The 72,089-nt window shown below is 37.1% G+C and overlaps 4 protein-coding genes and 1 long non-coding RNA gene across 7 annotated transcripts; all 5 read left to right on the plus strand.

Annotated features, from left to right (window-relative positions):
- Nucleotides 1-14,208: 14,208 nt before the first annotated feature.
- LOC130010407 (uncharacterized) lies at nt 14,209-20,031 on the plus strand. The gene is made up of 7 exons (XR_007684084.2): nt 14,209-14,434; nt 14,921-15,013; nt 15,812-15,919; nt 16,382-16,489; nt 16,709-16,958; nt 18,390-18,517; nt 19,342-20,031. It is a non-coding gene; the product is annotated as an uncharacterized LOC130010407 (long non-coding RNA).
- Nucleotides 20,032-25,270: 5,239 nt separating this feature from the next.
- On the plus strand, nt 25,271-29,132 carry LOC130014026 (uncharacterized). The gene is made up of 3 exons (XM_056102812.1): nt 25,271-25,479; nt 25,919-27,147; nt 29,115-29,132. Exons 2-3 carry the CDS (start codon nt 26,149-26,151, stop codon nt 29,130-29,132), a joined length of 1,017 nt encoding a protein of 338 aa, XP_055958787.1. The 5' UTR covers nt 25,271-25,479; nt 25,919-26,148.
- A 742-nt stretch (nt 29,133-29,874) lies between these two features.
- Nucleotides 29,875-33,493, plus strand: LOC126831000 (uncharacterized). The gene is made up of 2 exons (XM_050561617.2): nt 29,875-32,833; nt 33,273-33,493. The coding sequence occupies exon 1, from the start codon at nt 30,430-30,432 to the stop codon at nt 32,341-32,343; it is 1,914 nt and encodes a 637-aa protein (XP_050417574.2). The 5' UTR covers nt 29,875-30,429; the 3' UTR covers nt 32,344-32,833; nt 33,273-33,493.
- An 88-nt stretch (nt 33,494-33,581) lies between these two features.
- Nucleotides 33,582-38,111, plus strand: LOC126830983 (uncharacterized). The gene is made up of 3 exons (XM_056102813.1): nt 33,582-34,090; nt 35,068-36,026; nt 38,084-38,111. The coding sequence occupies exons 1-3, from the start codon at nt 33,719-33,721 to the stop codon at nt 38,109-38,111; spliced, it is 1,359 nt and encodes a 452-aa protein (XP_055958788.1). The 5' UTR covers nt 33,582-33,718.
- Nucleotides 38,112-47,700: 9,589 nt separating this feature from the next.
- LOC126831004 (adhesive plaque matrix protein 2) lies at nt 47,701-59,684 on the plus strand. Of its 3 annotated transcripts, XM_050561624.2 has the most exons (9): nt 47,701-47,930; nt 50,157-50,249; nt 50,866-50,973; nt 52,409-52,516; nt 52,667-52,774; nt 54,500-54,607; nt 54,779-54,998; nt 55,614-55,738; nt 58,963-59,684. In XM_050561624.2, exons 1-9 carry the CDS (start codon nt 47,768-47,770, stop codon nt 58,965-58,967), a joined length of 1,038 nt encoding a protein of 345 aa, XP_050417581.1. In that variant the 5' UTR covers nt 47,701-47,767; the 3' UTR covers nt 58,968-59,684. The 3 variants fall into 3 exon arrangements, with proteins under 3 accessions (XP_050417581.1, XP_050417583.1, XP_050417584.1); XM_050561626.2 differs by lacking the exon at nt 52,667-52,774; XM_050561627.2 differs by lacking the exon at nt 52,409-52,516.
- The last annotated feature ends 12,405 nt before the right edge of the window (nt 59,685-72,089 follow it).

The following is a 72,089-nucleotide window of genomic DNA, read 5'->3' on the forward strand; positions in this document are numbered from 1 at the left end:
GTGGGTTTACTGTGGGCCCTCCGGTTTCCTGCGTGACCAAACCTGTCTTTATTCTTCATAACATGCCCGAAAACACAAAAGAAAAAACGTAAATCAATGTGTTACATGGTGCATTACAGTACTCCAAGGATGATACCAATTGATTTTCATTCATGCCCGACCTTTTGGGGACGGTACCACACCCACATTTAGAGTAAATATACTATTCAAATTTTAGTTCCAATTTCATCCTGTAGACCAACTTTCATTTAATCTTCTCTGACAATTTAAATTAAGGATAATTGTCACGCCAGTAAAAAGGTGAATCAAATTCAGCTAAGCTGTTAAATGGAGTAAATTTGAAATTTGAACGTACGGTCGACTCGAGAGGTGACTCTTCTCGATTTCGCTGCCATTACAACCAATAGCGAATGCACCCACATTTTGACGGTTTAAAAAATCGCGATCATGCGACAATTTCCGATATCCCCCTCAAACATCATTTACTCGAACGGCGAAAGCCAAAAAAACACGTTAATGTGACTTGATAATAGGGAATGCTGTATTTCCAGCGTAATTTTTTTATTCTGCTGTAAAATTAGAACTGGCAAGTATGTTGACCATGTCGATTGTGTGCATCATAATTGTATTTGATTTCCCCAATTCATACCTGTTTAAGTCTCATTTCTTCCGCCACAAAATCATGAATATTCACCAAAACCTGGTACATAATAGTTAGTACTAGCCAATATATATCCAAGTTTGTTACCAGTGGCGGAAGCAGAGAATATAAGGTTATGATGGAGTTGGGGGCTAAGTCCGAGAAATTTTGAAAAATCTTGAATATGAAAGTGATTTGTGGAGCATATCTTACCCCCAATATAACATTCATCTTCGTCAGCCACATCACACCAACTAACAAAATGCTCAAAGTTACACGTTTCATAGACCTGCTCCCCCCCCCCCCCGCACACACCCACACGCGACTGGATCCGCCATCGTTTCCGTTTCCTGTATAGTGGAACTGGATACTAGTCGCTACGCATATCTGCACAACATTTCTATTAACCAAGCCTAGCAATTTGTCGGTTCATTAACACGATATAAACTCATATATCTTTTGTTCTTATACCACGGTAGTCCCGAAATGACCTAGATTTTGTCGAGTGGACGTTAATCACCATCTCTCTCTCTCTCTCTCTCTCTTATATCACGGTCGGATTATGAACGTGTTCGAGACTATTGGCTATGGACTATGTTGAAATGATTTTTATGTTTATGTTTTGTTATCACAAGTTAAAGGTTGCATGAATATATTAAAAAGTTCCCTCCAAGTTCCCATCATGCTAAGCAGCGTGACGCCATTTTTTGGTAGAATTCCTTAGCATTTTTGTTAAGTACTCTTGAATACCTTGTAGAATTTGTAAGAATTAATGAATAAAATAGAGTTGAAAATACCACCATTAGTTGTAAGTAGATTTCGAGAATCATTTGTAGATCTTAATATGTATTTTCATTTAGTTTTTATCGTGAGAACAATGTTAATTAATAAATGGGTCGTAGTTGGTTGTTCTAATTGCCCATTGTCTGTGGTACCTAGTGGGGGGCAGTGTCATAACGTAATTTGGGCTTACTTGGAGACAGGAATGTATTCAAGGGAGACAACTACATTTAAAGCCCATACGTAAACAAATCGAAAGTAGTTTAAGGAACGGTTGAATTTGTGTGAATAGTTAGATAATATGTCGTTATTTCTTTATTGTAGCGAATCGCAGTTTATTTAGTTGAATCGCAGTTTATTGTCACTGAATCGCAGTTTACCAATTACCAGATTTAATAGTAGAATTGAACTTTCTAGAAAATAGATAGAATTGACATTTGAGGAATATTATTGTGGAATATATAAATCTGTGAATATAGACTTTTGGTGTTTTTTATTCAGTATAAGTGTATACGCAGAATTTAACATTTATACGTTAACAGGCTATACAGTGAATGTTCCACAAAGAAAGAGTGTGTAACATATTACTTAATACGCCAATGTTCTTACCTGTCACACATTCTAGCAGGTTGTAGGTAGAGTTGTGAGTCTAAATAATAACAAAGTTTACAAAGCATAATAATCTAAGGAATAGTAATCATGTCTAAGCAAGAATTTTCGGACAGTGAGTATACATGTTTTAATACTTTCTTATTGATCTATAATATTGACCATGGTGCATTAGATTAATTCGCCATCTGATATGATATGTTACAACAGGTAATCCCTTGGATTATACGCCTGTTTGCTGATGTAATGGTGGGATTAATCTAATTATGTTATAAATAAAATATTTATTAACAATTCAATTTCAAGTAATGTCAAAGTTAGTATTTGGAATTGATCTATGTCGGACAAAGCTGGATTCTGTGAGAATGTAGATCAATGAATACTGGTTGTGATTACAATGAACGAAATAGGGTTTAATGCCCTATTTTACTTTGTTCTTTGTTGCTCAAAGTGGGCGAGTCTTGAATAGCCTTAGATTAAAATTATAATATTATGTATTTCCAACTAATCAAGAGAGGGAGAGAGAGAGAGAGAGAGAGGTTTAACGTCCACTCGACACAAACTAGGTCATTTCGGGACTAACATATGGTTCATTTTTATTTCAATAATTCGCTTGCGCGTGGGGATCTTTAGCAGTGGAAGGAAACCGGATGACCCGGAGAAAACCCACGAGGTTGGACAGACGACCCCACTCCTTGTCACGTACAACCTGAGAATCGAAACCACACCAGTTGACTCAATGACAGATCTTATGATACAACGCGCAGGCGCTAACCATTCGGCCATCCAATCCCCTATTATAAAACAGAATTGTGGGGGAATATACCTCAAAAGGAATGTGTCTTATACATTTAAAATAATTGTCTACCTTGTAGAATCTGTATTGAATATAGGTTTTTTTTTCAATTATAGTCCTCTGAACAAGTTTGATTCACGAATTTTGTTTTGCATTCAAGGACTATTTTCCTAAAACAGACTTTAACTAATTTGTTAGATGATATTCATGCCTTTATGACAAATAGATCACGATGCTTCCCCTGGTCCCTTTTCTTTGCTTTGATTAGAGACGTCATGACTGTGGATGTTCTCTCCTCAGTATAACATGAATGTAAATAAAAGAGTTAATATTAAGAAAGAATATGCCAGCCTTGCGCAATATACGGTTAATGAAAACACATCGATTGATACATCAGGGGGATTTATCGACTATTAAAAAAATATAGATGCCATATCCTTGAATAGTAAGTGCAGAGAGGATAACCGCGCTATAAATAGATATAAGAACACGTGGATCGTCGTTGTTGCTTAAATATAATTTTCGGTTTGGCTTCATTTGATTATATCCAATTAGATTGAAGATGATTGATTTTTGCGTATTTTATTAAAATAGTGAAATTGTAAGGAGCACCATTCACTGACTGGTAAAAAAAAATAAATAAAAAGTTAATTTTCGATTATACATGATAACATCCATGATTATATACATTATAACACCTATGATGATACACAGAATAACATCCATGATGATACAAAAAAAGTTACATTAATATATACATACATCATAATATCCATTATTATATACGACATAACACCCATATGATGACACAAAAAATAACACCCATGATGATACAAAAATGTTACATTAATATATACATACAACACGAATGAATGAAACGGGGTTTAACGTCATACGGGCTAATCAAGACAGCCACCGAATCTGAAATGTCTCTTAACCAAAGCAAAATTCAATTCATCTATCACAAGGACCGGTTTTTATGTATCTAAATGCTCGGATCTTCGATGTACATGTTGCGACCATATAAAGCCAAATAACAAATATAATTTTCATAACTTTGCTTTTAGCGTCAACGAAAATATGATTGTGACACAAAAAATCTCATATATGTCCTGACTTGCAGGGGTTGTCTAAATTTCTACATCGGGGAGACGGGCACGCCTCTTGTGGATAGAGTACGCAACCATCGACGAGATTGTAATATTGAATATGGACCCTTATTTGTAAACAGACACATCTTTAGATGTGCGAAACACCTACAAGTTAATATTCAAATTTGCCCCTTTTATACAATGAAAGTCGATGAGATGGCGAAAAGAAAATTAATGGAGAACTATTTTATTAAAAAAAACGTTCCTCGACTTAAGAGTCAATAAGCAACAATTGACCATACATTTCATTAATTAATTTTCTTAATCTATTCCTTTATTATCTTCCATTCATTGTTTCTAAATTGTATTGTACCCATATACAACAGATTAACACACGTGTATACATGATTTCTGCTCGTTACCTGTGTGCTATGTAACCATAGACAATGGTAACTATAGCCTATTAAAACCACACTGTTACTATGTAAATATGTATAAATATACTATGGTGTCCATCTATATGTAATGACATTATTTATGAATAGTCCCAAGACGGACGAAATGTACGTTAAAATGTTAAAACCAGTCGGCATACCTTTTATCTTTTCATCATTTACCGTGAAACAAAGTAATATCTAAAATTATTAGCACAACCGCAAAGCTGCACTACTTTGTTTCATCCAGTTTCAATACACGCTAGGTGCTGCGTTAATACTCAGATCATACACACCATGTAATCTGATATGTACGTTTATTTGTGATTTCTGCGTAATGTTTCCTGTCCGTAGTTTTGTTTTGTATAATTATGTGTGGTGCAGTCCCCCTGCACTTAACACTAGGTCATTATGCTTGTCATTAAGTCAAGTGGTGTGGTTTTGATTCTCATTTTGTACGTGCCAAGGAGTAGGGTTTTGCTGTCACGCCGCGTGAGGTTTCTTCGGTTCCCCGTCCCCCCTCACCCCTCAATGAAATATATAAATAAAAATTAAACGGTATGCTAGTCCTGAAATGACCTAGGACGTTACCCCCCCCCCACTCTCTATCTGGCATGTAAAACATTGACTTATTATAATAAACATTTCATGCGAATATCTTCCCTTTAACAAATTGAAAATAAGGCAAATGATAGTCTACTTTCGTTTCACCAGTTCAATATATGTACGTTTATTACTTAATAACCATGACTCCAATAGCATGGTTTCGATTACGGCCGCCTGTCCAACATCACGGCATTTCCCTGTGTCGTAATTATTAAAATACAAATTGTACCATATGTAAGTCTCGAAATGATCTCATTTGTGTAGGGTGCATGTTTTGTCCCATCTCTCTCTCTGCCGTCTTCATTAGCCCAGCCGGAGCAGAACAGTAGGACTTTAAATCCCATTTATTTCACTTCCCATCTCTCTCCCCTTGTTTGTTGACTAGTTATTAGCATGAACTATAGAGGGTAGTTGATCAATTATTTCTGACGTTATTGCACTTGATATCAAAATCTTGTAAACAGATTCAGAATTATTATAGATTTGGTTGGGGTTTTTTCAACACGACCTAGAAATCTGGAGAAAGGAATTGAAATTACGACTGTGATTAGAAATGCCGCAAACAGAAACTGTAATTTCAATTTGAGATTTGGAGCACTTTTGGATAAAATTCATTTTCAACAATTAGCTAGATAGTTGAAAGGGTGTCAAGCGAAGTCCGGATTTCTTTTATGAAATTTGGCGCGCTCGACCGTGCAGAGATTACTAAGCTCCCTAGCCTGGAGGTCGGCTGTTCGATCCCTGCATTGGCCGAGAAAGTTCATTCAGATTTTTTTCCGGCGTGGTTTCCCCATGTTAGTGATGCAGGATGAAGGGCCTGACAAGGACAGCTGTCTAGTCGTTCGGATGGGACGAAAAACCGAGGTTCCGTGTACACATTGGCGTGCACGTAAAAGATCCCTTGGCAGTTGGAATTCGATATAAGAGTAGGCCGTAGTGCCGCTGCCCGGGCAAAATTTCCCTCATAGCACACTGTATGGCGTATGCCCGTCTTCATTAGCTCAGGTTAGGAGCAGAACAGTAGGACGTTAAACCCCAATTCATTTCATTTCATTTGGTTATCTGAATCCAAGCATTGACCTACCTAGAGGAATGTACCAGCTTCTACCGAACTCGTTGAAACCCATTATAAAATGTCTGAGTCTCCATTGAATCTTGAATTTAAATTTCCTGAGAAACTTCAAACAACTTCTCTAAAGATCCATGACAATTATTATTCTTATGCCTCTGTGCCACAATCAATTTTCCAGTGCTTTATCAACGCTAATATAAACTGAAATGGAGTATTTAACATTTCAAAAATCAAAATCAAGAGAGGGGCGGTTGTTAACCTCAAAACTTGGATTCACACAAATAGATTTCAGCGAAACTTAAACATGGCTCGGCGCCGACTTAGTGAAACGACCTTAAAGGGCTTATGGCTCTATTTTTTGAAACCTTAAAATAGACAACAATGGTTCTAAAAGCACATATTAATGTAATATGAATGTATGTAAAGTGATTGATATTCATTTTCTAATCAATGATGTTCGGTGAAATACGTGAACAGTTCAAATTGAAATTGAACCGTTGTCGTTTTTTAGATTATTATTTTATCGTTTGTGAATCAGACTTTTCTAGTTACTTCCACATTGTGTTGTAGAGTATGTTTTTATTTGTTCATTACAAAATGGCACCAGAAACCATAGGGTAGACAACATGTGCACTGATTATAAAAGGTTAACTGTGTCTTAAATATTGGATAGTAGGATCCTATAGTTGCACGACAAGATAACAACATTAATATTTAGTGCAATTGACCAATATTGCATTCTTCTTCGTGTTTTTAACTTCGAATACTATAGAAAATATTGAGTTACAGACTTAGCTCCTTTAAATCAAAAAGGACAAAATGATTTGTCAACACTATAAACCTCAGAATGCCTCGTTGGGCATTTTTGTCCAAACGTGGCTAAACAGGGTTAAAATTTTTGCCATATTTTTGCCACGTTGTAACGTGGTAAAAAAATACCACGTTTGTCTGAAGTTCCAAAACGTATTTTTTTTTAAATCGCCATGTTTTCGGAGGTATTTTGTCCAGAACGAGGCTGGGTAAAAATGAAAAATGCCTCGTTTAATAAATGTAGTTTTTCTTTCAAGATAATTATTAGCGGTATTGTGAAGGTTTGTTTATACCTCACTTTCTTGATACATTAAATTATTCTTAAATGAGAGAACAAAATCAGTGGAATGGTTATAATGAAATGTTTTTTCATGGCGGATAAAGCCGTTCTTTGATTCCATGCTGTTTGTTTTGATTATTAAAACCCGCCTGTACCATCACAAGGCGAAAGGCGATAGTTAAATAATACGGCAATCTGTTTTTTTTATGGGGAAAAGATAATTACTTTTCCCAAATCCAAAAATGGATGAATGGAATATTTATTGAATTTTATAAACAAAGATCTTCAGATTTGTAGTTTTCTAGCAGCCTTTCACATAAACTATACGAGGAGTGACAAGACATAAAACTTTTCTGTTGATAGCCTTACTGTCGTGGCCGCATGATCATCATGTTCCACTATTGTTTAAGTGTCTCGATGTCTTTCAAATCAGTCTACCTATAAACATTAACATTAATAATATAATAATAATAAAACTATGTCAATTGCAAAGTTGTCTAAACCAGGGTGGTGTTGTATGCATCTAAGTGTGGTGACGATCTACCAATCAATAGTTGCATGATGATCAATTTTGTCGGACATGGAATGTGAAAATACTTTAGGACTATAAACTAGATAAGACGTTGCATTAATTACTCAATATTAAGTGCAGGGGGACTGCACCACACAAGTTTTACACCAAAAAAAACAAATACACGGACAAGACTTCATACTCAATATAAGCCAATAGGATCCGGCTAGTTCTTTTATAGGCCGCCATTGCCTTCAGTGTTTAAATATAACAATGAGCACAATAGCCTAAAGTATATTTAATAATCTTTATTGTAGTATTGATTTTTTTTTTTTTTTTGCAAAATCCAAAATAATTACGATTGCGTTTAACTTTCATAATCACATATTTGGTTCCCGGCCATTCAGTCATACTGTTGTATATATGTTTGTGTGATATGAAAGAACTGAACATGTGGTTGTTATATTGTACTGTTTATGGATGTACACTTGACACATGTACGACCTGAAAATATGTTGTGACTAATTACGAAAAATGTGATCATAAATATCAAAAGAGGTCCATTTGAAGAAAGTATACTAGAAAAACTCATTTTTTAGAGCAGTGTTTCCAAACCTGGGGTCTGAAAAGTCGAAAGTGTATGAGAAGCAGGGGATGAAGAGGTGGGGGGGGGGGGGGGTATAGAAAAGGGAAAATAAGATAAATGCTGATAGAGAGGAAGAGAGAAGACAGATGAGATTTAAAGTAGCTAAGTCCGTAACTCAGTATCATCCAAAATCTTCGACACTGAAAACACGATTTTTTTTTGCAATTTAAATCAGCATTGGTGTTGTGGTCTTACCTGGAAAAGATGGGCTTCTGATGCGTTTCAGCGCCATTTGTAACTAGGTGCTCAAAGAATGAGGCTAGACATATTCCACAAGTCATGTCAAACGGTGATGCCATATTCTTATTTGGAGAGCATGCGCAATATATACTATCGGTGTTGACTGGAATAACCAGACGCTAGAAACTGTCTTTCGGTTGAGACTTCTGGCGTATTTCGCCGAACATAACTGATGACAATTCACAGTAAAGCAGAAACGATTGAATGTAACACAGTTTATATAAATTCATATTACTTTATTATATGTGTTGCGACCCATTTGTGCCAATTTCTAGGCCCAAAAAATTTGCGATTTAGCTCCTTTAATTCGATACATCCTAGCTAGATCAATTCGTAACAATTTTATATCAATAATTTACTTGCGCGAAGAGATCTTTAGCAGCGGACGAAAATCGGGAATGGGTTTGAAGGTACTGTAGAGGACCTATTCCATTATAGAGAGAGTTGTCGTGTCATTTCGTAATATTACAGGAATATGATCTGAGATATTTTATCCACAATACGGAACTTAATTAATTTTAGAAAAACGTTTGTTGTGAAAGAAGTCACTGTTAGTTTTAAAGTAGGTAATATCTTTCTATCTTGAAATATAAAAGAACATTAAATTCTGAAATAATAATTGAAATTCTGTATGGAAAATTTCACCAGTATGATTCAACGTGGACGTATACACAATCAAAGTACATGGGTTGGTAACATATTGTTGTGTTAATTTAACAAAATACATGTAAAACTTTATATTAAGTTCAGTTTGATATTTTCAAATAATCAATAAGTTTATGTAGCAATATTGATTGCATTAGGCTTAGCTCATCCAGGTCCGATGGACAATTTCACCAGTATGATTCAACGTGGACGTAAACACAATCAAAGAGAATGAAAGCACCTTTTCACACCAAGTGTCCACGGACACTTTACATGGTGATTATGTAACATATTAGATGTTCTATACATTGAGTCCGTTAAAGACTAATTGTTTCAATTGTTTTGGCATTACACAATGGTATCTCGGGGTTTTATTCCTGATTGTTTTCAAATTTGAGTGAAGTCTTGTGTCACTACAGGCCCGGGACTACACAGCGCAGTGGATGCTTTCGGCTAGCCCCCGGATCCATTCACTTTACTTGAATTGTGCGTTTGTTTGTGATTTCTGCGTATTATGTCTTATCCATATATTTGTTTTTGTGTAAATTATGTGTGGTGCAGTCCCCCTACACTTACTATTAAACTTCAAGTTAGCTTATTCCATTACACAGGGGCTTGAAAACCCGTTGAACAGTTTTGGCTTTAAAAGTAGTTTATCTGGGATGAAGGGAGAACGGCGTGGTTGGGTGGGGGGTGTGTGTAGAGAGATAGACATATGAAAATAGATAAAGAGAAGATAGAATCAAGAGGAAAAAAGAGGAACAGTTAGGAAGGAGGAGGGGGGGGGGAGAAATAGACATAATAAAAGAGCGAGGGGAGTCTGAAGTTCACCTAACACTTAAAAGGGGGGTGGGTGAAAGAGAGGAGAGATGGAGGACAATAGAGATGGGATGAGAGAGAAGATATTTTGGGACTAACATATTGGTGAAATACCCTTAGCATTTAATTACTATATGTACGAATAGAGCGTTATAAGACCATAAATGCACCATACATTAACTCTGCATAAGGTGGTAGCTATAAACCTCCAATCCAATCCCCTAATTAAGTACACTCAGCTCCATCCCATTCATTCAAGTATGATAACAAAGCAAAAACAGTGTTCAGGGCTGATCGCCTAAATTATCAAATGATCTTCTCTGAAGCAGTAACTAAAGGTGTTGTTTAAGATGTACCTTAATATTCTTCACTTTTATAATTTATTTTTCATATACAAACCATTAATACCCATCTTAGCATCGTGTATGACTGTGTGTATCAAAATAATCATTTATTTGAGGTTATATTCAAATTTGTAAAAGACATATTCTTTTTGAATATATACTTTTAAAAAAGTAGGGGATATTCAGAAACAATACAACATTGCGGATATGCACTGCTGTTTTTATCAGATATAACCGGTGTATGTTAATAACAGGCCAATTGCCTACACATGAACATAAACAATTCATATGACGGTCCCGGCTTATCTGACGGTCCCATTTCAATCGCAAAGAGATACACTGTCAAAAGTGAAAATCAATGTTTTGGATTTTTGTCTCAATAATGAGTAATTGCTCCACCAATCCTCAGACATTCAGCATTTCGTCGTGGTATGCTTCCAATGAACTAATCTGACCCACTCCTCTTGCAGTGCTACGGTCAATTCTTGCGGTGTTGTCGGTTGACGTTGACGTCGGCGAACAAGTCTTCCGATCAAATTAAATGTGACACACTAAAGCAAAGCAGAGATACGCTAAACAGTAAATCTTATGCAAGAACCGATAGGAAAGCAAACATGGCTAGGATAAACCAGCAAGCGGCAGTTTTCATCAACCCTTCCTTGAAATGTCAAATTTGAAAATGAACCCCTCACATGTGCATGGCGCTATTGCGTGTCGCACATGCAGCTCCGTGGTTCTGTTGGGCAATAATTTCTTCATCTATGAACATACTCTCAAAGCATGTCAAGAGTCCATGACTATTTATCATACCACAACCTGCATAGGTATTTGCATTTCAATATCCCCTACTTTGAAGAGTATATTTTAAAAAAAAACAACAAAAAAAACAATAACGTTAATACAGCAGAAGAAACTAGCCCTTGGGATGTGATGTGAACATTTAAATAGTTCATATAGGTGTTACCGCAGTTGTTACTTAAAAGTAACAACTGCGGTTTGTGATACCTGATTAGACCATTAATTAATTACTAACGTTGTGTATGGGAAATATTCGTTCACTAGTTTGAAATATTGTCATCTTTTGTCAATGTTGATTGATCAGAATGCTTGAAAACGTTGACCTATATAGGTGTTAAGTAACGTAGTTTGGTGATACCTGATTGAGCCCGTATATTAAATAACAACGCTGTGTGTGTGTGAAATAGCTTTGCTTGACGTCTGCTTCCACCTAACTGATATCGCAGACAAGAAATTACTGTTTATACCAGAACGACTCATATGAAAATCACCGTGGAAACAGCCATATGTAAAACTCCCCCCCCCCCCCCCACGTACTAAAACTTTTATAAATAATAACATTTTTTGTAAAACTTGAAATGTTGGTATTAACAGAAGCAATAAAAGATAAATATTTCAGTGTTTTAAAATAGATTATAATTGTATAAGGAAGCCTCATTATAGTTTCAACGGAAGCCTCAACATGTTGATAAAACCGTAGAATATTGGTTGAAATACCAACAAATGCAGGGGGCGGATCCAGGAATCTTTGCAGGAGGGGGCAGCTAGGCTCTTGTTAAGAAAATCTGACAGATGACAATGCATGATGTCATCATCGTCTCTAAATTACGTAGGCATACATACACATTGAGCTTTTTAAAGAGAGAAATCTAACACCCCGTTTGGCATCAATTATTATAATGATATGGGATCACCATTGTGATTAAATTTCATTGATGCAAGGCATTCAATTTTTTTTAAAGCTGAGCAGGGTAGGGTTTGGACCCCCCCCCCCGCTCCCTGGATCCGCCCCTGAAATATTGTAAAATATTTTTTCAGCATCGATAATAACAATTTAGTGTGCTTGATACACTGCTTTAAAAGTATAAAATTTGCGAGGTGACAGATGTTGTTTACTTTGAGTTAACATTTCATTATTGAAATAAATCATACTTTTACTTGCGTGATTATTGCTTTATTTGGATAAAAAAAATGTGTGAAGTGACATAGTATACCGTGTACTTTAACGTATAAAATAAATATTACCTTTACTTCCGTGTTATGTTTACTGCTTTGTTTGTCTAAATCAACATCTGATTCACCGGGCATTGCTTTTTTAACCTCTAATTCTTTTGGATTTAGATTGATCATGAGTACACAGTTTTGTCAACGATGTTGCAAGGCCTGGGGTTCGGTCAAGAAGACATTTTCCTCGGCCACTATAAACAAATGTCGTTCACAGCTTAAAGGACGTCATCATGTTTGGAAACGGGTCTCATCCATGGTTACCAATGTTGACAAAAAATCATCAGGATCTGCATCAAAACGGCGCAGATTGTCACGGAACGCCGGGAATCTGACGTGACAAGTTTCTGATCCGCAATCAAGAGCTTTGGCATCTATGTTGCATAAACTGTTGCCATCCCCTAACTCGTTGGCGATAATGTTCTCAAGCCTCTCATGAGAGATGTCCACAACACTGGCACTATACCGAGCGGGGAATCGTCGATCAGCCATCACCATTTCATGCACCGTCATCGCCAAGGCTCTCTTTGCCACGCTTAAATTCCGCAGCCAACTTCCTTACTGTGGATAATTAAGGAAGGGGCATCACCACCTAAAGTGGAGACTATGTCGGCATGTATCTGTGTTGGGGATAAGTCGTCTCAGTTGCTGGTACTTGAAGACTGCCCTATAGCCAGTTTTACCAATTTCTGGTGATTTCAATGGGTAGGTTCACAAGATCGTCTAAGTACAAAGACAATAATAACCCTGCAGTTTCAGTTCTTATGTCTATGATGCATTCAATGATTGGACTTGTGGGTGGTCAAAGTTTGTTTAACACAATTGATCTACCCTTTTCAGATTTAGAACTTTTCAGCCAAACCTAGTATGCATATCATAGAGTTATAATATAACTAGTTATACATCTACAACCTGTATATCAAATGGATATACAATTAAATATTATAAAAATCAAAAGGGAATAAAGTATTAAAATTATTGGGTATTTCTATTAATGTTATCTTTGGCAATTTATTACATCAGCTTTTACCGCTGTTGATGGACATCTGAAATGTAACCCCTCTGCCCCTGGAGTTTCCTGCGAAGTTACAGTAGTTAAACGATAGCCACACAAAACGTAAAAACACGCCCACATAGCAGTTATGTCCCAACTGCAGCTTATTTAAAAGGAAAAACTATATGGTGTTCACAAGCTTTTTCGCACACATTTTTATACAAGAAAGTCCCAATCCATGATTCCAATGCTCCACAACACATTTGAAAACCAATATGGCTATTCTCCTCGCAGTCCCAATGCTTCACACAAAAAATATATTTAACAAGATTTTCGGAAAATAACGGATAACGAGGACGCTGCTACCGAAAAGGTATTTGTGCTTTTATCTTATGAAATGGAATTGATTAGGTCCCTTAGTCGCTTACCCGTCTCCAACCTATGCAAGACGAGCACCTTACTTGCCTCCTCTCGCAAGTTTTCCAAGAAACACTTGTCTGCGACATCACCTTAGGTGGAAGCTGACGTTTAGCCCGAACAGTGAAGAAAGGCGGGCAAACCACGGTACTGAAGGCCATTGTGTGCTAAATAATAACAGATGTCATATTCTTATGACCCCAACATTTCAAACCAAAGATTCCGGAGAGGAAGGGACAAAGGGTCTAGCTCCTAATGGCTGATTTCGCAAATATTCGGGTTTTGCGTTACTTTTTGCGTTATTTCACACAAAACTTTCCTTACTTCCGTATTTTATCCAAACTATTAAAGTTACGCCCATACTTACGTTGCTGACGATCTATATCCAGATAACTGAGGACACATAAACAACGGCTGTTGCCATTTCACGGCCTTTAAAAAAACGCATACTCATAACGAGCATCATAACTCAACCAGAATTCGTCACATACGCTTAGCTTCGCGTTAAAATCATTATGCGTGGTTTGTTAGTTGCTGTTCTTGTTGCTGCCTTTGTTGCAACCGTTTCTACTGGTCATTCACACAAAAGAAGGTATTCGAGGAGAAGGCCAGCCTTTAACCTTGAAAGGATGAGCTGTGACAGAATTAAAAGAGCGGGCCTATGCCACTGTTGTAAAGGTAATTAATTATACGCAGTACGTAAATCTCGGGAGTTTTAATTGTAACACAAGATGCCTAGGTAAAATTATTTGTTTTACCAGGTATAATTTGCTCTTATTTGGGGAGGAATGGGTTATTTTCAATATGAAATTATTCAAAATAATTATATTTTTCTGGGAGAGAGTTTTCACATACTCCTTTAATTTGATAGTTAAATAGTTCAGGTAATTGCCTTATACAAACCATTTTTAAATTTACAGACATATTTCTCTAAGATTCAACTCTGCACAAAGCATGATTTTTGACGGGTTTCAAAGGGTAAAGAAAGAAATGTTTGTGATCGTTATGTTGGAAAATTGCCATTTCGAAAATCGAGGTGCCATAAGTTTCCGCTTCTTTTTCTTATTGCCATATACCCAGGTTTAATCAGCACAACTCATGTGTCTATTACTTTTTACTTAACATTTATTTTGTTAATTATATTATCATTAACATTTTGTCTAGACACCTGTGATGATGTTGAATGTCTCAACAATGGAGTATGTGTCAATGGTATTTGTAATTGTCCCCGTGGCTTTTCAGGAGCAGATTGTGGTGGTAAGATTAATAGCAATATTTGTCTTTTCCCCATTTTTGCTAAAGTTCGTCCTACGTTAAGTGATGGTCTGATGACATTTTGAATTTTCTGTTTTAATTATTTATTTGTATTTAGATTTACGTTATTGGTGTTCAATAATAACGCATGTGAATCCCGAATAACATGCCAACTTCACGTTGTCTACACATTTGACAATTACCCTTTACGTGCTTGCAGGTAAAAGATAGTATCCCAAATAACGAGCTAGTAGTAAAACAGACCGGCTTATCTTGTATCCGACCATTTCCTAACGGCCTCCGAACGTAGGGGTAAGTGAACGGTTGGTGGTCGACTAGCAAGGAGACGACCGTTTTAGGGTGTTGACTGGTTTGATGACGTGCACGAGGCAGTGCTCTATTGCACTCATCTTCGTTTTTGTCGAATCGCGAATAATGTACCAATTCGGGATTCGCGAATAACGAGCCAGCAAGTTGTTCAAGATTCGAATAACGAATATCGTACCAATTCGTTATTCGCCAGTAGAACATATCAACCTATCATGCACCCGGCAATTTTCTTGCTACCTCTTACTGTAGGGGTGATTGAACGTTGGGTAGTTGACAATCTTGGAGACATTTGCCACCCAAGTAAGACGTTGACTGGTTTGTTGGCCTTCACCGGGCAGTCCTCTGTCGCACTCACCTGCGTTGTAACCTAATCCCGAATAACGTGCTGCCTCATTATTTGAGATTCGCGAATAACGAGCCAGCACGTTATTCGACAATAAAACAGTTAGGATTACATTGATATACTTTTAGTTGATCTGTGTGCCGCTGAACCTTGCAAAAATAATGGAACTTGTGTACCTGAGGCTGGTGGAGTGTCCTGTAAATGTGAGGATGGATTTATAGGAACTTATTGTGAGAGTAAGCTAAATATTTCAAATATTACTGTAATATATGTGTTGTGGTAGGCAAAGTGTCGGTTTGATCAAAGGGCGGCTGTATAAACACAAACGAAACGATCAGATTTGATTTGAGGTATTGAGTTGTAAAACTCCATAGAAATGGATGTATATTCTTAGATTTGTAGGTCGTCTATAGACAAACGGTCGTCAAAACTTAACCCGTCTAAATGACCATTCTGAGCTATTTTGAGAGAGAAGATCTCGCTACTCGAGAAAGAACCTACCAATCATGCCTCCGCACTTTGAAGATTTTAGCTTCACTAAGGGTTGGGGGGGGGGGGGGGCAGGGGGAACATTTTCAGAACGGGGCGGATGCCCCGTACTTTGACCTTAAAATGACTATTGTAAGTTCGGCCCTGCAAACAGGAGTGTACAACCAAACATGCCAGCCCTGGAAATACAAAACATTATTTATTGATAGCTGATGCGTGTGAGCCGAATCCATGCCAGAATTGTGGACGTTGTATGCGTATTCAAGGTGGGTTCAAGTGTGATTGTTTGGGTCGCATCACCGGAAGAACGTGTGAAGGTTAGTAGATCAGCATGTATAACAGAATTCGTTAATTTAATAAATTTATTAGCGCCACCCCATGTGTACAAATAATTCATTAATTTAATAAATGTATAAGATCCATCCCACGTGAACAAATAATTTTGTTAATTTGAAAGTACACTGGATACTTATATCGCTACGATATCTTATCAAGGTGTTATATTCATACATAACATAGTAATCTCTTTGTTTTAGTTATAGACAATATTATAACATCACCTAACTACCCTAATAATTACCCAGACGATAGCCCGTCTTCTACCAATTGGACTATTCCGGGATGTAATGGTAAACAGATCCGTGTTGTGTACGATGATAATTTCGGAATAGACTACCAAAATATAACATCTGGTCGTCCACAATGTACCCCACTCGGTTCTGGCGGCTGTAACGATAATCATGAAATAACAGTTTTTTATTATCCAACGTCTATTAGCCAGTCTACGTGAGTTAGTTCGTATGTATGTATGTATGTATGTATGTATGTATTATTATTGTACTTTGGTGGGTCTCGTTATAACCATGAATTAATCACCCTGCACGTTTCAAGTCAGTAGCTTGAAGCGTATATATGGTATTAGTGTCAGTGGCTTGTGGCACGAAGTAACAGTATATTGTCGCATACATAATATATTATGTCAACGCTTGGGCGACATAATATATTGTGTTGACGCTCCAAGCGTGTTAGCATATTAGACCTGTAGACTCAGTGGAATGTACGCGTCATCACAGCGGATCCAGGGGTTGGACCATGGGGACCGGTCCACCCCCTTAACAATAGAAAGTGTCCCTGTAAATAAAAGAGGGCATCCTTATCAGAAAAAGGGCACCTGTGATGTCAGAATTTCAAAAAAGGGCACTTTTCTTTCGGATTAGGGTTAGGGTTAGGGTTAGGACACAGAAAAGAGAGAAAAAACAGAAAAGAAAAAAACAATCGAAACTTACCGATTCCATGATGGAAAATACCGCCAAAATATGTCTCCAAAGCATTCATTGGTTATCAAAGCGCCAATTAAATCTATCGTTGCAAGTTCATGCCTAGTCACCTCCATCCTAGTTTCAAGCGTTGACATAATATATTATATCGCCCAAGCGTTGACATAATATATTATGTATGCGACAATATACTGTTACTTCGTGCCACAGGCCACTGACACTAATACCATATATACGCTTCAAGCTACTGACTTGAAACGTATCGCCTGAATTAATTGGTGCGATGAATCACACGGGACAAACATGACCAATTCAATATCGAACAGCAATAAGCAATCACTCGGTACAAACTAGTTCAGTTTGGGAATTATATAATATGGTTAAAATTTAATTCAATAATGTGCTTGTGCGTCGGGATATTTAGCTGGGAGGGGCGGGGAAACAGGAGGATCCAATGAAAATATGCGACTCCACGACTACGGCACACGTGTTTAAGCATTCGGCTCCACGCCAACCCAGCATTGTTTTGGGTGTAATCAGCAGTGCCGGAGTTGCTTTTTGGATGTAATCAGCAGTGCCAGATTTGCCCTTTGGATGTAATCGGCAGTGCCGGATTTGCCCTTTGGATGTAATCAGCAGTGCCGGATTTGCCTTTTGGATGTAATCAGCAGTGCCGGATTAACGTTTTGACTTGGCAGGCTGAAGTCTAGTAAAAAGCCTTAGGATGTATAATATTTTTTGACACTGTTATAAGCAAGCTCTTCTTACACGCACTGTCATCATCCCCAGCTTTGCTTATTTGCGGTTAAAACTAACTTCCATCCTCCTCTCGTCGTCAAGGTGGGTCATTTGGAGGAATAGTCTATGACATCTCTTTATTTAAATCCGGTACTGAATAGCAGGGATATAATACAAGTACCAGCAATATGTCTTATTTCAGATTTTGTGGCGGGAGGTCTCCTGGAACGATTGAATTATCATCTGACGTGATAGCGATCTATATACGACTTGTTACAAACGGTAACGGTGCCGGATGCACAGGTTTCAAGTTAACGTATACGTACCTTGGTAAGTTCACTCACAAAAAGACCGCGAGTGTCAACTTGTACTTCTTTAAAAATTTCTAACTGAAACAAGTAAACTATTAAGAGTCATAAAATATATGGTTTACGCTAAACGGTAACGATGTAGGATTATTGGTTTCACTCTAGACTTTTGAACTAACAGTTGGCATCAATTTTAAACGCAACATTATATCGCTCTCCTTCACCAGCACCAATTTCATACAATTGGCATCCACGACCATTTCAATTAGCTACAAATTGGATTAACTTTCTTTGAATATATGCATTTCCATTTTATTGTCATTGGCTTATAGGTATTGTCTTAGTCTCAGTGAGTGAGACGCCGGCTCGTTAACCAGGGCGTCTACTCCCCCCCCCCACTCCCACCCTCCCGGTGTTAACTGATAATGTTCCTCGGGATTGTCCGGCATGATTTCCCCGTGTCAGTGTTGCAGGACGGAGGGCTTGCCAAGGGCAGTGTCTAGTCGGTCGGATGACACGAAAATCCACGGTCGTGTGTGCACACATGATTGCACGTAAAAGATCCATGGACAGTTCGATTTAAAATTGGGCTGTAGCGCAAAATAGTTCTCATAGCACACTATATCGGTATGCCCGTCTTCATTAGCCCATTCGGTGCAGAAAAGTAGGACCCAGTTTCATTTCATTTCTTTACTGTAAATGACCTAATTAGAATAAATTGAACTGGGACAAAAGATCCTGGAGTCCACAGAAACTAAACATGATAACAGAAAATAATACATCTTCACGGGCTAGATTTTAATATACCAGTTTATCAAATGGTGTAAATTTTTCTTCTATTTTTAGATTGAATGCCTAAAGAATACTGATAAAACATTGTATCCATCAATTTCGTTTGTTGTTAGGTGCCAGTTTTTTTTTCTTCTTTTCTCCTTTCTATATTACCCTAATTTCATTTTGATTGGTTTAATTTTAACTAAATGGGTCAATTATTTATGTGTGTGGGTGTGTAAATTATTAGATTCACTTTTTTCCAATTTATCATCTTTTATTGATTAATTTTTTTTTTTTTTTTTTGAAAATGGGATTGGTTTAATTCGATGTATGGTTAACTGTGTTTGTTAAATTGTCCTTATATGGGTGTGTGAATTATTAGATTAAATTTATCAAAGAATTATTTAATTTATTTGGAAGAAGAAATCGGGATTGGAAGATGTATTAAAATTATCTTAATTGATCAAAATGATGTAGAATCTGATGATCCGGTCTAGAAGTTAAAATACAAAATAATCACATCAACAGGAGTCGCCAGGTGCAAACACTCTCAGGTAGTATCAGGTGTACATGAAAGCATAGTCTACCTCGTACTTGATAACGTCTACTGTGCAAGTGCCAAATGAAAGACCGAGCATGATTTAATTTAAACTGTTGTCTATATAAATTATTCAGTATGGTTTGCTGTATTTTATCTTATTTTTTTGATATAGATGTGTATCTATTCTCTCGGGGTTTCTTGAATAAATTATCTGAATTGGTCATCGTGTCATTGTTTACAATTGGAGTCTGCAAAGTGTGGACCACCAGAACATATTGTTGGTAGTTATCGAATGAGAAAAGAGATAAAGAGAGGAATGGGGTTTAACGTGCACTCGACACAAACTAGGTCTTTTCGGGATTAACACATGGTTCAATTTTATTTCAATACTTCGCTTGCGCGTAGGGGTCTTTAGAAGTGGGAGGAAACCAGAGGACCCGGAGAAGACCAACGTACAGCTGTGGAATCGAAACCACACCAGTTGACACAATGATAGACCTTATGATACAGCGCGCACGTGCTAACCATTCGGCCATCCAACCCCCACGAATAAGAAAAAAGCTTCATCAACGGGGACCTTGTTGACAGATCACTCACCTTGGCAACCCAAATGGTCACTCAACACTATCCCGCTCAACCGCAGTAACGAGAATCATCTTTTGGCGGAGGTTTTGCCTTGTAATGAATAGTTCACACGGCAAAAAAAAATATTTGTACCATTTTAGCATTCCGTATTGAAGCTGATTAATGAAATTTAGCAATATTTAATGAAATACAGGCTTGGTGCGCTCTACATACTTTTTTTAAATCTTAACGTTTTACTCCATGTTTACAACGTCAAAGTAAAATAAGCAAGAAGAACCAAGGGCTAGGGGCGGATGAGAATGACATAATCAACAAAATACTTCAATGATGTTTTAACGCTAAGGGGGTGGGGTTGGATATTCGTTGCTCGGACAATACCAACTCTTTATCTGTCAATTACCATTGGCCATGGTTCTTTTGACATTAAGGATGTTTAGTGTCTAAGGAATGGTCGAACATCTATGTTATGGATCATCAAGCGTTGTTATTTTGATCCTGTGTCTGTATATTGATAGAAAATGAAATGAAATGAAATGGGGTTTAACATCCTACCGTTCTGATCCGAATTGGGCTTATGAAGACGGGCATACGCCATACATTGTACTATTAGGGAAATTTTACCCGGACAGCGGCCTACTCTTATATCGAATTCCAGCTGTCAAGGGATCATTTACTTGCACCCCAATGTGTACACGGGACTTCGGTCCTTGTCAGACCCTCCGTCCTGCATCACTGACCAGGGGGAACCACGCCGGAAAATCTCGATGAACTTTCTCGGCCAATGCAGGGATCGAACATCCGACCTCGAAACTAGCGAGCCAGTGCCTTACCCACTTATCCACCGTGACACCCGTATCTTGATAGGTATATTGTCCTGGTTAAACTCATTGAGTTTTCTGCGTGTTGGCGAATAGTTAAAAAGGGGGTACACCGTGTGTTGGTCCAGAAATAACCATCTTTATATTCGGTGGGTGTTGAAAAATATTTTGCACTCGACTGTTAGCCTCGCCGTTAATACGATACAGCCCCACCTCAGCCACAGTAGCTACCGTGAAAAATCGGAAACCGAAATACCCCCACCCCACCCCAAAGGTTTTCTCTTAAAGATGGGTTCCCAGAAAAGTATTTATCGGGTGGTTATTTCCAATAAAAGTATGGCAATTTTGGTATATATGGAAAGTAGAGATATCCAATCTTACTAGAAAAATACTGGATTCCCCGAAAAACACTGGATTCCCCGAAAAACACTCATGGAGCGTATACAGGACAAAAATGTAAGGGTTCCCCTAATCAACAGCCCGACGATTATGACCTTCTGCACGCACGATGTCAAAGGTCACAAGCGAACATTGAGCGCTTGATGTACAAGTTGATAAACTTTATGAAGAGTTAGACGTACAATACTTTCTGAGATAAAAATGACGGAAAAAGACGCGGGTAGTGGATAATGCGAGAATTTAATTAGGATTCGATATTTGTAATAAATAGTAAGCGATTAAAGACAACATCGTCTTATGTATGCAATGAATTCTCCTCTGACTCCCAAGACGTGACGTAAACATGACCTGGTTTGATCGAATTTTAATAGCAGGGCATTCCTTCGCAATTACAATGTTTGAGAAGGATTTGAAGCATAATTATGAGAAATTAATTAGTTTGAATATGTTTTTGGTCCATATATACCATTAAATCAAACAGTTTGTACGCGGGAACTCATCTTTAACCAACATCTGTTGTCTAATGGGATAATACTCAATCCAAGTGTTGCTGTTTTTGTTGTTTATTACAAATGTAACACATGATATTATAGACAAGTTGACATATTTAGTAAAAACAAAAACGAATTGAAATGATGTTTAACGTCTTAGTGTTGCCGTATTCACGGGCTGGAATAGCAGGAAAACGCATTTCCGGCCGTTAAATTTTCAAACATCGATCGAGCTAGTACGCCTATGCATCACGGGACCATTTTATGTATAAATTTATGTAATATGTCCAGTGAAACGTGAAACACCCTTCATAAAAGGCGTCTGGTTATTAAAAAATTTAAAAGTCACGTCATAATCCAAATGTACAATTTAATAATGGTTTTATTTATCGTTGATGTTATACATATGTACACAATTTCACACACTGTCTTCTTTATATCATGTATTATTATTAGCCGACTTATTCAACAAGGACGTTACTCAAATATATATTTTTACACATGTGACGGCTTTAAGGAGCATAAAGAGTCTGACTATTCATTTTATTCGAGCAAACCAGTATGGAGTTACAATAGTTACATATAAATATCAGATGTTAACGCGTTTGCGGCCGTCAAACTTTCCAATTTTTTTTCGCGGGGGGGGGGGGGGAGGGGTCCTATACGGTAAGCTCCACAGACGACCGGCACTGTCTGTAACCCGAATTGTTTTCGGGCACATCGGGTTCTGTCCCCCTAACATTCATCGAGCACGTACCCCTATGAATACTTGGATTTCCTAAATGAAAAATAATGATACTCAGTAATAAAGTTGGAACGAGTAGGCATGGTTGGTTATGTACAAACACTACAACCACACCATCGTATGAGAAGACCTACCGAACATATTGAATTCATTCATATACGTCTAGTCACATTTATCTCATCAGTGTTTGGTTTGTTTAGCTACTTTTTAGCTAGTCCGCCCTCTCCTCTGAAGAAGCTCTACTTAAAACGGCTTGTAATCGACTAATAGATCACTGATGGCAGAGCAATTACTGGGATGTGGGCCCTGGGCAGCAATTGCAGCAGAATTCCGCACTACCAAACCGCTACACCATTTTGTGACCAAAACAGAAAAAGAAAGCGCTAGATAAACGTAGTCTTTTACTATTCCAGGAATTGTGTTATACATTTTGTTATTACAGGAATGACAGATGAATGCATCAATGGTCCAAATATAGGTAAGATATTCTATACAATTTATCTCTTGGCTTCTACATGTCTTATTTATATGGTGTGGTCATGTATTGTCTACCAAATCATTTTAAAGGACAATGTTGCTGTATACCGTTTTTATACACAGAACCGCGTCCAGAAACCTATTGATTGAATAAGTGTAACAGTGTACAAAATTAAATAATTTTAAAAGAAATTGATAAGCTGCGTGTGATCCATAACGTCTACCCACCAGTTATGGGTTTGGCGCCAATACTCGTGTGTTACCCTTACACGGCCGATCTTTAACTCCCCTATTATCCACTCTGGGGATCACGTGGCTAAGTGGGTAAGACGCTAGCCTGGAGGTCGGGTGTTCGATCCCTGCATTGGCCGAGAAAGTTCATCCAGATTTTCCGGCGTGGTTCTCCCTTGTCAGTGATGCAGGACGGAGGGGCTGACAAGGAAAGCTGTCTAGTCGTTCGGATGGGACGAAAAACCGAGGTCCCGTGTACACATTGGCGTGCACGTAAAAGATCCCTTGGCAGTGGGAATTCGATATAAGAGTAGGCCGTAGTGCCGCTGTCCGGGCAAAATTTCCCTCATAGCACACTGTATGGCGTATGCCCGTCTTCATTAGCCCAGGTTAGGAGCAGAACAGTAGGACGTTAAACTCCATTTCATTTCATTTCCTATTATCCACTGAAGAACAAACTCTTATAAGATAAACAAGTTTAATGCTTGCGTTTTACTTAACGGAAAAGGTTAATTTACAAGTCCATAAACATTACCATTTATTTAATGTTTAAATTGATCCAGGTTGCTTATTCATTTGAATAAGGCGGTAAACCTAAGGGAATATATTTTGACATTTATTGTTGACCTGGACTGTTTATTATTTTATTTTACAGTACCAGTATGTAGTAATGTTACCATACCAACCAATCAGATGTTTATACCTGTTAATGGTAGTATTGGTACAGGTTGTTTGTGTGAAGCTCTGTTAGTAGACGTAACAAATACCACCAGTATCTCATGAAATGAAGACATTTAGATTTTGTTAATCGAGCTTGTGGTGGTGGTGGCTACAAATACATACAATATTTCCTGCTCAGGGTTTAGTGGAGTAACTAGTATTTGGAGATTAAACGAAATTTATAGCCTTAGATTTTCCAGAGATTCCACAACAAACCCACCATCTACAGCAAGTTTCTGTTTACAAGTTAATACTCAAACTGAAGGTAAGATTAATATGGCAATTACATTCATACTTATATCCATAATTAAATTACTTTAGAATTATAAATATGACTTTTAGACTGATCAACTTATTTCATTATAAAATGAATTTGTAGTTGTCTTTTTGTGTGGCCCACACAAGTTGGTTACGGCGATGAAGAGGTGTCAATATTGGTCCATTATAGGGCCTCCGAGCTCGAAGACCAGCAGCCTGCAAGCGATTTCGAACAGTTTGTGAAGCTACCCTTCCACCAAACATCTCTCTACTTGTGGAGGTTGCAGTGACAAATCTGTTTCTAAGTTGACGTAATCGTATTGCTTGATCTTCCTGGAGTGACGTCACAAGTGAATCCACCACTAACGTTGCAGGACCTTCAACATGCTCTTGCTGAGCAGTGGCGACGTCTTCCTCGGGTAGTGTTTACTAATGTTCTGAGATCCACGAGAAGACGTTGTGTGGCAGTACGAGACGCTGGAGGAGGCCACAACCGTTACTAAACACTTTATTCCGATTGTTCTCCAAGTCTGTGAATTTCATTTTGGGGGGTACTGTGACATCACGAACGTTATCAATGTCAAGGACTTTCGGCGAGACGTATTCTTGCTTCCTGTTGATGTCAAGGTCGTCTTTGCACAACATAACACTAAAATAGTTGCCTTAAACCAAATATTAAAAATCAAGTCCCAAAAATCCCGAGTGTCAAGTTTTTAATTTGGCTGAGTATATGTAGACTTCACACAAAAATGACAATAACGGAGTTGACCATTAACGCCTCTCCAGTAGGTCTCGCATATAGAGCTCAAGAGAATAGTCCGAGTACGCAGATACTAATGACGTATTACGTAATTATTCGCACGAGGTCTTTGGTAAGCCTTTGATGTTGCAAACACGCTAGTCTAGTTCCAATTGAAATTTACAGTTTTGGTAGGACACAATTTGGTATGTAAACTAAATTTATGTTGAAAAGATAGATAAAACGCCTCTCTTTAGTTTGCCAGCTAAGTCATATATTTAAGTACATTTGTAGATTTATTAGAATGATATTTGTATGCTGCCAAAATGTAGCAAATTGGCAGCCATATTACTTCATACCCGCCATATTGATAGTAGTAGCAATTCATTTACGAAATGATGAGTTTGCCTGTCTGTTATTTCGTATGAAAACGAATTTGTATTGATAATTGATCGATGTAACTATGATTTACGTCTAAGCTGTGTCTGTGAAGTGTATAGTAATTAATGTAAACTTTGTTGGAAGTCTATTATTTGACAGTACGCAAAAAGGCCTAAATTTTAGGGACAGTCTAGTCCACGACAGATTAAGTTAAGATTTTAGATGTTGATGTGTGTTCTTATTGTTGCTTTTGTCTCGTTGCAGCTAATATGTCTATGTTTGTACACTTGTAAGTGTATTCCATGCACCAGACAATATTGAAGTTATAATGTCATAATTTAGAACTTGAAGAATGTCTTTGCTGATGTGATGTTAAAATGATGTTATTCTGAGTCTGCAGATCAGATCTATATCTTATTGACCTGTCATATTATGAGATGGATGTTCTGAAATATTATCGTCATTAAACCTTGTCATAGAGTAAAGTTGTTCTGATGTTTGGAAACTTATTCAGCAAACCTACCGCAATTTTAGTAGTCGCAGTATGTCTAGTTAGCCGCAGCTACAACTTAATTAGCAAATTATTACCAGATTTCAGTTGGAACCAGTCTACCGTTTGTTTGAAAATGGATCCGAATTATAGAAGAAGTGTGTCTGCTGAAAACTTGTTAAGTCCACGCATGTTAAGTCACGGTTTCGTCCAGAAGTCGTTGCGTGAGTTTTCTTCAGATGTAAATAGTCCACGCTTGTTAAGTCCAGATATCCGTAAGACGGTATCTGAGCGTGTGTTTCGTAAGAACTCTCCTCATGGTAGCTTGTTAAGTCCACTCTTGTTAAGTCCAGGTGTTGTCGAAACGTCTGAGAGTGTGTTACCAAGGAACAGTACTGGTGGAAGCTTGTTAAGTCCGTGCTTGTTAAGTCCAGGTATTGACGTAATACCTGAGCGCGTGTTTCCGCCAGACTCTAGTCAAAATGTCAGGTCCGAATGCTATGTGTCCTGTCATTCAACTAACAGTTATGTTAATGATACTAATGTTGAAGTTCTGATTAACAAACTGAATATTAGAAACAAAGATATAACTCTTCTGATAATAACAGGAATTGATGTAGAAACTGTTAGATCAAAGTATAAAGAATGGTTGAGTCTTTATGAACAGTATCAAGTCTGTGTAAATAAAACTAAATTTACGAAATTGGGCAGTCCTGATTTGCGAATATTCGATAGTGAGGTCAAAAGGTTTCGAAATTATGTTGAAGAGTGGTTTCAGCTCCAAAGAACCGACTCTCAGATAAGACCTGAAGACAGTGCCAGTAATCATGGAAGCAGAAAGTCTACAAGATCTAGTTCTCGGTATACTGACATATCATTGATCAAAATTCGACAAGAGCAAGAACGGGCAGTATTGTTAGAAAAACAGAAATTGTTAATAAAGAGACAGCAAATGGAGAAAGAGAAATTAGAGATAAAACTACGCGAAGAACAACTAAATCTAGTGACAGAAGTGGCTGTCGCAGAAGCAAAGGCTAATGTTATTGATCGTGAACTTTTACAAAATGGTTCTTCACGCTCCTGCCAAACTTATGTTAAACAATTACATGTCAATTTAAGTAATTCAAGTGGTGTTTCAAATTTTGTTAGTAACAAAGATTGTAAACCTTTAAAAAAGGGCTCTTCACACATTTGTCAAACTTCTGATAAGCCATTAATTGTCAATCTTAGTAACTTAAATGGTACTCCAAATTTTGTAAACAATGAAATTCAGTCAGCGTCTATTGCAAAAGTTAATTCAAATTATGATTTTAACCGTGATCTTATACAGTCTCTTAAGAGACCTCAAATTGATGTCAAAAAATTTGGAGGCGATCCAATTGAGTATAATAGATTTATGAGACAATTGAGTTCCAATGTTTTGATATTCTGTGACAATTTTGAAGACAGGCTTAATATTTTAGAAAATTATACATATGGTCAGCCCCACCGCATTGTCTCTGGACTCAGTTATCTTAATGCCGAGATAGCTTTCAATACTGCACTTAGAGAATTTGATGAACGATATGGTGATACGGACATTATTGCTTCAGCCTTTGTTAATAAGGCATTAAAGTGGCCTCCTATCAAATCTGATAACGCAAAATCATTGGACGAATGTTTAAATGCTGTTATAAACATTAATTCTGTAAAAATCTTAGATTATCCTGAGAATTTAAAGCAATTAGTCAGTAAGTTGCCTTACTATCTTCAAGATCGGTGGAGAAATGTGGCTTTAAGGGTTAAGGGTGCTAATTGTATTCCATCTTTTGAGGATTTAGTTAAGTTTATCCGTGAAGAATCTAGAAAATTATCAGATCCTATTTATGGTAAAGATGCCATGCAGGCAATTTGTTCCCCAGTACAACCCCCTCAGCTTAACAGGCCACCACACTTTAGTCAAGGGTCACAAAGGCAGAGATCTAAGAATTTTCATATAGATGTAAATAAGAAACTCATATGTCACTTTTGTGGTGAAAAACATTTCATTAATGATTGTGGAAAACTTAAGAAACTTTCTTATGATGAAATCTATAAATATATTCGTGATGAAGACCTTTGCTTTGGTTGCCTTAAACCTGGGCATAGACGTTATCGATGTTGGTATAAATTAGATTGTTTGAAATGTAATGTAAAACATCCAACCATATTGCATAATGACAAAAATGGAGAAAGGGATGGTTCTCATATGGAGGCCGGTCCTGCACAGCAGAGTTGACTATGCACATGTACAATGCCCATAGTACCGGTTAAAGTTGTAAATGGGTGTAAAATTGTTGAAACTTATGCTTTCAATGATTCTGGGAGCAGTGTGTGTTTCTGTACACATACTTTAATGTATGCCTTAGGTCTAAGTGGTAAACAAACTAGTGTTAATTTACAAACTATGAATAAATCTAATAGTATGCCTACTATTATATTAAGTAATATCAAAGTTTACAGGTACGATATGTCAGATTCTATCATTATTAAGAGTTGTTATACTATTGATCAAATTCCTGTGACAAAGAGTGATGTCCCTTTAGTTAGTGATATCTCAAAATATCCACATCTTGAGGATATTGACATCCCAGAATTAAACTGTGATGTTGGTTTGTTAATAGGTAATAATGTTGCTGAAGCCTATACTCCTCAAGAGTATAGGATAGGGCCACAAGGCTCTCCCCACGCGTCTAAGACTGCAATAGGATGGATATTGTGGAATGTCATGCGCGAAGAGAATGAATCATCAAAATTAATGGCAAATCGTGTCTTGAGTAACAGTATAAATTTATATGCTGAAATTGAACAATCTCAAAATTTAGATAGACTTGTTCGGACTATTATTAATTTAGATTTTCCGGAACGAAACATTGACGATAAGAAGGAAAATTCGGTGTTAGATGAACGCTTTATTAATAATGTCAGTGATTCAATTATTCTTGATTCTAGTGGGCATTATCAAATTGATATTCCCTTTAAGGATAATAATGTTGTGTTACCTAAAAATTTTAATATGGCACTTGATAGACTTGAATCTTTACGGAGAAAGTTTAGAAAAAATCAGAAATTTCATGAAGACTACACAAACTTTATGAATTCCATGTTTGAAAAATCTTATGCTGAGGAAGTCCCCAAAGAGGAGATTAATTGTGACAATGACAGACTATGGTTTATACCCCATCATGCGGTAGTTCACAAACAGAAGGGGAAATTACGTGTAGTTTACGATTGTTCGGCTAAATACAGAGGTGTATCTTTAAATGACACCTTATTATCTGGTCCAGATTTAACTAACACTTTATTAGGTGTCTTATTGCGTTTTCGATTAGGTAAAATAGCAGTTATGGCAGACATTGAAGGAATGTTCTTTCAGGTAAAGGTCCCACCAAAACAGAGACATAGTTTACGATTTTTGTGGTGGCCTAATGGCAATTTATCTGTTGAACCTAAACAATATCAAATGACAGCTCATCTTTTCGGGGCAGTGTCTTCTCCAAGCTGTGCGAACTTTGCCTTAAAAAGTACTGCAAACAACAATTCTCATAGATTTAATGACTATGTTTGTCAAAGTGTTTTAAATGACTTTTATGTCGACGACTTATTAAAATCGACAGACCTTCCAGAGGATGAGGTTGTAGGCCTTGTACAGGATCTCAAAAAAAAACTTTGTAAATTAGGAGGCTTTCACCTTCATAAGTGGATAAGTAATAGTGCATTCGTTCAGGGCTCAATTCCGCTAGCTGAACGTGGTAAATTGTCGCAAATATCGTTATTAGAAGACGACCCTGTTATAGAAAGGGCCTTAGGATTATTATGGGATGTTTCGTCCGACTCGTTAACATTTCAAATAAACTTAAACAGCAAACCCTATACAAGAAGAGGGATCTTATCTATTGTTAGTGCTGTATACGATCCTTTGGGTTTGGCCGCACCTGCGCTGCTCCCTGCTAAAATATTACTTCAGGAATTGTGTCAAAGTGCTTACGGATGGGACGATAAAATTAGTGAAAGATATTCATTGAAATGGTCAGAGTGGTTGTTGGATTTACCACTATTACAAACTCTTAGAATCCCTCGATGTGTTAAGACTATTTCATTTTGTGATGTTGTATCAACTCAGGTTCATCATTTTTCCGATGCAAGTGAAGCCGGGTATGGTGTATCGAGTTACCTGAGGCTAGTCGATAGTAATGGCGTAATAAACTGCTCATTAATCTTAGGAAAATCGAGAGTAGCACCCCTGAAGAAGATTTCGATTCCACGTATGGAATTAACTGCAGCAACAATTGCGACCAGGTTAAACAAGAAGCTTATTGATGAACTCAAGTGTCGGATTGACAAAGTGTATTTTTGGACAGACAGCACAACTGTGCTGAGGTACATTTCAAACGATGCAACAAGGTTTAAAACCTTTGTGGCTAATCGCGTGTCAGTTATTCGCGAAGCTACATCTGTTGATCAATGGAACTATATTTCATCGAAAGAAAATCCGTCGGATGTTGCATCACGTGGTTGTAGCGTTAAGACTCTTATGAATGACAATAATTGGTTTAAAGGTCCAAGTTTTCTACAGGATGATCAATCAACGTGGCCTAGTGGTAAAATTCCAAACAATTTGGATCAAGATGAAATCAGCGATTCAGAAATTAAACGTGTTGTGACTGTAACTGTTGAACGTGAAAGTCCAATTGACAAACTTGTTAAACATTATTCTAACTGGAAATGTCTTGTGCGTGCTGTAGCGCTATTAAGGCAGTGCGTCAGATGGTGTCGAAATAAATTAACTAGCTTTACATTGACTGTCGAAAATTTGGAGGAAGCCAAATCATGTATTGTCAAGCATGAACAATTAAAGTTCTTAGGCGAAATTGTCGAAGTTTGTGAACAAAACAATCAAGAACATAAAGCCAAACTTTTAAGGTCTATAAATGTGTCAAAATTAGATCCGTATGTTGCCAACGGTGTTTTACGAATCGGTGGACGATTGCGCAGAGCAGATATGTGTTTAGATGCAAAGCATCAAATAATATTGCCTAAAAACTCTATAATTTCAACACTGATTGTGAGAGAAGCCCATGCTCGCGTTGGACATTTGGGTAAAAACGCTACACTTTCAGAAGTTCGTAAAGTTTTCTGGATAATTGGTGCAAGTAACTTAATTAAATCGATTATCTCAAAGTGTGTTGTATGTCGTAAATATTCTGCGACCAAACTGCAACAGAAAATGGCTGATTTGCCTGCTGAGCGTTTAATATCGGGTGAAGCGCCATTCCATAGGACAGGAATAGACTACTTCGGACCTTTTGAGATCAAACGCGCAAGATCGGTTGTCAAGCGTTATGGCGTTATTTTTACGTGTATGAATAGTAGAGCAGTACATTTGGAGATTGCATCATCATTGGACACTGACTCGTGTATCAATGCAATAAGACGTTTTATCGCACGTCGTTCTATGCCAAAATTTATCCGTTCTGACAATGGGTCAAATTTAGTCGGGGCCAACAGAGAACTTAAACTATGTATTGATAAATGGAACAAAGATAAACTAACAAAGGAATTCACTCAGAAAGGAATTCGTTGGGAATTTAATCCACCTGCCGCTTCCCATTTTGGTGGTGTTTGGGAGCGTTTAATTCGGATTGTTCGCAAAGTGTTGTGTTCGCTACAAAAGGATCAGATTAGTCGTCTCGACGATGAGTCGCTTCAAACATTAATGTGTGAAGTTGAGCACATATTAAACAATCGACCGATTACTAAAGTTGCTGAAACTCCAAACGATTTGGATGCATTATCTCCTAATCAACTGTTATGCGCAGGATACAAGAACTTGTCTTATTCACCATCAGCAACTGAGAAAGCAGATAGTTACATAAAGCGTCGCTGGCGTCAAGTTCAATATTTAACTGACATATTCTGGAAACGTTGGATCCATGAGTATTTGCCATGCTTACAGGAGCGCCAAAAGTGGTTATATCCAAAACGAAATGTGGAAATAGGTGATATTGTGCTTGTAATTGATAGTAATATCAGAAATTCGTGGGCCTTGGCTCGTGTTATAAGTGTTATTACTGATAAAGGTGGTTTATCGAGAATAGCAACAGTTAAAACCAAAAGTGGTATATTGCAACGCCCAATTTCAAAGTTGTGCTTAGTGTTAGAATGTGACGAAAAGTTATAAGAACACAATTTGTGTTAAAATCACAATACTCCGTCCATAAATATGGATATGTGAAATAAATTTCAGTATTATAATATTGAAAATCATAATCAGTGAAATGCATGTATGTAAGACTGTAAATATTTAAAATACTTTGGAATGCTGTATTGTTTGATTAGTTATTGCAATTAGTTATTAGTTAAGGCTTTGTAATTGCTACTCTAGTTTTGTCAATTAGTTATTAGTTAAGGTTTTTTGTAATTGCTACACTATGTTTCGTCAATTAGGAGGCCGGAATGTAGACTTCACACAAAAATGACAATAACGGAGTTGACCATTAACGCCTCTCCAGTAGGTCTCGCATATAGAGCTCAAGAGAATAGTCCGAGTACGCAGATACTAATGACGTATTACGTAATTATTCGCACGAGGTCTTTGGTAAGCCTTTGATGTTGCAAACACGCTAGTCTAGTTCCAATTGAAATTTACAGTTTTGGTAGGACACAATTTGGTATGTAAACTAAATTTATGTTGAAAAGATAGATAAAACGCCTCTCTTTAGTTTGCCAGCTAAGTCATATATTTAAGTACATTTGTAGATTTATTAGAATGATATTTGTATGCTGCCCAAATGTAGCAAATTGGCAGCCATATTACTTCATACCCGCCATATTGATAGTAGTAGCAATTCATTTACGAAATGATGAGTTTGCCTGTCTGTTATTTCGTATGAAAACGAATTTGTATTGATAATTGATCGATGTAACTATGATTTACGTCTAAGCTGTTTCTGTGAAGTGTATAGTAATTAATGTAAACTTTGTTGGAAGTCTATTATTTGACAGTACGCAAAAAGGCCTAAATTTTAGGGACAGTCTAGTCCACGACAGATTAAGTTAAGATTTTAGATGTTGATGTGTGTTCTTATTGTTGCTTTTGTCTCGTTGCAGCTAATATGTCTATGTTTGTACACTTGTAAGTGTATTCCATGCACCAGACAATATTGAAGTTATAATGTCATAATTTAGAACTTGAAGAATGTCTTTGCTGATGTGATGTTAAAATGATGTTATTCTGAGTCTGCAGATCAGATCTATATCTTATTGACCTGTCATATTATGAGATGGATGTTCTGAAATATTATCGTCATTAAACCTTGTCATAGAGTAAAGTTGTTCTGATGTTTGGAAACTTATTCAGCAAACCTACCGCAATTTTAGTAGTCGCAGTATGTCTAGTTAGCCGCAGCTACAGTATACATGACCAATTCTCCAATTAGTCAATGTTCGAAGGGAGATAACTCCACCGCTAGAGGCGCTAGGTGCGGGGGGTTGACAGCACTGACAGCAGACGTAAACACGTTTTGTTTTTGTTACGTTCGATTAGGCTAAATTTAATGGGTAAACACAATTTTTGTTGCGCTTTTGGGTGCAACCATACTAGAAGTAAGAACGATACGTGCAATTTTTATGAATTTCCCGTTGATGAGCATTGGCGTAAATTATGGGTGAATGCTGTCAAGAGAAATGTTGTGACAGACGACGGGAAAGTTCACCCGTGGAATCCGAGTGATAGCTCGAAGCTTTGTAGCTGTCATTTCCTGTGTCCGCCAAATCCATCATCCAGGCAAAAAAGTAACAAGCATGTACTACCAACAGTGTTTGTATTTAGAAAAAACCCAACACCAAGGTCTTCTACCAAATCTACTTCAAGGGAGCTACCACCAGTCTTGAAAAGGAAAAGAACTGATAGTGATACGGTCAACAAGGTAGGCTAATAATCTACAAATTACCGGTAGTCCTATTGCTCCTAATAATGCTATGAGCCGTTGAGGCCCATATAATTATTGTCATATTTCCTACCATACCCGGTACGCACAGTCGACTGTATTATTACTATTATTTTAAAGTATTATTATTTAGGCCTCTAAGAGTATAATAGTAAGTGCATGGGGACTGCACTCGCACAAAATAGTAGTAGTAGTGTATGGACAGTCGAAATACTACCTAGTCAAGATTGCGGCCCACAAATAAAATCAAGGCCTTGTTCAGTTGTTTACAATTCACTTTCACATTAGGCTATTCAAGTACCTGTTAGGCCTAACATTTGGCTCAAACTATCACAAGAGTTTAATATTATGCAATGGAGGAGGTGGGGGGGGGTCATCGGGTTCATAATTTTAAAGAGGTAGTACTAGTACTAGCCTGTCACTCTTGCCACCCCCCACCCCCCAAAAAAAACCACTGTTAAATGATGGATTTAGTTTTGAATTATTGACAATAACCTAAGTTAGACTCCCCTATTCATTGAAATTTGAACGAATGACCTACCGTGTATTTATAAGTAAATTTGTTAGAAAAACAAGGAAAACAGTTCTGTGAATGTGATATAAATTTTGGAAGCCGAGGATTCACCACAAGAAATTGATAGAATAAAACTGTTACCTGTAAGTGAAAGTAAAATATGATATTCCTTTTAAAAATTGTACTGATATTGAATTACTACAGTACATTTTTGAATAAAATCAATATAATGTTACATAATGTTACTATAAATAGTGTCGCACATATACAAACACCCATAAGATAAACCTGTGGACTAGACATTAGTGCCCACTGCGCTGAACAGTCCTGTAGTGATAGGCCTACATGCTTCACTCAAAATGAAACTCCGCACAAGTGAGAATATATAAACTTTCTCATATTAGTTACATTTTTCAATCAAGTGATCTTTTTTTTATTTCAGTCAACACAGCATGATCATGATTATTTAAGTACAATAAGAACAGGTAGACTGGCCGAGGCTATTGATAATTTGACAAGTCAACATCCTGAGTTTTCTACATTCTTACATGACTACAATACAGCAATTCAGAAAGCTACAGCATTTGATGAACATAACCAGAAAGTGCAAATATTGACTTTATATAATGTAAAAGATGATGACAATTTATTTCGATATTTTACTGGTTTTCCTACGTATTCAGTGTTTTTAGCCTTATTTAATTATTTAGAAGACAAAGTTATAGATATGAAATATGATAAAGGAAGTAAAACCTACGAATATAATTTTTTTAGTAATCGGTACATTTCTAAGCCAGGCAAGAAAAGAGCTTTAACTTTGCAAGATGAATTTTTCATAACATTAGTCAGATTGAAATTAGGCTTGCCGTCAAAAGATTTTTCAAAGCGATTTGGTATTTCTGAATCTTCATTTTCATCCATATTTAGAACGTGGACGACACTGTTATCAATAGAACTTACAAATTTATGTGAATTACCTTCAATTGAATCTGTTGTGCAAACTAAAGCTTCCTGTTTTAAAGATTTTAATAATATTGCAATTATTATAGATTGTACAGAGTTGTTTAGTGAGACTCCTTCTTCATTAACCGCTCATAAGCAATATCATTCTAATTATAAGCATCACAGTACAGTGAAATTTATGGTTGGTATCAGTCCAGCAGGAGCGGTAACATATGTGTCTCAAATGTATGGTGGTAGGGCTTCCGACAAATTTATTACAAATGATTCTGAAAGTTTATTATCTTATCTCGATCCAGGGACGAGCATTATGGCAGACCGAGGCTTTACGATCTGCGATGATTTACCTGCTGGTGTTCAGTTAATTATTCCCCCTTTTAAACCCAAAGACAAGGCCCAATTTTCTAAAGATGAAGTACTAAGAAGTAAAAAAATATCAGAGTTCTTGGACATTGGCAGGACGTTGTTGACGTTGACGTAACCTCTGTCCAAGCATGTCCCAGACATGCTCGATGGGGGAGAGGTCGGGACTCAGTGCTGGCCAAGGTAATGTGGTGATGTTCTGTTGTTGGAGGTAACCTGTAACGATCCTGGCCCTGTGACATCTTGCGTTGTCATCCTGGAAGATGAAACGGCGGCCATGACGTCGTGCGAACGGCACAACATGGACTGCCAAGATGTTGTCCCGGTAGTACTGGCCTGTAACACGCCCTGCAACAACATGTAAAGCCGTTCTTCCAGCAACAGTGATGCCTCCCCACACCATAACAGAACCACCCCCAAATCGATCATGTCTGATGACGTTAACGTCTTGGAAGCGCTCGTTTCGACGACGCCACACCCTCCTACGTCTGTCCAAAAAATCAACAGTGAACCTTGACTCATCTGAAAACATCACATTGCTCCAGCGTCGATTATCCCAGTGTTGACGATCCCTACACCAACGACGTCTTGCCTGAATGTGATGATCTCTCAAACAAGGGATCACGCGAGGACGTCGGGCGCGAAGGTGACCCCTATGCAGTCGATTCCGAATCGTCTGGCCACTCACTCTCACACCAGTGTCTGTTTGAAGACGAGCGCTGATCTGATTTGCTGTGATGACACGATTTCTCAGGGCCAAGGTACGGATAAATCGATCCTGGGCTTGAGTTGTCGCCCTTGGTCGACCTGAGCGTGGTCTGTCCTGTACAGATTGTGTATCACGGTATCTGGACCATAGACTGCTTATGACAGACTGAGAAACATTCATCGTCCGCGCCACAACCGCCTGTGTTGTGCCGATCTGTAGCATGCCAAGGGCACGTAACCTTTCATTTTGGGTAAGCCGACGCATATCAAAATTTGTTTTCTGGTCACTAAAACAATTAAACTGATGTTTCCACCCTGGAATTCAATGCCACAATGACTGTAACATTCAAAGTCAGAGTCGTGCAAATCTTGGGTTGGACCCCCATGATGATCCCAAGCATCACCTGCATTCCATGCGGTAGCTATTGGTGCGTTTGGGCGTCACATGTACCTGGAAATGTTTCTTCTGTTAGGTTCTATAGTGACTATTTTCGTAGTCATTTGCATATTTTAGTATTATGCCCCCAAAATCAAATATCCCCTACTTTTTTTGAATAGTATATTACTATTATTTTAAAGTATTATTATTTAGGCCTCTAGAGTATAATAGAAGTGCATGGAGACTGCACTCACACAAAATTTACACAAAATAGTAGTAGTAGTAGTGTATGGACAGTCGAAATACTACCTAGTCAAGATTGCGGCCCACAAATAAAATCAAGGCCTTGTTCAGTTGTTTACAATTCACTTTCACATTAGGCTATTCAAGTACCTGTTAGGCCTAACATTTGGCTCAAACTATCACAAGAGTTTAATATTATGCAATGGAGGAGGTGGGGGGGGGTCATCAGGTTCATAATTTTAAAGAGGTAGTACTAGTACTAGCCTGTCACTCTTGCCACCCCCCACCCCCCCCCAAAAAACACTGTTAAATGATGGATTTAGTTTTGAATTATTGAAAATAACCTAAGTTAGACTCCCCTATTCATTGAAAATTGAACGAATGACCTACCGTGTATTTATAAGTAAATTTGTTAGAAAAACAAGGAAAACAGTTCTGTGAATGTGATATAAATTTTAGAAGCCGAGGATTCACCACAAGAAATTGATAGAATAAAACAGTTACCTGTAAGTGAAAGTAAAATATGATATTCCTTTTAAAAATTGTACTGATATTGAATTACTACAGTACATTTTTGAATAAAATCAATATAATGTTACACAATGTTACTATAAATAGTGTCGCACATATACAAACACCCATAAGATAAACCTGTGGACTAGACATTAGTGCCCACTGCGCTGAACAGTCCTGTAGTGATAGGCCTACATGCTTCACTCAAAATGAAACTCCGCACAAGTGAGAATATATAAACTTTCTCATATTAGTTACATTTTTCAATCAAGTGCTTTTTTTTTTATTTCAGTCAACACAGCATGATCATGATTATTTAAGTACAATAAGAACAGGTAGACTGGCCGAGGCTATTGATAATTTGACAAGTCAACATCCTGAGTTTTCTACATTCTTACATGACTACAATACAGCAATTCAGAAAGCTACAGCATTTGATGAACATAACCAGAAAGTGCAAATATTGACTTTATATAATGTAAAAGATGATGACAATTTATTTCGATATTTTACTGGTTTTCCTACGTATTCAGTGTTTTTAGCCTTATTTAATTATTTAGAAGACAAAGTTATAGATGTGAAATATGATAAAGGAAGTAAAACCTACGAATATAATTTTTTTAGTAATCGGTACATTTCTAAGCCAGGCAAGAAAAGAGCTTTAACTTTGCAAGATGAATTTTTCATAACATTAGTCAGATTGAAATTAGGCTTGCCTTCAAAAGATTGTTCAAAGCGATTTGGTATTTCTGAATCTTCATTTTCATCCATATTTAGAACGTGGACGACACTGTTATCAATAGAACTTACAAATTTATGTGAATTACCTTCAATTGAATCTGTTGTGCAAACTAAAGCTTCCTGTTTTAAAGATTTTAATAATATTGCAATTATTATAGATTGTACAGAGTTGTTTAGTGAGACTCCTTCTTCATTAACCGCTCATAGGCAATATCATTCTAATTATAAGCATCTCAGTACAGTGAAATTTATGGTTGGTATCAGTCCAACAGGAGCGGTAACATATGTGTCTCAAATGTATGGTGGTAGGGCTTCCGAAAAATTTATTACAAATGATTCTGAAAGTTTATTATCTTATCTCGATCCAGGGACGAGCATTATGGCAGACCGAGGCTTTACGATCTGCGATGATTTACCTGCTGGTGTTCAGTTAATTAGTCCCCCTTTTAAACCCAAAGACAAGGCCCAATTTTCTAAAGATGAAGTACTAAGAAGTAAAAAAATATCAGAGGCCCGTGTTCATATAGAAAGGGCAATAAGGCGTATTAAACAGTTTCTCTTGCTAGAGAATGAGGTCAAGTTGGCCATGATAGGAAATTACGAAAATATTTTTCGTACCTGTGCTTACCTTGTAAATTTTCAAGATCCTTTTCTCAAAGTATAGGCTTTTAAAATTAAAACAAACTGAAAACATTTTTGAAGTTGTGAAGTAATAAATGTCTATTGTTAACAGTAATAACACTTATAATATTAAAAATATAACATAATGTTGTCAACAAACATGTACAAATTAAGTCTCTATGAAAACCTTCGGTCATTACAATTGTTTTATATATTTTATCAACAAACATGTATAAATTCAGTAATTAAGCCACTATTTACAATTAAAGAGGAAACCTTTCGATCATTACAGTTTTTTTATACATATTTTGTCAACACACATCTATAAATTCGGTAATTAAGCCACTATTAGTATTTACAATTAAAGAGGAAACCTTCGGCCATTACAGTTTTTTCATATATTTTATCGACTATTAATTTCATTTAAGTAAAAATCAACACTATTAAACGATTTGTTTATTGAAATAGAATAGGATATAAAAACCACTGCAGTGGCTGGAGTTCTGAAGAATGTCTAAATTGCATTTCATAAGACATTAATTTTCTTACAATTGTATTTGTATAAAATAATTTAGCCTTAAAATACACATCATCGCATTTCATTAAACATTAATTTTGGAACAATTATATTTGTGTAAAATAATTTAGCCTTACCATACACGTCATTCCAAAAATCTAAATCAAATGACATTGTACTACTTATAATTCCTTTACTGGACCATACAACAAAGTCAGCTTTATGTATTTTAATTATAGCCATTTGACTTTGTATTTGGGTATAATATGTATGTGAAGGAATTAGATGAGCTTGACCATTCTCATCAGGTTTTAAGTAATTAATAGAATTTATAAAAATCTGTAGTTGGTTTGTTTTCAATGGTTTTTGGACATTTAATTTCAACTATTATTTTATCCTCGCAACAAGAACATGAAAAGATTCTGTCAACACTGGTTGCAAACCAACCCTCATTTGAAAACATTAACCCTTTCTGCATTAGATTACACCCAATATGTGTTTTCTGCTTTTCTTTTAGATATTCAGAAGCTGCATCTTTTTCATGTATAAGACCATATGCAGTATGTATATTTCCCTTAAATTTACTATTGCCCATTACATCTTCTATAAGCCAGTCATTGCTCCCATGATCAAGTAATGTTTTGCCTGATTTTACTCGTGTGTAAATATTATGTATTTTGCTGGATGTTATGGCACATTTTCGATAATGAAACCAGTTTTTTTTATTTTCACTTTGTTTTCTTGTCAATGATTCAATTGCATTTATCTCAGAATCAGTATAGCAAAGTAAAGTCATAAAGTCATGCATATTTGTATTTTGTCTCATGCTAACAAGATATTTAGATTTTTCTAATATTGATTTTGGGGGTAATAATTCTGTGTATATATCGGTAATAAAAGATGGTACTAATTCAACTGCATCCAAGTTATATATATCCTTAAGATCTGAGGGTCCAAATGTTTGCAAGGGTTGATTATTTACGGGTCTCCACTTATTGAGATCTACCGATTTCAACCATGGTAAATTTGGACGACATAAATTAAGTTCATGAAAAAGCTGTTGTGCCTTTTCAAATTTTACCCCAGCCTTTAGAGGATTAACTGGATTAAAGATGCTACTCTTCAATTTTTTTTAACCACCTTAATAGGTCCTTTTTTTACAATAGGAACATCTTTAAGAGGTTTCACTTGAATATTTTTGGATTTTGGTGCAGATCATGAACATAAAATAGATGTGCACGAAGTGTCAGGCAATTCTGTTAAACCTTTACTAACAATATCTTCTAGGCCAAATAGTAAGCCAGCAACATGAGAGCATGCCTCGATCAATCCTGCTACACATGAACAATGACCACCAAGTGGTTTACCACTAGATTTATCTAAAACAATGCATGTGTCATATACAGTTCCAGATGTATCCCAAGATGGGTTACTTTTGCAGCGTAAAGCACAGTATGAATAATTATCTGCCAGATTGTTAAACCGAACAGAATTTATATGTCCTGAAGCCCAAAGTTCGTAACTGCGTAAAGCTTTATATCGCTTAAGTGTTTCTGATGTGAATTCTTCAAAGTTTGAAGAACATGTTTTAATATCATGAGCATTAATCAAATATTCTACAATCTGCGAAAGTGTTGTAGATGGCAAATATTTAAGATTTTGGGTCCAGCCCTTAACTGAATTTTTAATGTCACAAATATGTTGATGAAGCACACTAGTAGATTGATTAAATTTATAAATTGAAGACAGCTGTGCCAAATGATGGGTCCTTTTGCCAATAACTTCTAAATGATTTCTCCTGAGTAAGTCTTTCAATTCCAAATCATTAAGTTTACACAAATCTTCATATTTAATTATTTCATGGGGTTTTAGATGTAAGACTGAAGATAGCTGGTCAATTTTCTCTAAATGTTTATTCTTGGGGACCAATGAATGTAATCTAATAATCTTATCAAGTTGCTGATTAGTTAACTTCAACAGGTCAGAATAAGAATAAGTCTGTGAAGTAAAAAAAAGAGAAATGAATTGTTTATCAATAAAAAAAAATAAATCACTTTATCTTGTGGTGTCTGTTCGGAAGGAAGGGTGGGGGTAGGGCCTATATTTTTTTTTTAAAATCTTAATTAGATTTAAAAACTTACAATTTAAAAAATATGTCCAACATCCATTTACGGAGGGGCGAAATATATTTAAGTTTTTTTGTAAAAAGAGCTTAATTATAAATATTAGATCTACGAGTACGAAGGGAAAGTTTGGGCAATAAGCTACGGTACATGCATCGCATCCAATAGGCGTAGGCCTATTTATGAGCGGCGAATCCCGAACATACGACGGCTGATATTATGATAAGGACATACAAAACACCAATTTCATATTTGGAATTTTCACACAGCTCATTTTTATATTTCACCCGAAGAATGTAGGCTGTTTAGGGGGACCATAATACTAGCCGAATCGAATCAATCGAATCGAGTGTAACTAAAAATAGCCTAACTAAGTCGTAATTTTGTCAACCTACCTATCGCAGCATTTTATGATGATCTGTGTTCACATGACAAAATTAGATATAATTATGTTAAAAATGTGGAAAAGTATATTATTTAAAGTTGCATTATGATAATAAATAATTTGAATAGGGACAGTTCAGTTTGTTTGTGTTGACTTATTATCGCAGACGTCAAATTGTCAAGCGAAGCCATTAATAAACAATGTAAATCCCCCTCAACTAGCGCCACCAGCGGTGGAGTTACCTCCCTTCAACAATGACGAATAGGTGAATAGAGCAGGCGCAATAATTTATATAATCTTTTGCAGAAGTTGAAATTACGACTGTAATTAGAAATGCCAGAAAATGGAACTGTAAGTTCAGTTGAGAAAAGGTAAATTAATTGAATTTTGAGATTTGGAGAACTTTTGGAAACCCTTAATTTCATTTTCAACAATTAGCGAGATAGTTAAAAGGGTGTCTAGCGAAGCATTATTATTTTTACGTCTCTGTGCAACATTTGTATTTTTCAGAAAATATTTAATTTCCAGTGCTTAATCCTGCTGATATAAACTGAAGTGGATTGTTTAACATTTCAAAAATCAAAATTAAGAGGGGAGCGGTGGTGTTAATCTCATAGCTTAGATTCACAAATAGATAGACTTAAAGGCTCAATACCACTCTTGTTGTAACTGAATAATATGTCCCAATCTTTATTCTGGTCAACAAATTGTACTATTTTACAATATTCCAATTAATTGGTGATACAAATTTCATCTTAACACACCTAATTTAAAAAATTGGAAAAATTCAACTAAATGATTTGAAAAGCCTGACGTAAAGTTTTTCAAATGTGACTTGGATTTAAAAATATTTTTGAACCCTCCGAACAAGTATAATAGGATTAAATGGATAATTTACACAGCAGGTAGGACACTAACACATCTAGTACTTAGAATAAGGCTATTTTTTTAATTTCGGGAGCTGTCAAGCCAGCAAGAGTGTTATTGTCTCTTTAACAAAACGACCTTAAATCAAAAAGGCCGACATGATTTGTCAAAACGGGCATACAGAATATCAAAACGATCGATTAAGTATTTTTTCTTTTGCATGGGATCCAAAATGACGATCAGCGACTTTTACACAACAGAACAAGGAAATAGATCTTTTAAATGATGTTTAAAGGGTCAATCCCGATAATATTTTGGAGAATAAATTTGTGTTAAAATCCCTTAAAATCATCTACCTTTGGGCCGAGTAACTAACTCAATATATGTGATACGTTTTCAAACAACTTAAACCTGTCAGTCATCGTGTGGAATGGGGACTGGTGTCCCAAGCTGTATTATACGGTGTCTGAATAAAACCAGACTTTTATTTTATAAGAATAATGTGTAGGTAAAATTTACCTTTCATTATCAAGTACAGCACATGTGGCATTCACTGTATATATATCTAAAGGAACGGGAATCGATTATCAGATCACCCAACGAAAAAACTGACCCGACATCTTAAAAGGGTTACGTGTCCGGTTAAGCAGTTTTGGCGTTCACGTCCAAACGACTCAATATTTTGAGCTGAAATTGTGTGACAAGGTATTGATACAAAATTCCTCTATATTTTGGCGCTTAAATTTCATATGTACACAGACTTTTATTTTTAAGACTGTTTTAAGACTGATAGTCCCTTTAACATACGTGTCTCTTTGAGCAATTCAATAAAAAATAATAGCCGAACAAGACTTTCAAACATAGATGTACAATCAATGGTGATAGGTAGGCCTACACTTTAAACGCAATAAAACAGATCTACCGTTGTCAATTACACACTTTGTGAGCAGAAGCGGAAAAAACCGAATGCATAGATTAATAAAGGCGGTAAACGCTAGCAACGCCACGGGGACATGCATAACCTAAAGACCAATATGTAAACAATAACAGATGGACTATATATATTTCTGTTAAAGGCATTCCATTAGTCATCCATATGTTAAACTTACCCCGGTACTAATTATTTAATAAATATAAACATTTTTTGGTAAAATTTGAAATGTTGTTATTAACAACAGCAATAAAAGGTATTACATTTAAAATAGATTATAATTGTATAAGGAAGCCTCAACATGGTTCCAACAGTAGGCACATGTTGATAAAATCGTAGAATATTAATTAGCAAGTTGAAATACCAACAAATATTGTAAAATATTTTTCAGCATCCCAAAAAACAATTGTGCTTGATAGAGATTATACACTGCTTTAAAGCGATAAAATCCGCGAAGCGACAGATGTTGTTTACTTTGAAGTTAACATTTCACTATTGAAATAAACCCAACTTTTACTTTCATGTTTATTGCTTTATTTGGATATACAATTCGTGAAGCTACATTTTATTATGCTGTGTAATTTAATGTTTAAAATAAATATTACCTCTATTATCCGTGTTATGTTTATTGCCTTGTTTGTCTAAATCAGTATCTGATTCACCGGGGCTTGTTTATGCTTCTGTTTCCTTCTATAAAAGTTTTCTCGTCTAATTCTTTTGGATTTTAGTTTTACATGGGCTCCCCTTGCTTCCGTCTACTATTCAAAGTCTTACGTTCATTGGTTTTTAGATTTTCATAAGCAAATCAAAATGTGAGGGAAAAAAGGCCTAGATAGTCAAATTGTTATCGCCCCTTTCAGCTAACTAATAAATTTAGAAATGAAATGAAATGGGGTTTAATGTCCTACTGTTTTGCTCCTAAACTGGGCTAATGAAGACGGAAATAAATTTAGAGGTCCGTATACCAGGGGCATAGGCAGACAACAGGGCCTTGTTGGCGGGGATACAATGGTTTTGAGATTTGGGTCCCCCTCTCAAATTAGGTGTTCAACTTTGGTGTTCAGGTTCTGATCTTCAATCGGTGGCAGAGTATGCTTCAAATCAACTCCATACAGCTCAATATTTCCCACCTTTCATTGTTAAATAGTAATGTGTATCTAAAGATGCATTAAATAAGATTTAGAGAAAGAGCTGGCCATTATTGCTATACTAATAGTTCCAAAATAGGTAGCATATTTGAATATATTGACAATTTCAATCAAATTAATTTATTCGAAAGTTATGAGTCTTTGAAGGTTTGGTGATATAGTCTTGATTAGAAAGTACCATTGCTACGACAATAAACAAAGTCTCGATTATCAGTTTTAAATTAATCGGTACTTGTTGTTGACAAAAGTTTGTTTCAACCCAATTGATCTATCATTTTCAGACTTTGAACTTTTAGCCATGTCTCGTATACATATCAATGAGTTATAATATAACTAGTTATAGTTATCATGAAATATCGGGGGGGGACGAATGGTTACATCTGCGCGCTGTATCATTAGGTCTGTCATTGAGTCAACTGGCGTGGTTTCGAATCCCCGGATGTACTTGACAAGAAGTAGGGTCGCCTGTCCAACCTTATGGTGTTTCTCCGGGTTCTCCAGTTTCCCCCCACTGCTAATTATAGAAATAAATTGAACCATGTGTCAGTCCCGAAATACCTAGTTTGTGTTGAGTGGGCGTTAAATCTGATCGCTCTCTCTCTCTCTCTCTCTCTCTGTATATCAAATGGTTATACAATTAAATATTACCAGTATTAAGTTGACTGGATATTTCTACACCTGAGATATTTTCCAATCAGCTTTTACCTGTTGATGGACATCTGAAAATGAAAACCTTCTGCCCCTGGAGTTTCTAGCGAAGTTACAGTAGTTAAACGATAGCCACACAAAATGCAGCAACACGGCATAAACCAGTTATGTCCAAACTGCAGTTTACCCAAAAGGATAATCCGCACACATCTTTATAACTGAAAGTCCTAAATTGTTGAACATGATTTCAATGCTCCATAACACATTTGAAAACCAATAGGTTTAATCGCCCGCAGTCCTAATGCTTCGGACTAAAAGTAGTACGTAGATTTTATCAACCAATCACATTAAATAAAAGTTTTACGCATTTCCTGGTCAACGCATATGGAGTCAATTGTACAAATCCCACCAGGCATGCTCACCAGGCCTGTTATGTATTCCTTTAATCTACCAGTTTATTAGGCCAATCAACAACTTTATTTTAACTACAGACATCTAAACACCAATTAGCATTCAAGTCTGTCTAGCTATATTGTCTGAGTAAAAAAAAATAATTTTCTTGTACTTGTGGACCCCCGAATTAAGACTTTGTATGGAGTTCAATTTTTAAAAACACAAAATATTTATTGACGGTACACATTACTTGTGTTAATTATATGGGAAAAAACCCCCACACGATTTTATAAATCTACACACGTTTGGGTTAATGCAATGCAAAACAACACAAGTTTGTGTAAAATAATTTTCACACAAGTACTTTTGTTAAGATCCAACACAAGTTTTTTTTTTCAGTGTATCATATGAAGTTAAACCAGTGTTATGATCAAGAACCGATTCAAAGAACCTAAAATAAAGACCCAATACTGTAACATGACCTAACTTGTGTCGAGCGGATATTAAACAAGATTTTTTTATTCCCCTTTCTCTGTGTCTCTCTTAGAATTCGAGCCGACGTGAGTCTATTTCATTCCTAATATACTGTGATCCAAATCGTCACGATTTTGCACTGATGGAATGGATCGTTCTGAAGATTCAGGCCAGGACTTTGGACTTGCCATGGAAGTGTAGTAGCGGCCTCCTGGTGCAAAAATCAACAACGGCAAGCGCACGATGTTATCTACCAATGCCGTCGATAAGATTTGGACTTGTGAGAAATGGATGATTGTCAAATTGGGGCACAACCTTGTCCAGGATCTCCAACTTTTACCAGTGAAAGCCATATGGTAGAGATGTCGCCGAAAGGAACCTGCTCTAGGATATTTCCCTGTACGTACATATGCCATGTTCCTACGGTGTCATGCCCGTGTTTTGTACCATTCGTCATAATCAAGGGAAATAGACTCTCATCCGATCAGTGCATTTTTCGAAATAATACCATGTGCCAATGATGCCGTGCTCGGCACCACGCTTGTCGTGCAACCTTATGGTCACGTGGCAAGGGGGATCATCTGGTTGGTCTTTTGGCGCCATCATCTATTACATAGACATGTATATACCAGAAAGTGGGTGGTCCATTAAGTCAATACCCAGTAATAATGATCAAGGGACAGTAACCAAACTGGCCATGATATCCTAGCATAACCCGTGGCAATAACTTGTCATCCTTTGCGGCAGCCAAAGTCCAATTGTGAAATACGGACCGTGAACACAGCGAATTTAAATCTGCGCCCAATGCAATTTCTTATTTCGTAAATATGTTTTCCTTGAATCGTAGGTCTGTTTTAGGTGTCTGCATGGCGGAAAGAATATGTTCATTTCAGGACATTCGAGTGTTGAGATTTTTTTATATTTGTACATATTTACACATTATTCTTTACTTCCTTATTTCTATCCAAAATTATTGACGTTGCTTACGATCTATTTTCAGATGGTTGGGGACACATAAACAACGGCTGTTGCCATTTCACTGCCTTTAAAATAGAGCATACTCATAACGAGCATCATAACTCCACCAGGATTTGTCTTACACGTTTAACTTCGCGTTAAATAATCATTATGCGTGGTGTGTTAGTTGCTGTTCTTGCTGCTGTCTTTGTTACAACCGTTTCTACTGACCATTTAAACAAAAGAAGGTATTGGAGGAGAAGGCCAGCCTTTAACCTTGAAAGTATAAGTTGTGATACATTTAAAAGAGCGGACCTGTGCAACTGTTGTAAAGGTAATTATACGTAGTACTTAACTCTTGACAGTTTTCTAATAGAACATACCTAGGGACAATTACACCCCGTTTATTGCACGCTTAACCATATTATTATTATTGACAATCTAAAATTAACTTGGCACAATGTATAATATATTAAGGCAGTAGCCTTATGTAGATATTGGCCGGTTGTTTTAAAAAACTGGTTTCGATCTGAGGTGATTTAACATCGATCGGGTGTCTTTTAATTTGAGATATAAATATTTTAACTGTAAATTAACGAGTCGTAAATTTGATTTAGTGGTGTTATCAAGTAGGATTTTCTCTAATTAGGGGATGATAAGGTTGTTATAGTTATTTTCTGGAAAGAAATGAAAATGAAATCAAATGAAATGGGGTTTAACGTCCTACTGTTCTGTTCTGGGCTAATGAATATGGGCATACGCTATGTTATCAGTGCAATTATGACCAGACAGCAGAATTCCTACTTTAAAGGGTTCTTTTAGGTACACAGGGATGTGTATACGTGACCTCAGTTCCTCGTCCCATCCGAGCGACTATACGTTGTCCCTTGCCAGGCCCTCTGTCTTACGCCACTGACAATGGGGAACCACGTCGGAAAATCCAGATGAACTTTCTCGCTTAACGTAGGGGTCGAACATGATGTTCCCTGGTTAGCTACCTACGTCCTACTCACTGAGTCACCTTCTGTGAGATAATGACCATGCCCCTTTAATAGTTAACTTGCTCAAGCAAATACTTTATACATGTCTAAATGTATAGACCTTTTTTCTCTATAGAGTTCAAATCTGAACATGACACAATTATTTGGAATACAAGTTACTTGAAAGATTTAGAAACCTCGTCAAAACGTCGCCACCAGAAATAAATCTTTTAAAGGACAATATTGGTGTCAGTCATTTTAAAATATGTGATAGAGCTCGTTAAATACATCCCAAATATAATTTTAACACAGAGATCATTACTACGATAGCGCGCGTGAAGAAACGGGAAGTGACGTCAAACATGACAAACACGAGTTGTCTTTCTATATAACAGACTGAAGTAACGAGCGGTAACAGACAAACAATCGAATTTCATTTCACTGATAATTCCGTTGAAGTGGAAAAGTTATTATATGGGACGGTGGGAGGGTATCTTACAATTCATAAATAGAATTGGCTGTCACTAGAAAAGGGACGCGAGAAAAATAGAAAAATCCCGTGCATTCCCCCGTTTTTATTCATTCTGTTCTTAATAAAAACATTGTAATGCACGGACTTTTTCTAATTTGTTCGTTATCTTTTATCTACTGACAGCCAATTCTTTTTTTGAATTGTCAGATATCCTCTCATCGTCTCATATAACAACTTTTCATCTTCAACTGAATTATCAGTGAAATGAAATTCGATCGTTTGTCTGTTACCGCTCGTTAATTCAGTCTGTAATATAGAAAGACAACTCGTGTTTGTCATGTTTGACGTCACTTCCCGTTTCTTCACGTGCTTGTTTCTCAGCTATTGTAGCAATGATCTTTGTGTTAAAATTATATTTGGGATGTATTTAACGAGCTCTATCACATATTTTATAATGACTGACACCAATATTGTCCTTTAAGTAACTTGTATTCCATATAATTGCGGCATATGCTATTCTCATTCAGTTACTAAATGCGGCATAAACAATTTGCATAGAAAATGTTTTTGGCCAAATTTAAAAATGTATAGAAAGAAACATTTATCAAAATATTTTAGACTTTTTTCTACATGTCCGGCTATACTCATTTACGCACAGCGTTACCGTCACAAATTACAGTTATTATAGTTTATGCTATAGTTTATGTACAACGTGAGCTACATAAATTACAGTCATTAAAGTTTAAGGTATCTTTAAAACACTAGATTCACATAACTCTTAATGTTATCCGAATTATGTTATTAAACTGGATTCAATTAAGCTAGTTTCAAATTCCATATCAAATAAATTCTAACAAGTTATATCGGAAAACTGTCACTTTAATATCGAGGTGCCACAAGATTCTGCTTCTCTTTCTTCGTTTTATTAGTGCCATATAATGGAGTTTAATCAGCACAACTCATTTTTATTTGTGAATCTTAAAAACAGTTTAAATTCAGATTTAGGTAAACATGATAAATAAATGTTTGCTCACTTTTATTCCTGCAAAAATTGTCGTGCCTTATATTTATGTCTAAATATTATATAAACCTGTTTTATTTTGTTTAGACCCTTGTGAGGATGTTGAATGTCTCAACAATGGAGTATGTGTCAAAGGTATTTGTAATTGTCCCTGTGGCTTCTCGGGATCAGATTGTGGTGGTAAGATTTACTAGTTGCCATTCAACTATATGTATTCCTAGAGAAAGTGATCGCCTGATGGCATTTTAATTACTTATCGGTGTATAGATTTACGTTATTTATCGCGGGGTTGAGTAGGCCTAGAGTGCCACGTTTCGACCTCTAGTTGGCTGACCACCTCTGTCTTGCGGTTATGGTTTCGATCCCTGGTGTGAGCGTGTGTAGCTTGGAGCTATGGGCGCCTCTTCTCAACCTCGTGGATTTACTCCGGATACTCAAGCTTCCTCCCACAGAAAAGATCCCAGCGCGTGCGCTACGATAATAAAAATGAAAATAAGACAAGTTGTCTGCGATATCACCGTCGATGGAAACGGACGTTAAACACTAAGTACAACAACAACGTTATCAATCCCAAATAAAAACTTTTACCCTGTACGCACATTTGTCAGAATGTGTAAGAGTTACTGATCGGAGCGAAAATTTGACATCGTGTATATATACATATACGAAAGATAAAAATAAATATACACTTCTAAACATCAAATAAAAGTAGACATAACACCTACCAATTCATGTTACTGTATACACTTGAAGAATGTACATTAGTTTCATGGGTATTATTTTGATACCATTTTAGTGGATATCTGTGCTGCTGAACCTTGCAAAAATAACGGAACTTGTGTACCAGAGGCTGGTGAAGTTTCATGCAAATGTGCGGATGGATTTACGGGAGAATTTTGCGAGGGTAAGATAACAATTTCAAACATTACTATAATATATATATATATATAATCTATTCTATGCCCGCACTATATATGTTGCCTTGTAATAGACTAGGTTGGATTTACACGTGACTATTGCGAGGGTGAGAGATATTTCAGTACAACTATAATATACAAAAGATGAATTTCAAATACGCCTACTATATAGCACATTAAATGTCTCTAATTTGGTTTTATTTGGAGCAATCAATTAGGTTTTCAACATAACATTAATCACAGCCATTAGCAGCCAAAAAGGAAAAACTTAAGTTTCGTACGAGTTATTTGATAAAATCACTAGGCAAAAACTTAAGTAATAATCTACACTACCAAACATAAAATACATCTATTTGTCCTCCGAAAGAAGACGTCTATTAAAATGGGTTCGTTCGCATGTCTGAACATGTGTCCGCTTTTGAGACACAATAACTGTAATTGAGCTAGAAATGGTGTGGGTTTTTATAAAGTCAATGCTTCAATTAACAGATTCCGCCAAGGTCCAACAGAAAACAAAAAATTGATTGGTTGATGTTTAGAGACAGGATAACTGATTCTCGTGGAGTGTGTGATGAACCTTGTTGCATAGTATTACAACATCAACACCACGACTAAGTTCATTTTCCGCTGTATTCTGAGGATAGATACACAGTTTGATTGCTGGATGCTTTACAGATAAATTTGCAATTAACTGATATGTGACGTCATATGTTTTAATAGTAGACCTTGGCTCAGTTTTCCAGAAAGTTGACGGACGTTCATGGCCCTTTACGTCACTAGTCTCGCAATAATCGACGGCAATGGTCGACAAATGGTAATCCAACTAGCAACTGGCATCCAGTCTGTCTCATTAGCAACCCAACATTTCTTAAGCCAACACCTTGTAATGTGTTCGCTGTAGAGATTTAAGAAATACAAACAGGGAACACAACGATTTTAAAACTCAACTCAATCAATTGATTTATTTTCCAAACACTCTTTTCTTGACGCAAGGCGTCCATGCTTTCCCTGCATCGTAGTGCTGCATCTTCAGCTTTTACTGGTATGTATGTTGGACAGAATACGTCGAAGTTAACATTTCACTTTCGAAAAAGCATTTGGATGTTGCGGTAATATTTTCTCTGTGTATATAATATAATCTATATTACGCCCACATTACACTTGTTTTATTGCTATCATTCACGTTTCACCAAAAGGCAGGAGTATAAATATTATTCTTTAAATGACCGGACTTCTTCGATTTAATACAAATTGTATGGATTCGTATTTTGTTGTCTGTTATTATGTGTTTTTTAAATAGATGTTATTTCGATTATTAATATATTGTTGAAGAATATTGTAATACAACATTTTGATGAAAGATATTTTATTGAAAACTATTTGTGTGTTATTTTAACGAGGATTATTTTGATATAATTCTAGAGGATCTGTGTGCCACTCAACCTTGTAAAAATAATGGAACTTGTGTACCAGAGGGTGGTGAGGTTTCATGTCAATGTGCGGATGGATTTACGGGAGAATTGTGCGAGGGTAAGATAACATTTCAAACATCACTATAATATATATTGGCTATCATTCACATTTCACCAAACGGCAGGGTTATAAATATTACTCTTTAAATGACCGGACTTCTTCGATTTAATACAAATTGTGTGTATTCGTATTTTGATATAATTCTAGAGGATCTGTGTGCCGCTCAACCTTGTAAAAATAATGGAACGTGTGTACCAGAGGATGGTGAGGTTTCATGCCAATGTGCGGATGGATTTACGGGAGAATTGTGCGAGGGTAAGATAACATTTCAAACATCACTATAATATATATATATATATATATATATATTCTATGCCCACATTATATGTGTTGCCTTGTAATAAGCTAGCTGTCGGTTTCGTAAAAACGGCTGAAGCATAAAAATCGTACTTAATATTTCCGTACCTCTATGATTTGTGTAAAATGTAAAATTAAATCAAATTTTCTTGTTTCTGTGTAGTTGACAATGTGTCGGTTTCATACATAAATCGGAACTTAATAAATCATATTGTCAATGCCCGGACCGCTTCAATTTGTGTAAGAAATGTATGCGTCGATCACATTTGGTAGTGAATAACTGTTATCTTTATATGCCAACATTTTAGTGTTGGATATTTTATGCCGTCACGCTGTCTGTCCGTCCGTCCGTCCGTCCGTCAACAATTGGACGCAAAAGATGAAATCGTCTGTGAGGCGTTCCTTATCATATTTTATTAGAGTAGCCCTTTCAATATATTGTTTGATTATATAAATAACTTGGCGAATGTATATAGTATTATTTATATACCTAAATTTGATGTGAAGCATTGTGTTTACAAGAGGACGAAATTCCGAGTTGTACTCCCTTATCTGGGAACCGTGTGACGCAATAATGTCTATAGCTTTTTTTTATATTGATTTTTATCTCAAATTGTGGATCAAGGCAGGGCGAAACCCATCGGTAGTCCACTATCTTCCGAAAACCTTGTTTAATAAATTTGTTTTTAAATTTGACATGAAGCATATTGGTCGTTAGGGGGTGGGTTATTTTCACAGTTGGCGTTAATGAATAGGGTCGTGAAAGGGTGAACCCTATCCATATTCATTCAGAGTTCCTCAAATTACCATTCCATATATAGTTATCCCCCATTGTCGAAAGCCTTGTGAACGTGATGAAGAATTGTTTAAAATTTAGTGTAATGACGCATTCGGTCATAAGTAGATGAACACTATCGGTATTATCTTTTAGAGTTACCCACACTTATACGAAAACACAGTACACGCAATGTAGGCTACAATTTTAACATTTTTTCCAAGATTGTGAAAACGATAGAGATTAGATGTCTTGAAGACAAAAATGATCATTATCAAATTTGGTGAATAACCAAGATTTCCTTTCGGATAAGCTGCTATCGTGTTTTGAAGACAGAGCTGTTGTTTAGGCGTATGTTGCGTTTTGTGGTGTGGATTTGTTTACATTGAATATTTTCACTCTGTAGATATGATATGTCTATCTATTTTGGACCGATACATATTTTACAAGAATCCCAACTACGGGCCCTATCCTTATTGACCATGGGGGGTTGGGTGGCTGAATGGTTATCGTGCGCGCGCGCTGTATCATAAAGTCTGGCGTGGTTTCGAAACCCCGGTTGTACGTGACAAGGAGTAGGGTCGCCTGTCCAACCTCGTGGGTTTTCTCCGGGTCCGCCCACTGCCAAAGACCCCTACGCGCATAGCGAATTATTGAAATAAAATTAAACCATATGTTAATCCCGAAATGACCTAGTTTGTGTCGAGTGGACGTTAAATATGTTATGTTTGAATATGTTATGTAATGAAGCATAAGGTGTGGACTTAAAACAAGTTCACATGCTGACACACTGTGCGACAAATTAGTTTCAGTGTGCCCTCAGATACGCGTGGGCCCTATTCTAGTTTACATCCAAACATACAAAACCTAGACATACAAGAAATTATTCATTATGCCTTTATTGATAGATAATGCGTGTGAGCCGAATCCATGCCAGAATTGTGGACGTTGTATGCCTATTCAAGGTGGGTTCAGTTGTGATTGTTTGCGTCGCACCAGCGGAAGAACGTGTGAAGGTGAGTAGATCAGAATGTAGAACAAATTTTTCGTTTATTTAATAAATGTATTACATCCGTCCCATGTATACGAAGTAATGTGTTTATTTGATATTACATCGCTATCATGTCTTATCAAGCTGTTAGTAACGTAACATAATACTCTTATATATCTATCTTCTCTTGTTTTAGTTATAGACAACATTATAACATCACCTAACTACCCTGATAATTACCCAGACCAAAGCCCTTATACTATGCAATGGGCTATTCCGGGATGTACTGTTAAACGGTTACGTATTACAGTTGATCAAAATTTTGCAATAGAAAGTTTCGATAGAAAATCTGGTACTTCACAATGTGACGCACGCAGTTCTGATTGTAACGATTATCTACAGCTCGAAAATATTTGGTGAGTTACGTAGTATTACGACTATACTTGGGTTGTATACTGGGTATTGTTAGAACCATCAATTTATTTGGACGATAAATCTCACGGGGCAAACATGGTCCACTCAATAGAGAACAACAATAAACAATCCCTCGACAGAAACTAGTTCATTTCGGACTAACTGTTCAATTTTATTTCAATAAGTTGGTTTCGCGTAGGGATCTTTAGCTTTAGGAGGAAACCGGAGGGCCCAAAGAAAACAAACGTGGTTAGACAGGCGACCCACGAATATATGCCAGATCTTGTGATATAAAGCGCACGTGTTAAACCATTCACTCCAACCCCCACCAACCCAACGGGATATTTGATGTGAACCTATAAGCTTGACAGGCCTCAAGATCTAGTTGGCCTTCGGCAATGGTGTATAATATTTTCATAGTATTAACACCCGTCATCATCCCTGTCGGCTTTGCTCAACAGTGGTAAAACACACTTTCATCCTCCTCTTGTCGTGAATATTGAGGGCTAGGAGTGGCCACATAAAAGGAATAGCCGAGAGCATACCTTTATCTAAATCCGGTACTGATAAGCAGGTTTATGATACCAGCAGATGAACTGCAATATCTCTTATTTCAGGTTGTGTGGCAATAGTATTGCTGGGCCGGTTACAACATCTGACGGGTTGACATACGATGTAAAGTTTGGTACAAACGGTAACGGTATCGGGTGCACAGGTTTCAATCTAACCTATGCGTACATTGGTAAGTTAACTCACAAAAAAGCTACATATTGCATATTAGTGTGGTATGACATGTCATCCCGTAGGATTTATATGCTAAAATTGATTTTTTTTTCTTGTTTTGGGTTGATGTTGGACCAAGCTATCCAAAATGTTGGGGTTCAAATTTTCCGCCCCCTTGACCCCTCTGGGAGGGTCATTTTTGACATCGGGACCCCTCTGACCGAGTCCATGGCAATCTTTGCCAACAATGGTTGGATTTTCATAATCTGAAGTTCATCCCGACCCCATCTATGATACACTTAAAGCAAATGGATGGAGTTTCATTGAATTCCGGTGGGGAATACCAATTTCCGGTGTCTCAGCCTACCACTTTTTGTGGATTTTGAAGCATGGTAAAATGATTAATATGGTCACTTTTGGGTGACTGGAATGTTCTGTCATGAGATTCAAGACACTTTGACATTTGTAACAAGTAAACAAGTTTAATATCAAAAACATAAAGAATCTTAACAAGCCAGAAACGAAACAAAAAGATCCTATCTTGGAAATAAATACATCAGTTATTCATCATCCTCGTCCTCCTGACACCCTAATCATATTGGTACGGTCCTTATCAAAACACGTGTAGAAAGATGTATAAGGCAGACCATTTTTAGCAACTGCATCGCCCTATGCAGCCCGTTTTACAACCACATTTTGTGAGTTCAATTACAGCACGATGGGCAGGCAGATCAAGATTCGGCACAGGAACATAAATGCCCTTGTCCAACTGCCAGCCGCTGTTGTTAAATGACAGGAAGGTTCAGGGATCGGGTTAGCTACGACTTGTCGCGTATCGCGATGTACTTTGTTCCTGCGATATGGGGCGACAATGCAGTACGAGTCAGTGGAAGCATCTCTATCTCTCCCAGGGTTTCTGAACTGAACAATTGCCATCTAAGTGCCGTAAGGGTTAATGGAACAGATGAATAATAGACAAATCTCTCCAATTCCTTGACTTGCGAAGGCAAGTCACCCTTCTCCAAACTTCTTGAAACAGATGATAACAGAGTCATCACCATCAAGCTTCATGTATGCACCAGCCCTTGTTTTCTTTGTGATGCCCACAAGTTTACCTCTCCAGTCAGTACCAGAGAAGCTGCGAAGTCCAATCAGACCTTGACACGTATGACTTCCAATGACATACACTCGCTCGATCACATCTATCTCTAGGTCTCTGTGTTTTGCGACCTTCTCGGTTATAAACCTGAGATGACTACGAATACCGAGACGACCCCGGGAGACAAGGTCCATGAGAATTGTGAGGTCATCGGCGTCACGTGACCAAACACGTGCTTCCCGTCAGCAACTCTCAGCTACAGATGCAAGATCTAAGAGTTTCTCAATGATGAGAACCCTGTGTGGTGTAGCCTTTGAAGTATCAAACAGGCTAGGATATGCTGTTGAAGGAGCAAAGGCTCAACCAGTGTCATATGCTAGCCTGGTAGATACAGCACAGGCCACACCACCCAAACTTCTCATCATTTAAGCTATTGCTGTACGTCAGAGTATGAAGAAAACATCAAACATGCAGAAACTTCCTGGCCTAGAAGTGCATTCACCATGCAAATCGATTCAGGAGTCCAAAAAAGTGGTACTGTGTGATGAAATCGATCTGAGTTTGACACCGGGAATTGGTATTTCCAACCAGAAGTCAATAAAAAATACTTCCATTCGCTTGAAGTGTATCATACACGGCGTCGGCATGATGAAGAAAAACACCCAGAATGAACTTCAGATCATGAAAATCCTAAGATTATCGGCTGAAATCAATCCGAGTTTGACACCGGAAATTGATATTTCCTACCGGAAGTCAATGGAAACTACTTCAATTCGCTTTAAGTGTATCATAGATCGGGTCTGCATGATGAAAAAAAAACCAGAATGAACTTCAGATCATGAAAATCCAAAGATTATTGACTGAAATCAATCCGAGTTTTACACCGGAAATTTGTATTCCCCACCACCGGAAGTCAATGAAAACTACTTGCATTCGTTTTAAGTGTATCATAGATGGGGTCGGCATGATGAAAAAAAAACAGAATGAACTTCAGATCATGAAAATCCAAAGATTATTGGCTGAAATCAATCCGAGTTTGACACCGGAAATTGGTATTCCCCACCAACGGAAATCAATGAAAACTACTTCCAATCGCTTTAAGTGTATCATAGATGGGATCGGAATGATGAAAAAACACGATAATAGACTTCAGTTCCTGAAAATCCAACCATTATAGGCGGAGATAGCCATGTTCTCGTTCAGAGGGGTCTCTATTTCAAAAATGACCCTCCCAGAGGGTTTAAGGGGTCGGAAAATTTGAACCCCAACATTTTTGAATAGATTGATCCAACATCAACCCAAAACAACAAAAAAATCAATTTTAGCATACAAATCCTACGGGGGCTGTTTTGATGACATGTCATACCACACTATATATCTTAAAACATTTCTACCTGAATCCAGGAATGTTTATATTTTTCATAAACACTCATTTTCATTTTAATTGCTTTAGTTTTACTGAAGCAATGACTATGTAATATATTAATCAACAATGTTAATGCATAAAGTGGAACGTTATTATTGATACCGTATATAGAATTAGAGGTGACAAATGTATGGGGAGAAAGAAGAATAACGAAATTGAAATTTGGTCCCAAAAAAATACTTAAGAGTGACTCAAACAAATCAAAAACAATCCAGGATTGATCAGATATTAATTGTTTAAACAAGGCCTCTTGAAATGAAAGAATTACCCGTACGCCAACCACTATTCTATTATACATCGTGTTTTGGAATTATCGATCTCTAATCAAGTTCATTTGTCATTTTTATAAAATCTAAAATATATCTGTTGGTATGGACGATAGAATTTATGAATGTTTAACATTGACATACCCGATACTGTCGGTTTCTGGAAAATCCTCGAAAATCCAGGGTCGCGTGTACACATGGAAAGTTCAATGTAAGAGTGAGCCGTTCTCATAGCACACTGGGTGCTGAAAGGTAAGAAATTAAACAAAATTTCATTTCGTTACTGTAAATGGCCTAATTGGAATAAATTGAACTTGGACAATCGATTCTGTGACAGAAGATCCTTGAATCGACAGAAACGAAACAGGATAACAAAAATTAATATATGTTCACGGGTCAGATTTTAATATTCCAGTTTATGGCATAAATCAAAATAATTCTTCTATTTTTAGATTGAATGCCTAAAGTACAGAATGCTGATAAAACATTGTATCCATCAATTTCATTTTTTGTTTCTGCGATTTATTTTCCTTTTCTCCTTTCTATATTACCTATTTTTATTCTGATTGGTTTAATTTTAACTAAATGTGCAAATTATTTAATTGGGTTTGTTGAATTGAACTTATATGTGTGTGTATATTATAAGATTTACTTTTATTAAATTTAACATTAATTGTTTAATATATTTGTTTTATTTCGGTGTATGATTAACTGTGTTTGTTAAATTGACCTTATATGGTTGTGTATTTTATTAGCTTATTCAATTGATCAAAGACGTAAGAATTATTTTCTTTGTTTGGAAGAAGAAATCGAGATTGGTTTAATTTGATGGATAATTTATTAACCTCCGTTTATTAAAATTACCTTAATTGATAAAAGTGATGTACAATCTAATGATCCGGTCTAGAAGTCAAAATACAAAGTAACGACATCAACAAGAGTCGCCACGTGCAAAAACTCCCATGTAATACGAGGTGTACGTGAAAGCGTATCCTACCGTGTGCATACTGCTCTTGTGTAAAATGAAAGACCGAGCATGATTTAATTTAAAGTGTCGCCTATATAAATTATTGAATATGGTTTGCCGAATTTATCCTGTTTATTTGATATAAATGTGTACTTTTTTATCGTGTCTTTTCTCCTGGGGTTTCTTGAATAAATTATCTGAATTGGTCATCGTATCATTGTTTACAATTGGAGCCTGCAAAGTGTGGAGCACCAAAACATATTGTCGGCAGTTGTCGAATGAGAACAGAGAGATAGAGAGAGGAATGGGGTTTAACGTCCATTCGACACAAACTAGGTCATTTCGGGATTAACATATGGTTCAATTTTATTTCAATACTTCGCTTGCGAGTAGGGGTCTTTAGCAGTGGGGGGAAACCGGAGGACCCTGAGAAAGGAGAAAACCCACGAGGTTGGACAGGCGACCCTAATCCTAGTCACGTACAACTGGGGAATCGAAACCACTCCAGTTGACACAATGACAGATCTTATGATACAGCGCGCACGTGCTAACCATTCGACCATCCCCACCTACTCCCCACGAATGAAAAAAAAGCTTCATCACCGGGGACCTTGTTGACAGGAGATCACTCACATTGGCAACCCAATGTCACCCAAATGGCTAGACAAATGCCTTGTAATCAATCAGTAAATAGGTCGCACGGCAAAATCGATACCAAGTTACCATTCCGTTCTAAAGCTGGTTAATAAACTTTGACAATACTTAGTAAAATACAGGCTTGGTGCGCTCTAAAGATTTTTTTTTTTCAATCTAATGATTTACTCCATGTTTACTACGTCAACGTAAAGAAATAGCAAGGTGAACCAAGGAAAAGAATGGACGGATGAGAATGATACAATCAACAAAATAGATCAATCATGTTTAAACTGTCGCATGTTATATGGAGACGCCTTTAACGCTGTGGGGGTGGGGTTGGATATCCATTGCTCGGACAATGCCAACTCTTCTTCTGTCAAATCCCATTGGCCATGGTTCTTTTGACATTAAGGATGTTTAGTGTCTAAGAAATGGTCGAACATCTATGTTATGGATCATCTTGTTTGTCATTGCGTCAAACGATGTTGTTTTGACCCTGTGTCTCTATGAACCATGAGGGAAATTTTACCCGGAGAGCGGCACTACGACCTGCTCGTATATCGAATTCCTACTGTCAAGTGATCTTTGGTTTCAAGTCCCATCAGAACAACTAGACAGCTGTCCTTGTCAGACCCCCCCGTCCTGCATCACTGACAAGGTGGAACCACGGCGGAAAATCTGGATGAACTTTCTCGGCCAATGCAGGGATCGAACATCCGACCTCGAGACTAGCGAGCCAGTGTCTTACCCACTTAGCCACCGTGACCCCCCGTATGTTGATAGCTATATTGTCCTGCTTAAACTCATTAGATTGTCTGTGTGTCAGCCAATAGTTGAAAAGGGGGTACATCGCGTGCTGGTCCAGAAATAACCATCTTTATATTCGGTGGGCGTTAAAAAAAGATTTTGCGCTCGACTGTTAGTCTCACCGTTATTACAATACAGTCCCACCTCAGCCACAGTAGCTACCATGAAAAATCGGAAACGGAAATATCCCACCCCCACCCCCCAAAGGTTTTCTCTTAACCAACATCTGTTGTCTAATGGGATAATACTCAACCCAAGTGTTGGTGTTTTTGTTGTTTATTACAAATGTAACAAATGATATTATAGACAGGTTGATTAATTAAGATTATTAACATATGATGCAGTAGTAAAAACAAAAATGAATTGAAATGGTGTTTAACGTACTAGTGTTCTGCTCTGAATGGGATAATGAAGATGAGCATATAGTGTGATGTCCGGACAACGGCCCTAAGGCCTACTCCTATATCGAATGCCAACTGCCAAGGGATCTTTTACGTGCACGCGGATTTTACACGAGACCTCGGTTTTTCGTCCCACCGAACGACTATACGTTGTCTTTTGCCAGACCCTCTATTAAAACAGGGTAAAAACATACAAACGGTCTTATAAAAAAAACATAAAAATGGTCTTTTATGTAAAAAGGTAACCTTAAAAAATAATCACGATGTTAAAATTTGTTGTCTTGAGAAGAGAGGGCAGCCTCTCCTCTCCCTTTGTCATAATAAAGTCAAGTTAATGAAGGAGATCCAGCGGATTATACCAGTATATAACCACCATGACATTGTCTATACAAATGTATATAATACCATGCCATTCTCTATACAAAGTCATAATCTCTTGTCATTATTTCTGGAGTTAAAGATGCTGATTTGCCGTTCCTGTAATGGATACCAAAGTTGCATGAAGTTCCTACAAGAGATAGCTGGAACATCCCGATGCGGTATCCAGGATTTACTATAAAAGTTTTCCCCGGGTCCTCTTGTTTCCTCCCACTTCTAAACAAGCGAGCGAATTATTGAAATAAAATCGAACCATACGTTAGTCCCGAAATAACCTAGTTTGTGTCGAGTGTACGTTAAACCCCATCTCTCTCTCTCTCTCTCCCCCCCCCCCTCTCTCTCTCTCTACTATAAAAGTGCAGATTATACTTTTACTTGGGTTGCGACCCTAAGTTCGCCGTTAAAAGACAATTTATATTTGTATGTCACGTTTCTCTATGTGCATTCTCCTGTCCGCGTAAGCCACCGTACCACATATGTCGACCAAATGCTGTAAAGGGCAAGACGAGTGAATAATTCTGGCAAACACTTTCTAGAGATTAATGATTTGTCCCTTTAATGCACACTGCTTTCCCTATCATTTTAAACCAACGACAGATACGCAATCAAAATTAGAAACAGAGTAAAATACTTCGCAATCGTGAACGTTCAGAAATCGTATAACAATTATTATGTTCTTTGGGCGAAATGTCTGACAGGTAAACTGTTAAATGTCTTGTATAGCTTCAGATTTCGTTTAACGAATCTATTGAACTCGTATCTCTGTTTTTAGTTTACTAAAAGGAGAAAGAATAAAGAGTATACAAACCACCTGTTAGACGACATGGATACTCTGGTTAGGAGAACTGTCATCCTGACGAACCCAGTAATGTTGGAGGTGATGCAAAACGTTCACATTTAACGTCAGTAATAACGATACAGATAGGAAACCGGACGATATGATCATTCTTGAGAACCATCTGTATATAAGTGTTGATTCAGTTCCCAACACGTCCACCAGCAGTAACGGTACAGAACAGAAAGGAACCCAGATACCGGATGATATGATCATCCTCGATAATCCTATTTTATTTATTTTAATATTTTAAACTATTTAAACAATTAATTAGCAATGACTATCTTTTGATAATTTTAGTTGTGGACATTGTGCAAACAATTTTATGTAACTTTTCAATGGCCAGTCTTTCTTTATCGTTTTGGAGTCATGGCCAAACTCGACATTTTCTTGGCTCCAGACCAAAAGAGTCATAAGATATTTCTACTACATTCTGGATATTTTCTATCATCCAGTTGTACGATAATGGTAGTCTAAAGTTCAGTGGCTATCCACTCAAAGAATGAAATTGAATTAAAGTTATTTTTTTAAAATAATCACTGTTAACTTCGCTTTTACAAGTTGTCCTACTTATCTTTTTTATTTTATCTATTTTGAAATATTTAAACCCCTTCCATTTTGAGTACTGTAGGTCTATGGAACATACAAGCAAGATTTTGGCCAAGAGCATCACTGAATCTATCAACGTCACTGTATTTACTAGATTGTATACATTTTAGTTCATTGTTTTGTTACAGTTACCGAATTATATAAAACGGCGCACGTGTCCAAATTATGGGGTCACAGTGGCTAAGTAGGTAGGAGGCTGGCTCGCTAGCCTGGAGATCGGGTGTTCGATCCCTGCATTGTCCGAGAAAGTTCATCTAGATTTTCCGCCGTATATTTTGGCATCTTCAGATATAAAAACATGTATTAGAGAAAGAATCACTATTAATATTTCAAATGTGTGCACTTATATTATAATGGTGATATCTTCACATACGCTTAGCTTGCTATATTAACTTTCACATTAGAAATCACATATTGTGACACACGATTTTATATTTATCTAGCAATCACTTTCATCTCATCTCATTGTAGCTAATCATAAACTTTACAGTCTGAAATTAAACTAAAGTAATCTATTAGGCACTGATCTCATTATTCACTAATGGTTATATAGACATATCACAGTACACATAAATGACCAGATTAAAAACGGTTCATTTCGCACATCATATAATTTGGCACGAAACACAATGGTGTGTGTGGATTAAACACTGGACGGTTAAAAGTGTAATACGAAATTCATAAGATCGGAACAAGAGACACGGGTATAGGTACAGTGCTACCTTGTCCCAGTCCATCGTAAGTCAATCTGGTAGGTGGGCGTCTGATCTCAACCTACCTGCACGAGATGTGCGTTCCGGGGAGATTTGAATGTTTAGATTAATATTTTCACTCGGACTTTATGCAATTTCATCACAATTAGTGTCATTTCCAATTTGACTATTTTCATGTTGAGGCCCATTGTGGTTTTGTGGTACAAATTCGTGGGTTTGATTAGAGAAGTGTAAAGGAGTGAAGCCATACACACTTTCACTTTCTGAGTTAGAGCCATTTACTATTTTACTTTATCACCCAATAATACATTCAGTAGATATAGCTTGTGTGATAAATTTCATAATCTACTACGATATCTCCTTACATGAATCTGATTGGTCAATCAAAACGGAACTACTTTTTTTCATTTTCAAAGACCAGTTCATTTTTTTTATTAAAAAGTTTTTGATATTTCTGATAGGACAGTTGCAATTTTAAATGTTTGCGTGACAGATGTTAGTACTTAGCTTCTGTACACTGATTTATGTACCGCTCAGTATTCAGTGGCATTCTGTATAATCCATTTGCCCCACCGTTGTATTTTCCATCAAATCTGTAGTAAGCGAGGTTGACTAGCCATCCATGTCGAGGTGTTTCCAGTCTTGCTGACGAGAGGATGTAGGTCAACGAATTATTATCCGTATAAACCGTGATATTGTGTGCGCGGTATAGTTAGACTCGAAAATAATCTGTGATGGCCCATTTGAGAGCAAGGAATTCTAACTTTCCCGAGTGGAGATGGTAGTGACGTTCAGCCGTAGTAAGAGTTCCTTCACTGTATCCGACGACAACCATCTTGTCTACGCCATTTCGCTGAAATAACACACAACAAAGTCCATTATGGAACAGAGTAAGCCATAACATCCTATGATGCCAATTTATCAATTTGCTGGGATAGATTGACAATTTTTGTGTGTGTGTGAGGGGGGCGGGGGCGGGGGCGGGGGAGATATATATTTCCTAAAGTATGAAAGAAATCCCATGACCTTACGTACATCTCCAACCGTCTGAGAACAGTGTTTCTTTAATTCCATCACAGCTAGCCCTTCCTTATCATCCATCCAGTATCCCGCTTTTCCCACGATATGACCTAGGTACCTAACAGATTTCCGGAACAAAAGCAATTTCGTTGGTTTGACCATGCCCCATTTTCTCTAAAGTATAGTTCTCAAGTGTTCGATGTGGTCCGTGAACTATCCGTGCACTGTAAGCGATTATGTCATCGAGACACGGTAAGCTTATTTAATTTAATCTCTCAAGTCTTCTAAACAGTTATTCACATATCGCTTGTACTCTGCCGCAGCGTTCCATAAACCAAAGTGAATAAATTGTGACTAAAGCGGTGCAAGGCCTTGATGATATTCTTGAAGTTGGTCAATTGAATCATTAATAAGAGGCAGGGGCATTATCTAAGAGCTCCGCAGATTAAAGATGCTGAGTAAGGTGAGTGCGACTTCGTTACGCAATCATGTGCAATAAGATCAGAGATGTGATCTTTAACTTCTTTTAATTGAGGTTTTGAGATTGATAAATAGTTATGTTGTACAGGAATGCCATCGGTCAGGTTGATTTCCATTTGAAGATCCGTAATGCAGTCGATGATGTCATCATTCTCAGCGCATGCCTAACATTCCTCAGACAACAGTTTGCGAACTGCAAGCTTCTGTTGTTCGTTAAAAGCAGATTCATCTAGAACACCTTGAGGATCACACTTCCAGTCAGAGGGTGGTCTTTCCTTAACCTCACGACTCTAATTTTGCTGGGACTTTATCAGTCGGTGTCAACTCAACAGCCTCCAAACTATCAACTTAATGCCGTTTTGGAATATTAATATTACCAAGATCATGACCTTGTTTCCGTGTCCTTTTGAAATGAGAACCAGTGATTTTGCCAGTTCCAACCCTTCATTAAGATTCGAATTCGGTTACGGAACAAAAAGACAGTGCGTGTTTCATAACCTAATCGTCCAACCATCTACTGGGATCAAAAATGTTTCTTCTAGAAGTCTTCATCAGGTAATCACAATTTCGATCCTTATCATTTATTCCTGGAAATAAAGTGCGTAAGGGCTAAAATGAAATGAAATGGGTTTTAACGTCCTACTTTTCTGCACCGAATGGGCTAATGAAGCGTAAGAGCTCCGACATACCTCCTCAATAAATGGGTAAAGACGTGTAACCAACTATTGGTTCCCCAATTGGTTGTTTAGTGATTAGAAAATGAATGTTAATATTAACTATAAACTCGATGGCTTGGTCAAGGAACTCGCGGCCGTTGCCCCAGATTACAACTGAACTAACTGGTCATAGGTCTGAAACTATGAGAGACAGAGAGTGAGCAACTATAGGATTTTATTGAGAACATGGAAGAGCATGTCATTTAGGTTACATATGACACGATTAAATATTCTTAGATGTAATTATGAACACTACATACACATTATATACAAATGCTATAATAATGATTTGGTTCTTAGCAAGCACTCATCTGGACAAAATGGAAGTAGCACACATGTGAAAAATTCCGTATTCGGTGAAATTTTGTATCTTTACTAATCCAGAAATATTGAGAACGCATTTCTTTGCACTTTTGTTTATCACAATGTAGATAAAATACAAACTTAATCTAATTTCATTCTTGTCGAGCGAAAGCAGCAGATGTGAAATTGTTCTACCTGATCTGCCCGCCCGCCTACCACCCGGAGTAGGCTTCCCATATATTTCATGGCCAACCACATATTTTATCTGCGACCCGTAGTTCATTCGTACATTTCATTTCCTACCAATACATTTCATTTCCAACTGCGTGTTATATTTGCCACCCGTATATTTATATTATACATTCTATTTCAAACCGGAGAGAGAGAGAGAGGGGAGGGGATGGGGGTTATGGGGGTAACGTCCACTCGACACAAACTCTCACTGCTAAAGATCTCTATGCGCAAGTGAATAATTGAAATAAAATTGAACCATATGGTAGTCCATCGCCATGTGTGCCCTATCAGGGTATACAGTGAATATCAACATAAAATAAAACATTGCCAAAGACAAACAGGTAAAAAACATATTAAGTATTTTATTATTATTTTATTGTACATAATCTATTCGACGCCCAACTTTTTAGTGCCATTCGTTTTTATAATTCATTTTTTAGCAGCAGGTTTTTATTTCATTTGTTTTTTTTTTATCTACACGAAACTTTCATTTTCAACCACTGTTTATTTCCAATCCATATATTATTTGAATAAAAATATTTTGTCTTATTTAAACCTTTCAAAGACAGACAATAATGTATGGTACTTTTTCGGGTAGTCACCGCTAAGCTATAAATAGACCTCCAATGGCACTGTGTCAAACAGCGTTTGTTGTAGTAGTTATTTTTGCAATTTTACTGCCACAAAAATGATATATATTCATTTTAGGCCCAAAGTTAAACTATTTTAAGTGCTTTGTAGCATTACCCCTTGACCAGACATCGTGATAGGACAGAGAATATCGAATAACGAAATTGAATGGCAAATAACGAAAATGAATGGCGCATAACGGTTTTTACTCTTTGCCATTCGAATGGCGAATATCCTCTGCCACGAAAGTACACTTGATTAAACCATTGTAGTATGACTGGATATGAGATAATTATTACTGACATGTCCTAAACATAACAGGGGTGAATGGCCGAATGGGTGGCGCGTGCGTATTGTATCATAAGGTCTGTCATTATTTGAGTCGCATGTTCAACCTGGTGGGTTTTCGCCGGTCCTCCGTTTTCCTACCACTGCTAAACACCCCTACACACAAGTGAATTATTAAAACAAAATTAAAACGTACGTTAGTTCCGAAATGACCTAGTTTGTGTCGAGTGAACATTAAACTATCTCTCTCTCTCTCTTTTCTCTTTGAACCTTAAATTTCTTGGGCTTGTGGTGCCTGCAAGTGTTTGCGTGTACCACCATATCGCAATAGTTTATGCAAAAGTTCAAAAGCGCTATCAACCCTACATTATGTATTGTTTAATGGTCGAGAGCGAGACATTAAGTAATTTATTGTAACAACAAGAGGACCGTCAGGTCCGAGTGTTTTTACAATATATTACGCAATGTCTCAGCTCGAGACCATTAAACATCTTAAAATACAGACACTCCGCACGTGCGTTTACAGTGAAATACGTCACTCGAATCTAATATTTGACAAGGTACGATTGGCAAGTTGCCCAATAGTTTATGCAAAAGTTCAAAAGCGCTATCAACCCTACATTATGTATTGTTTAATGGTCGAGAGCGAGACATTAAGTAATATATTGTAACAACAAGAGGACCGTCAGGTCCGAGTGTTTTTACAATATATTACGCATTGTCTCAGCTCGAGACCATTAAACATCTTAAAATACAGACACTCCGCACGTGCGTTTACAGTGAAATACGTCACTCGAATCTAATATTTGACAAGGTACGATTGGCAAGTTGCCCGTACGATTATTTGAAATAATGGTACGCCAACATCAAAGGGTGACGTCACATCTGTATTTTAAGTTGCATTATTAATTCCTCCACCGCCCCTTTGGTATGACTGGAAAGTAGTGAATAGAAAGCATGTGTCTATATGATACACACCCTGTGCTCTATATGCCTAAGTCGACATCTCTTAACAAATTAATACTTCTCCATCTGAGTGTGCTGATATATGACTAAAATACCTGTACATGTTTTATGAGACATGAGAGTCATACTGTGGAATACATTATTAGATATAGTATTATAATGTATCATGATAGCTTAAATATGTACACGATAAGATTCATTGATGTCTGGGATAACGTATGGTGTTGATCTGTAGTCGCGAAAATGCTTGATTTGAGTATGCTATCTCCTGTTAACGTATGGTTGTTATTATTACACGTGTTGGTCTGTAGTCCTGTTAAATTAGTATTATCAGTTTGGAAATGGTATGCTCTTGTTTCTTGTCACCCACAACCACATATCATACATGTATGTTGCTATTTTTATCGAAAGAAGACTTTTCGAGACAATTTCTGTTGCCATTTTGGATTTTGGCAGACAATTGGATCAACTGTTTGTGAAATGAATCGGGAACTGTCTAAAATGAGTCCGTTGACCAACAAAACCTATAAAATGATATATTACACGGGTCATTTCACCATCAATGTTTTGTTCAGGTCAATTTCAGACCATTTTTGTTTTTGGCCGCCATCCTGCATTTCCGGCTTTCCTGGTTTTAGCCCCTAGATTTCAGAGGTAGCAGACTACACATATCTTCACCAGTGTCGCTTTTGTCAGAAACCATTGTCAAACTGTATTCCATGATAAATAGTCCCGGATCTGGGGGTTGTGACCCGACAATACGTGGGCCGAGGATGAACTAGTTCTATATCCACTTTTTGTTAAATTGAGAAAAATGGGTGGTTGGCATCACTGTAATTTTTACCAAATTTTCACAGTTGATGAAGCTATCAATATACGAAGCTAGCAGAGTGTGTGGTGTTTCTTGATGCAGTGTGATTCAATTTGGTCTAACTAAAATACTATAAATGGAGATAGGTCTTTGTGGTTTACAAAATGTAATGAATTTGTCAGAAATATGGCGATAGAACTTTGTGCCCCAAGAAGGTCTGAATCACATATTTGTAAAAGGGGTGTTTTCCATAAATCTCATAACATTCTGACAAATATCACGACTTTTCGGGACGAAAACAACGTTTTTAGCCTAATTTCATGCAAATTTGCAAAAATTCTGTAAGAAAACGGAAGTAAAAAGGTAAAATAAGAGTCAGTGGTAGTCGGAACTAAACGCACAGCCTTTGTAGGTAAAAATAACTCATGTCGAAAACTCTCCGCGTTTGGCATTCTAATGGAAATAACCAGTGTCGAGAACTCTCGACGTCCGGCACCAAGAGGCAATCCATCTCCATGAACTGTTAGAGCAGGAGCCCAGGGGTTAACCTAGCTGAAAAGTGTACCAATTTTCTCCTACATGGTATCAATGTATGTATATCTGGTATCATCAGATACCATGCCATGCTCCCCAACTAGTCTAGATTAGCTCAAAAGTGTACCACATGAAAATCGCACAGCAATGTACCGTACATCTTCAGGTATTACAAAAACACTCTGACAGACATTTCTAGTGGTGGGGTACCCCTGACAGAGCTATGTAATTGCCAGACATATGTAGTGATGGAGTATCCCTGACAAGAGTTATCGAATTTCCAGACCAAAGCTATAGGCTTGATTAGCTCAAATCTGTACCACCTAAAACAGCTTTGGAGTTGTTCAGTACCACAACAGGAATCATGAATGACCACTGTCAAACAGTTTGTGCGGTGGGTTGCCCCTAACAGACACGCCCAAAATAACACGACCCCCAACTAGGATAGATTAGTCGGCACTGTTCCTGCGGTCCAAAAAATTAAAAATTGTGCCAGGATGCGTAGAATACTAATACCTAGACCATATGGAAGAGGCGATAAACTGCGGTTGTAGGAACAATTTTATTTTTCAAAAACGCATTTTTAGCCCCATAAAATGTTTTTTGACCAAAAATCAATTTCTTGCAATCGCAGTTTATCGCCTCTTCCATGCGTGATAGGTATGTGTATCCTACGCATCCTGGCTAAAAATTTAATTTTTTAGAACACGGGAACAGTGCCTGCGAAGCTAGCCTAGTTGTGGGCGTGGCATTTTGGGCTGTGTCGGTTAGGGGTAACCCACCGTATAAACTGTCTGGCAGTGGTCATTCATGACTCCTGTGGTGATACGGAACAACTCCAAAGCTGTTTTAGGTGGTACAGATTTCAGCTAATCTAGTCTAGCTTTGGTCTAAATATTAGATAACTCTTGTCAGGGATACTCCAACACTACAAATATCTGGCAATTACATAGCTCTGTCGGGGGTACCCCACCACTAGAAATGTCTGTCAGAGTGTTTTTGTAATACCTGAAGATGTACAGTACACTGCAGTTAAGATTTTCGTGTGGTACACTTTTGAGATAATCTAGCCTAGTTGGGGATCATGGCATTTAGGGCGTGGAATACCACACCCACCACCAGAAACTCGGCAGACTTACATTCTGATGATACCAGATATACATACATTGATACCATATAGGAGAAAATTGGTACAGGTTGACCTGTTGACCCCCTGGGCTCCCGGTCTATGTGTACATTTTACATGTACATACAATACATGTTTGGACGAGAATTAACTAGTACTAACTCAAACGACCCCTTAAAACCAAATAAAAAAGGGTTTCAACAAAACATTAAGTCGTTTTAAGGTGCCGTACAAGACTTCCTTGTCGGACAATATTCTAAGCGCCTACCGATGACTTTTCTGCCCTGGACATCCATCTATGTTATTTTCCTTTTTGGCCATTTTGTCACAAGATCACATGACACCAGATCTAGGAATTCTATTGGTGAAAGTGGAAATAGAACTTTGTGAGTGGGAATGGACCCAAAATCAAAACAAAGGCCTATGTGTTTTTTGATAATTTAACCTAGAAGGCATTCCTGTATTAATTCATGCTCACAGGACATAACACTTGATTGACAGATTGTAGTTATGCAAATATCTCACTTTTAGCGAAAAGTGGACATAGAACCAGTTAAGTCCCAACCCACGAATAGGAGAGACTCGTGAGAGGGCTTCGGCACAGCTTTGACGATGTGAATTTATTGAATCACGAAGCATGCAGTGAAAATATTTGGGATTTTTTCATAAATGAATAAACGAAATATCAATGTTGTTCACTTACCATTTGATCAAAATCTATTGTATTAACAATACAGGATATTATCACACGACTAACTCGCTATGCACCAACAGATATAGGTCTAAAATCAATCTTAATGAACCCTGCTGCCGTCATGCCAATCAAATAATATGTTGTTGAATTTTAATAATTTAATTGGTTGACAGCCGGATCATTTCATGTCTTTTCAAGCATACCAAATTTGCGGCATTACAATAAAATCAGAACAAACAGTTCAATACGTATTGTTTTGTCAGTATATAGTTATTTCTATTATATTTTTATTTTTGGAGTGACAAATAGAACTGTAGGACGTCGTGATGGTAGTAGTGGGTTAAGGGTCCCGTGATCGATCCTGGTGTTAACCGAGAAAAGTTCATCTGAATTTTCCGGCGAGGATTCCCCTCGTCCTTGGTGCAGGACCG

Source organism: Patella vulgata, chromosome 8 (assembly GCF_932274485.2).
Source record: "Patella vulgata chromosome 8, xgPatVulg1.2, whole genome shotgun sequence".
NCBI classification, from domain to species: domain Eukaryota; kingdom Metazoa; phylum Mollusca; class Gastropoda; family Patellidae; genus Patella; species Patella vulgata.

What these genes read in the sequence shown, in the direction of transcription:
- LOC130014026 (XM_056102812.1), top strand. Translation starts at nt 26,149, where the DNA reads ATGTTTGGAAACTTATTCAGCAAACCTACCGCAATTTTAGTAGTCGCA.
- LOC126831000 (XM_050561617.2), top strand. Translation starts at nt 30,430, where the DNA reads ATGGAATTAACTGCAGCAACAATTGCGACCAGGTTAAACAAGAAGCTT.
- LOC126830983 (XM_056102813.1), top strand. Translation starts at nt 33,719, where the DNA reads ATGGGTAAACACAATTTTTGTTGCGCTTTTGGGTGCAACCATACTAGA. An exon ending in ATAGTGATACGGTCAACAAG is followed by an intron (nt 34,091 to 35,067) that starts GTAGGCTAATAA and finishes TTTTTATTTCAG; the next exon opens with TCAACACAGCATGATCATGA. An exon ending in AGAAGTAAAAAAATATCAGA is followed by an intron (nt 36,027 to 38,083) that starts GTTCTTGGACAT and finishes TTTTTATTTCAG; the next exon opens with TCAACACAGCATGATCATGA.
- LOC126831004 (XM_050561624.2), top strand. Translation starts at nt 47,768, where the DNA reads ATGCGTGGTGTGTTAGTTGCTGTTCTTGCTGCTGTCTTTGTTACAACC. An exon ending in TACGGGAGAATTTTGCGAGG is followed by an intron (nt 50,974 to 52,408) that starts GTAAGATAACAA and finishes ATATAATTCTAG; the next exon opens with AGGATCTGTGTGCCACTCAA. An exon ending in CTACAGCTCGAAAATATTTG is followed by an intron (nt 54,999 to 55,613) that starts GTGAGTTACGTA and finishes CTCTTATTTCAG; the next exon opens with GTTGTGTGGCAATAGTATTG.